Below are 72,089 nucleotides of genomic sequence, written 5' to 3'. Positions count from 1 at the left end.
GAAACAGGTTCAAAAGTATGAATAGAGTGAGGCCATAAATCCTTACCCCTCCAAAAACTAAGTCAAATTCGGGGTGCCTAGGTGGCTCAGTTGGTTGAGCATCCAACTTCTGATTTCAGCACTGGTCATGATCCCCGGGGTTGTAGGATTGAGCCCTGAATCAGGTTCTGTGCTGAGCATAGAGCCTGCTTGAGATTCTCTCTCTCTCTCTCTCTCTCTCTCTCTCTCTCTGTCCCTCTCCCCTACTTGTGCTCTCTCTTAAAACAACAACAACAACAATAAAAAGCCACATTCATACCACACTACTAGTTCACTTAATATAATTAAAACAATTTCACAGTGTGGTTGTGGTATTAAATGGAATAAGCAATTGCAAATTACCTCCATATAATGTATGCAACATACTGGTGCTCAGTAAGTATAAATTTGAATCTGTTTTTTAGTACTTGTTCAATAGTACAAGATTTCTTTAATCTGAAAATGATAAAGTCTCCAGATTCTTTCAATCTCACCTTCACTAGTAAAGATTCTTGCATGGAGCATATGAGTATATTTCCAAGTCTCTGTATTTGATCTGTTCCAGGTATCAATACTCTGATTTAACATAAGCGTATCTAATTAAAAGTATGTCTTCATTTCTGATGTCATAAATAACATTCATATACAGAGTTGGGAATCTTTGTATAAAAAAAGATATAAAAATACAATTCAATTAATGTATGGAAGACTTGGATTTTAATTAATGAAGATGAATCCCTTCATGAGATACTTAGAAATGAACTGGGTGAAATATAAACCCTGAAAGCTGACTTTACAAACTTTATTATTCTGTACAATTGCTTAAAAACAAAAAAAGAAGCCATTCTGTTTAGAATTATCAAAAAGTATGTGAAGTAATTTTGCCCAAAAAATATTTTGTGGCAATTAAAAAGGCATTCAACAGATACTTCAGATGATAAAAAATGCATATGTTTCTATTTTCTAGACTACTATGATAAATAATAAAAATAATACATCAACCTTCATTTTTATCACAGAAATAGTGTTTTGCTATGAAAACCTATGATTTCATCTATGAAATTACATTGCTGGTTTAACATGGTTAACTATTGCTTTTATAAAGACTGTTTATTCACTTTCAGATGTATGTGAATCACATTTTTTTTCTTCTGTCTCTAGTTTCCTGATATTGGATCTTTTGAAATGCTTATTAACAATCTTTCCATTGTATGGCAGGCAGTCAAAACAAATCACAACCATTCCTGTGCAAGAATAAGTATGAGCTCTCGGCTAAAATAAAGATTGTTTGTACTTTGCTATTATTTGTGTTAGTGAGTATTTTAAATACTAGCTAGCAAGTATGTTAAATATTCATGAGTCATCTACAGTAGTGAAGAGAATTTTTTTTCTAACACGTCAGGAAAATCATACTTAATAGCAGATTATCTAAGGAATTTTGTAAAACTCCATATACCATGAGTATTGCTGCCATATTAATGATATGCTATAGGAAATTCAGAAACTTGAAAAATTATTGAAATTAACATTGAACTCAGGCTATAAGAAATAGTATAAGGAATAGAACTCAGACTGTAAAGGAATGATATAAACCTGCTGACTAAATATTTCATTAAGGACTGTTCTCAATTTTGTTTTAGTTTCATTGGGTGAATTGATTCCAATTTATTCAATTTTATTTCACATTTCAACTGTTTCATTTTTCATACATGGAGGAATTCATCCTGATTCATTGTATTATTGATGATAGTCTTTAAAAGATGCTACTGGCCTGCCAGTGATGACCAAGAACAGATGAATTCCACCCTCTTTAGGCTAAGACCTTTTGAAAACAAAAACAAAAACAAAAAGAATCCCTGGGCTATTTTTAGGGCTGGGGGGTGAGAATCAACAGGAGTTTAACAATCAGGAATCACCCTAACATCCCTGGGTCTGGGAGTCAATCCGTTTGGAGTGAGGACAAGATACTGGAAAGTTAATTACAGAATAGCTGTTGTACTAAGTGGTTATTATAGTCCTCAAAGGGACATGTTATTCTGCCCAAAGAGGAATAATAATCTGGTGGCTGCATTGTCTCTTTGGAATCCAGAATCTTTTTAGGAATGAAAGATTACTCAGGAATCCAAGATTTGTCATGTTAAGAAGGGAAATCATTTGGAAAAACAAAGAGGGCCAGTTAGTGTGGGCTAGCAGTGAACTAAAGTACAAAAGCACCTTGGGGTAGAAGTGCCCTGGGCTATAGGGGATAAAGAACACATTCACAGACTACAAAAGCAATTGCTACTCTGGCCAGTTGATCTTGTGGAAGCAAAAGAGACCTCGAAATTCTAAATGCAAAATACAGCTCTCCTACAGAATACTCATATGGGGAGGTGGGTTTCTCTGTGAAATGAAATTCATGCTAACTGCTACAGATCTCCTGGTACTGCCACACATATTCTTGGACATTTTGTCCTGATGACTGGTCTTGTGAGGTTTCCATTTGTCTAATAAAGCCCAATCTTTACACAATACCTCCTCAAGTTATGGTGTTTATTTGGATTACTGTTAAGATCAGTGATGGGGTGCCAGGGTGACTCAGCCTGTTAAGTGTCCGACTCTTGATTTTGGCTCAGGTGATGATCTCAACAGTTGGTGAGATCTACCCATGCCTCGGGCTCCACGCTGTCAGCATCTCTAAGTGTCTGCCTGATGCACATTACTTTATGAACAAAATTAACAAGGCAGTTTTTTATTCAAACCACCAAGAAGCATAGATTTACCTTTTGTATTGGTTTGAGTCCTCCAGAAAAACAAATAGGATACACACATACATACACACACACACACACACACACACACACCCCTTCCTGTCAGAATGGAGCCAGCTTGGAATTCTCTCTCCCTTTCTGTATTCCCCTCCCTTTCTCTCTCAAAATAAATAAATAAACATTAAAAAAAAGAGATCAGTGGCAGCACTGAAAGGGCAGGTTGTTTTTTTTTTCTTGAAGGCCCTAGCTAGGAAGGAGTAGAATTGGTCTCTTCATGGTAATCACTACCATTTGGAATTTTTAAAGATTCTATTTGATGTGATTTGGTTTCTCATTCTAAATTACTATTCATTTTGTGTCTATTTTTACTTTTAATCCCATCTTTTTTTATTTTCCTGCAAAGTGTCCCTCAAAATTGTCAAAGCCTTAGAACTCACAAAATCTGTCTGTCATTGTGTTAGGAGATAGGAATATAGGAGTTAAAAGGTATAATGGTTAATTTTATGTGTCAACTTGAGTGAGCCCAGATATTTGGTTAAAAATTTTCATGACTGTGTCTGTGAGGGTATTTCTGAGTGAGAATAACATCTGAATTCGTAAACTGAGTAAACCAGTTTGCCTTCTCCAATGTCACTGGATCTCATCCAATCTGTGAAGGCCTTGATAGGACAAAAGGCTGAGTAAGGGATAATTTGCTCTCTCTGCTGTCTTTGACCTGGGACCCTGGTCTTGCCCTCAGACTCAGATTTAGACTGGAAATATACCATCAGTTTGCCTTGGTCATTGACTGCAGATCTCGAGATGACTCATCCTCACTATATGTGTACATGTATGTGTGTGTGTGTGTGTGTGTGTGTGTGTGCATGTGTGTCCTATTTATTTTGTTTTTCTGAAGGACTCAGACGAATGCAAAAGGTAAATCTGTGCTTCTTAGTGGTTTGAATAAAAAGCTGCCTTATTAATTTTGTTCATAAAGTATGTGCATCAGGCAGACACTTAGAGATGCACACTTCTCTAGCTCAAAGAGTAGACTAAATTTACAGTAATAGGTTTTTTTCATGCAAATTTGTCTTGATGTGCAGCTTTGTGTCCCCCTAAAATTTGTATGCTGAAGTCCTCTCTCCCAGTATCTCAGAATGTGACTGTATTGAAGGTAGGACCTTAAACGGTACTTACACTAGATTGAGGTTGTTTGGGATGGTCTCTAACCCAGTATGAGGCATTTGCACACATATCGTGACAGAGGGATGACCATGTGAAGACATAGGGAGAAGATGGCCACCTATAAGACAAGGAGAGAGGTCTCAGAGGAAGCCAATCCTGCCAACACCTTGATCTCAGATTTATAGCCTCCAGAACTGTGACAAAATAAATTTATATTATTTAAGCCACCTACTCTGTGGTCCTTTGTTATGGCAGCCTTAGCAAACCAATATAGTGACTTAGTCAACACTGAAATGTAGTCATCATGTATGATTTTTTTGACTCATATCTGTATCCTTGATGGCATAAAGCTTCATGCTTATCTTTGTCAAATATTAACTAACATGTTTATTTTCAAAAAATTAAATGTAAACAGCATGGAATAATGATTTGATGTTTTATGTAAAATAATTTTTATGTATCTTTTAGATTTATCTACAACGTTCATTCCACTTTTCACAAATTGGTCATTCATATATAAAAATGCTTTATAAAGTTTTGTGGATTGATATCTAAAATTATACATGAGATATGCCTTGATTAAAATGACTTTGAATGATTCAGTTTCTTGACATGAAAGATATTTTCCCTTAGTATTGTTTTTTTTTTAATTTTAAGAGTGTCATGAGACATATCTCTAAAATATTCATCAGAGAAATCTAATAGCTCTAAATGGGATTTAAAGTAATCTTTCACAAAAGAGGCATTAAAATTTCAGAAAAGAAGTTTAGTATTGGGAAAAAAATATAAAAATGGCATTCCCTCAGTGATCTTTGTAAGACTAGTTAGTGGTGAAGTGAAATGAAATGTTCAGTTATTCAGCTGGTTTTATGGTCTCTATCACCACTGGATAAAGACATTTTATAGACCTATTGGGCTTAATGCAGAGTATGTAAGAAAATAATAGAATATCTTGGAAAAGAGCTCAGAAGTGTTTTACAATAAAAGCCATTTTATAACATGAGTGCATCAAATTATTTGCTGAATTACACAGTCATCAAACTGTGATTTTAATATTATATCATTTTGAATCTGGATTCTTAAATATTGAAAATATTTTATTGCATTTGCTTAAATATATTTGTTAATTTGATTTATTTTACAGGTTGTTCTATGCCTAGGAATTGGTCAAAATTATTATTGAAACTCCTCTGCAGTTTGTACTCTGCTACTTTGATCTTTAATGTTGACCCCCCTCCTTTTTTTAACAAGTCAAAGAAGATTTTCATTGCTAAAATGAAGTTGATTATCCAGTAAGCACATGTTTATGGAAATACAATCACAACTGTTCACAAAGCTCCAAGATAATCTGAAAGGAATACAGTGCAACATATAATATGGTTGCTTCAAACATGTCATGGCATACAGATGGGGTCAAAAGTCAACATTTCTCAGTGACATCATCAATTAAGTAGCCATGCTTACCCCGGACTTCTGAATGAAGTGAAGAGGATGGATTAATGATAATGTCCTAAGTAATGCACTGAAGTACTATATTACATGTACATAACACATTCCAGAATTTTACATGTAAAATTATATTAACACTGATCTGTCCTGTGTACTTATGAAAAGTTATGAGGATTGGGGCGCCTGGGTGGCTCAGTCAGTTGAGCCTCCAACTTCAGCTCAGGTCATGATCTCACAGTTTGTGGGTTCGAGCCCTGCGTTGGGTTCTGTGCTGACAGCTCAGAGCCTGGAGCCTGCTTTGGATTCTGTGTCTTTCTCTCCCTGCCCCTTCCCTGCTCACACTCTGTCTCTCTCTCTCAAAAATAAATAAACATTAAAAAAAATTAAAAAAAAAAAAAGAAAAGTAATGAGGATAAAAAGTACACAAGAATGCAATGTTGATTTATGCTTCACACTTTTTTTGGTTTAAAAATAAAAATAAAAATTTCCACTCTAATTTTTACAGAAACAATGTGATAAGAATCGCACATTCCTGGTTTAATCACAAAATATACTTTTTTTTAAAAAAAAAAACTTTTTTTAATGTTTATTTATTTTCTAGGGCGCAGGAGACAGAGTGCAAGCGGGGGGAAGGCCGAGAGAGAGGGAGACACAGAATCCAAAGCAGGCTCCAGGATCTGAGCTGTCAGCACAGAGCCTGGATGCAGGGCCAAACCCATGGACCCAAGATCATGAACTGAGCCGAAGTCGGAAGCTCAACTGACTGAGCCACCCATGCGCCTCTCACAAAATACATTTTTCTAAAAATACTATATCAAATATTATTCTATATATCTATATATACAGTAATGCTTTCATATATAATATGTAAACATATATATATTATGTATTTGCAAGTCTGTATATATGCACAGATATGTATATATATGTGTGTTTTATGTGTGTATGTATGCATATATATACATATACTGATCCATATACTACCAAGCAGGCTATTCTAGAGGTCGTGGAACAGAAAGAATCACAGATAAACAATTCCAATTTAAATTGCATGGTTTATTGAATCTATCTAAAGCAGAGAAATAATCAAAGAGAAAGAAGGAGATGGATAGGTTAAAATTCTAAGGTAGGGTTCAAGCAGGATGGAAGAACCACATTGCCTGAATTCCATATTGTACAGTGTCCACGTGTCTTGTCCTTTATCTGCTGCATCAGCTTTCTCCACTAATAGTGTGATTTTTGAGGATCAGAGTTCACCATGGGTGAGTGGCCTTAGTGGCTGAAGATATATAAACTCAAGTCACACTTGTTCAATAGAAAAGATGCAGAGGCAAGCAAATCTGGCTACAATAGTAATCTGCAGATAGCCTAATGACAGCATTGAAGCTGTTGCTGTGCTTTAGGCAGAAGACATATGGGCCAGAATGAGTGTCACCATTGGGTGGTTAATTTAGGGATGTCACAGCTCTCAAGATGGAAGTGATATGAAATGTCCCCTATGAATATTTAATATTTATTTGGTACGGCCATCCCTTCCTACGTATAATTGATATTAATTAATTACTTTGTCTACCCCTTGGTTCTTCTTACATATGTTCTTTTTATTCAATCTCTATTATAATTTGGAGATAATTTTCTATATCAGTACTTAACACAGCTTATAAGATTCACCTGTGACTTACAAGCTATTTGCTGTCTATACTTTCATTTTTTTCTCTTTATTTGTTCCTCATGTTCACTTCTCTTGTTCCCTATAGTAGAATTGGATATTATTAAATCTTTCAGCAAGTACACATTACTGTATGACACAGCAATTGACAAAGAGATACAGAGCAGTGCTTTAAAGATATTGTTTTCCTCTGTGTCTCAACCCCTTGCTTTAGTAATGGAAGCTGGGGAAAACACCTTTACAGCCCTCATAGAGAATCTCCGCCCTAAAATGACCTACCTTCATAATAGAAAATATTTAAAGTTAAGTATTTTATTATTTGAACTTTGCTAGTTTAGTCTAAAGCAACCACTTATAGATTGAAAATATCTATAAAGCATCTTGAAGTGCTTTTAAAAACACTTCAGTGACACACACACACAAAATGGGATGGTTTTACTACCAGCAGTTATTTGTGGATGTTTGCTTCTCTATCAAAAGATGGAAATGATAACTGACATTTTTGTCTCAGTAAAAACAAAACAAAACAAAACAAAACAAAACAAAACAAAACAAAACAATGATGCCCGAAACAAATGTTTACAAATTAGGGGTGTAACTAGTAAAGGCATTTAAAAAAATACATTGCATGGGGCGCATGGGTGGCTCAGCTGGTTAAGCATCTGACTTCAGCTCAGGTCATGATCTCATGGTTCATGGGTTTGAGCTCTGCCTTGGGCTCTGCGCTGACAGCTAGGAGTCTGGAGCCTGCATCAGATTCTGTCTCCATCTCTCTGCCCCTCCCCTGCTTATGCTCTGTCTCTCTCTCTCTCTCAAATATAAAAAATAAAACTAAAAAAAATTTTAAACTTGCATTGCCACTCCACAGGAATGTTCATGAGCTTACACTGAGTACATTTAAATTAGGAGTTTAGCTCTCTATATAATATAAAAAATTAGAGACATGCTTGTCCATCCTTTGTCCCAAGTTAAATTTTAATCATAGCGAGCTTCATTATTGGATACTATATACAATAATACAGACTTTATTTATTTATTTATGTGAGACATAATTTATAATGGTTTCAGTGCATTTACTACAAGAAGCTGAACTTCCTTGTGTATATCGCAGATATTATAGGTCAGACCCAAAAACAGTGGTAATAGCTCTAACTTTTGCATAAATGTCACCTGCCATATAACTTAGTGCTTGCATTATTTCTGTTTTTTAACGTAATCCACATATTCATTTGCAAAGTATACCTTATTTTACCAGTAGTTCACCATGACTCAGAAAGTTAAATACTTGGTCACAAAACCAGTAAGTAACTTATGTAGTAAAAAAGTGCGTATTTTGCTGATTTTAAAGTCCTTGTATTCCCCTCATAATGTTACCTTTGTCAGAATGCCTGTAGAGTTTGGGTTCTTTTACCCTTGTGCTCCATTTGTGTCACTATTTCTGCAGCTTATCCATGTAGTGCTCTATGATCATGGCAAAAGTATCTCTTCACCTTTCCTGTGCTTTTACTGTGGATTTTATTTTACATGTTTAGTATAGACATTTCTGATGGCCTTCAAAAGCAGAAACAGTAATACATTGGATCTCCGTGTACTCACCATCCACATAAATAGTTATCAACTCACGTATATACCTTTTTCAACTGGCTTCTCCCTTCCCCCACCATTTTATCCACCATTATTAGAGGCTGTATAAATAGAAGAGAAGAAATCTTTAATAAGAACAACCACAGATATTTTCTCACACCTGGGAAAGTAATAATTATTATTAACTTCACTAAATAAGCAATCAGTCTTCAAATTTCTGTAATTGCCTTGTGATTTTCAGTTATTGTTTTCTCCTTCCCCTCCCCCTTTTTCTCTTCAAACAAGGATCACTTGTTTTTGTTTAATATATCTCACTGTATCAGTTATTACTGTTGTTTAACAATCCACTGCAAAACTCAGTGTCTGCATTTTTTATTGATTTTAGCTTGAAGCACTCTTATGTTTTTGTTTTTGTTTTTTTAAATTATTTTTGAGAGACAGAGAAAGAGAGAGAGAATGAGCAGGGGAGGGGCAGAGAGAGAGGGAGACAGAAGACTGGAAGCAGGTTCTGTGCTGACAGCAGAGAGCCTGATATGGGGCTCGAACTCACAAACCCTGAGATCATAACCTGAACCGAAACAAAGAGTGGTACCCTTAACCAACTGACCCATCCAGGCTCCCCTAAGCACTCTTCTTCAATGGGCTGGAGGTTAGGGGCGCCTGGGTGGCGCAGTCGGTTAAGCGTCCAACTTCAGCCAGGTCACGATCTCTCGGTCCGTGAGTTCGAGCCCCGCGTCAGGCTCTGGGCTGATGGCTCAGAGCCTGGAGCCTGTTTCTGATTCTGTGTCTCCCTCTCTCTCTGCCCCTCCCCCGTTCATGCTCTGTCTCTCTCTGTCCCAAAAATAAATAAACGTTGAAAAAAAAATTAAAAAAAATGGGCTGGAGGTTAGCTTATCTAGGCTGGGCTCAGATACTCTGGCCCCGTTCCACTGCACACTCTCTTACCCTCCTCTAGTAACCTGTGACATAGGTTAGGAGGTTCTTACTTTCTGCATAAACTCTACTGATATAGTTTTTTTCCAAATATGCCACTTCTAATCTTTACATTTTTAAAATACATCATGCCTTTTAAGGGATTGTATATTCCAAATGGAAATTATCAGCAAAACATAGATATGACTGGTCATACCCAATTAACTCTAACAATAGATTTCTTACCTGGGTGGCATCATCTTGGCAAATGATTTGTCACAAGGTTGAGGCTTTCAGACTTTTCATTCTCAAAACCTAAATTAGCAAGACAAAAATAATGAATTTCTTTCACTGGACAGGGTCACAAGAGCAAAAATCACAAAATACATGAATGAGAAACCAATTACAAGTGGAAGAGTACGCATGGTGGAGAGGATGGAAATCAGATCCAAGAAAGATGTTACTCACCTCTTTAATACAGATCTACTGCTTGACGTGGACCTATAGAGCCCTGAGGGCAAGGATTCCTCTCCCCTGAATAGGGTTAAGAATAAATAGTGCTAATAGTTGCCTCCCTAATGTTCCTTTTTTTTGTGTGTGTGTATGTACTTTGAGTGTTGGTAGACTCTGATGATGCAGGACATAAATATTTTATTCATCAAGACACAGAAGTTAGCAAATTTGGTGTGATGCAATTTATAATAAGAAATATATCTATATCTATATATCTATATATCTATATATCTATATATCTATCTGAGGAGAGTGATAAATGTGCCTTTTGTTATGTTCATGAGGTGACTTTGGAAACCAACTAGATAATGTATAGATGGGGGCTGGTTGCCAGGGGATCCAACCTTGTGATTGGAGGGTTGGAACTTTCAGTAATGTCCATGACTTTGGGGAGAAGAGAGGTTCTGGAGGTTAAATCAATTGTCAATGGCCAATTTGGTAATCAATCATGACTATGTAATAACAACTCCATAGAAAGGCAAAAGATGGTGTTTGGAGAGTTTCTGCTTTAGTAAACATGTGGAGTGGTGCCCTTTCTAAGCTCTATGCCCTTTTCCTATACCTCACCCTATGTCATCTAGCTGTCTCTGAGTTATATCTTTTTATAATAAACTGGAAATCTAGGAAGTAAAATGCTTCTTTGAGTTCTGTGAGCAGCTCTAGCAAATTAATCAAACCCAAGTAAGAAATGTGGGAACCTCTGGTTTAGTCAGTAGGTCAGAAGCACAGGTAACAACTTAGACTTTCTATTGAAGTCTAAAGTGAGGGTCATTCTTGTGGGACTGAGTTTAAACTGTGGGAGCTGAAGCTATCTCTGGGTAGATCCCTGGTGTCACAATTGAGTTGAAATGTAAGACAGCAAGCTGGTGTTAGAGAATTACCTAATGTGTGAGGTGGAACCTATATAATGGAATCAACAACTACGCTTAGTGATCAAAAGTGGGATCAGAGTCAGAATCTCACTTGGAATCATTCTTCCTTTTTAAAATAATGTTCTTGGGCTCCTGGGTGACCCAGTCGGTTGAGTGCCTGACTCTTGATTTTGGCTCTGGTCATGATCCCAGGGAGGAGCCTTATCTCAGTGCAGAGCCTGCCAGAGATTCTCTCTCTCTGCCCCTACCCCACTCTCTCTCTCTCAAAATAAATAAAAATAAAATAAAATAAAATAAAATAAAATAATAAAAAAATAGTTCTATTTATTCAGTTCCGATCCATCATAGATAAAATTATATTTTAACAATTGCAGACAGTGTTATTTCCACATTCATGGGAAATACTTTATTTTTAGCCCTGCCACCATGAATTAATACAAATCTTATAAATCTTTAAGAATTCTTTTTTTTAAATGTTTATTTATGTATTTTGAGAGAGAGAAAGCAGGGAAGGGACAGAGAGAGAGAGGGAGAGAATACCAAGCAGGTTCTACACTGACAGGGAAACTCCATCCCATGAACTGAGCCATCATGACTTGCGCCAAAATCAAGAGTCAGATGTTTAACCTACTGAGCCACTGAGGAGTTCCACAAATCTTTAAGAATTCCCGAACACCAGAATCTGTGCCTGAAGAAAAAATTCGTTCAAGATCTGGGAAAAGATGGGCAGATGTCAAAGACTATGTTGCCTTTTTTTTTTTTTTTTAACTGAAGCAAGGCATTTTTTCTGAAGTTAATTTCTAAGGATTATTTTTATTTCAAGAACATTAAATAATCACAGTGTTTCTAAATTTTAAACTCCTTATTTATTTTAAGGTAAATACAATATATTTAGGATTGTATTTGGGACTAGTTTACCTGTCTTTTTTTTTTTTTTTTTTGAGGTGACATTTATATGACCTAAACTTCTTGCCTCTGAATAGGGCAAGAAAAAATAGTTTTATAAATTACTTATAATTAATATTATAAAGGGGCATTTCGTACATTCATAATGTAGTACGACCACTACCTCTAATTCCAAAACATTTTCATTACTCCAAAAAAAACCTGTCCTTTAAGCAGTCATTCTACTTCCTAATATCTCAAGGTATTCAAGGGCTTTTCCTTTGGTATGTATGTTCTTTTGTTTATTTTGTAGGTATACTCTTGCTAGATGATTTTATTTTAAATATTATCCCTGCATGGCCTACACAAGAAATACATTTTAAATCTCAGATTTGTGTTTTGATTTAACATTTAGATTTCATAAAACTTGTCCAGATATTATGCCTGCTCAAGAATGCACAAAAAGAATATATTTAATTTCGCGCATTACATTTTCCAATTGATATTCTTTATATTAAGATATTTAGCTTTAAAATTCTTAAGTATAGTTTTAAGACGTTTGTAGTAAATGTTGTATTTTAGATCCTCAGTAAATATTGGGTGAGTGTATATTCACTTCGAGGTCAACTGAGGAAAAGACATACTGTCTGCTGTTATGTTTGTTTTATCTGAGAAAAATAACTTCAGTTATGTAATGAGAGAATGGTAATATTAGAGCAAATATTGCCAGTGAAAGACACGTTGAATATTCCTTCTGAAAGTGCAGAAACTGGTAAAAGCAGTCAGGCTGCTGCTGACAGTTTAGCCAAGGGTGATAATCCCTATTTCATCAGCTACATTTAAACAACTGGGTTTCATATTTCCTCCAAAGCACTTTGCACATGTCACAGCACAAATTAGTGAAGTCTAAATTTCAGCTTAAGGCTCCGTGTGTCATTTAATAGCATACATTTGCTAACTGTAGCCAAAAAGCAGCCTTCCATCAGGGACTCTGAAACTCCTCATTTACATAAGAATGGGAAGTTAATTGTGTTACAGATATTCTGGTCTCCCCAAGGAGTTCATTAAGCATGCTGAACATGCTGAGATTATAACTTAACTGTCACTTCTGAGAAATTGGGAAAATTCAACTTCAGATACAACACCGTTGGCAATAACAAGCATAATTTAATGTATATATCGCTCTGAATCAGAGATGGGCTTCCATTGAAATTTATAATATCTATGATTTCTGTATTCATGACTAAAATAGTACAAAATATCTGGGAATTAAGTGTTCTAGAGACCTTTCTACCACCTCATTCTTGTTCCTAAAAATATGGGTACCTTATTACCCAATGGTTGCAGTTACTTAAAACATTTTGTGGCATTATGGGGTCAACTGAAATGCCTCATTTGCATTAATGACACTTGTAAGAGTAAATATGAAGCAAAAATGGAGAAGGTTAAAAAGGAACATAATTTGCCATTAATTTTAAGCACAATTGATATATAGGTGTATATATGTATGCATATATGTATATATATATGTGCATATGCAGATACATATATTGTGTTAATACTAATGATTTGGAGGGAAATTTAATTTTATAAACATGGTTCAAATAAGCATAAAGACATGATACCTTGGTACTGTTCCATACTATGACAAAATGTCTTCACTAGGACACTGGGAACCTTTTTGGATGATCCAGTCATAGAGGAAAAACGTCCCTCCCTTTATCAGGTGCTTTACCCATTTAGGAATAGAGCATAGGGAAACAGCATTCATCTTCCAGAAAGAAATGTTTTAATGTTAAACAAATGTCACTCAAACATGACTTATAGAACTATACTGCCAAAAAAAAAAAAAATTCAAGACTTTTTTGCTTTCTGTTTTACCTAATTTTTTTCCTCTTCATACAACCAACCAGTCTTTATATTTAATGTGTTCATAACAGGAAAGTAATGGTGAGGAATATTCAGTGTCAGAACAAGCTGAGTATTTTACTATTTCTATATGTGTCCTTGACTAAGCTATTAATGCCACTTTGACTCCTTTTATTTGCTGCATTCACAAATGTCACAATGTCACTTCTTAATATACAGTATTTGCTGTTTGTTTCATGCTTTTTTTTTTACCATTTATCACTTTCTGAAATGTTCATATTTGCTTGATAACTTATTTTCACCCTAAAAAATAAGAGTGAATTCCATGAAAGCAAAGATTATATGTTTTTCTTCTTTGAATTAAAAAAAAATTTTTTTTACATTTATTTATTTTTTGAGAGACATAGAGCACAAGTTGAGGAGGGGCAGAGAGAAGGAGACACAGAATCCGAAGCAGGTTCCAAGCTGTCAGCACAAAGACTGATGCGGAGCTTGAACTCACAAACTGTGAGATCATGACCTGAGCCGAAGTCAGACGCCCAACTGCCTGAGCCACCCAGGCGCCCCTTTCTTTGAATTTTTTTTAAGTAGGTTTCACATCCAGTGCCGGGCTTGAAGTCACAACCATGAGATTTAGAGTCACATGTTCTACTGATGGAGAGAGTCAGGTGCCTCGGGATTGCATCTATTTTATTCAGCACCATACCTTTACTGCTGAGGATAGTGTCTAATACATTCAGGGTACAAAGTATGGCTATTTGTTGAGCCTCTGGTGTGGGATATGGCAATGAACAAAATGAACTCTCTGCTTTCATGAAGATTATATTCTATGGGGGAGATGAGGGGCTGGAAAGACAGATAAAAATCAAGTGGTAATGACCACAGAAGAATATTAAAGCAAGATAGGAGAATAGAGACTAATGGGGAAGAGAAACTAAGTGGAGGTGGGCAGAAAATACTGACTGAAAGGTCTATGTTATAATAGAAGATGCTTGTTATATTCCTCAATATTGTTTTCTCTGCCAATGTACATACTTGACATAAATTTATAAACTCAAGAGTTTGCAAGCAGGATTCAGTTAGTGTTTCTTGAATATGAATGACATTTCCACTGTTACTATATAAAGTAAGCAAATCAGTCATTATACTTGTCTAGTAATCCTCTAAAAAACTAAGTTTTTTTTTTTAAACCAGTTCCATAACTTAGAGTGAGTGCATTTGAAAGGTACATTTCACATCCTTCTCTGAACTTATTTATGACGTGATGCTTTTGCAGCTATTACTGAAATCTACATCTGGAAAAGCTAAAACAGAGAATATATTTGGGCTTCTCTTCTGGTTTACTTCTAGAATGTGCAAATGTGAATATCAAAAGAGGAGAGATAGCTCGTGTAAAATTCTTATCTGTAAAACTGCCCCTTTCTCAGTCCTAAAGCAAATCAAATCAATTAGTTTATGAAAACTAAAATTTTCCATAAGTTGGCAAAAAGGCTAAAAATCGGTTAGGTTGCTCTTGCCTGGCTAAAAGCTTTAATTTATAGCATCCTTTTCCTGTATTCTAATGCTGCATCTTCCTTTTAAATACTTTTTCTTAATGTGGAGAGCATTCACTCCTTTTAAAATTTTATGTACCCTATCATATCTGCCATGATTAACTGATTTATAAGTGAACTCCTTCCAAGATCTTCCCTTCAAGTGGTTGTGTCTTAATTTGAACCGTGAAAGTCCAGTTTTTGTCTCCTTTGCTGTGCGTCATGAACTTCTCAGAATGTACTTCTCTTACCCTCCAGAAAGACAGCAGATCTCTTGGGGTGGCTATCAGTTCGTGTGTGTACTCCTCAAGAATGGTTCCCTGATGTTCTTTGTCCAGAGAACTTTGAGTAAACCTCCAGTCCCACTTAAAGGTGGTGTCGGTGCGAAAAGCATTGTGTCTCCACTCTTGGCCCCATTGCAATAAAGATTTAAGAGACCGGCGTCCAAAGTGAAAGCAGAAGACAGGTTTATTAAAGAAACAGTACACTCTCTAGGGGAGAGCAGGCCGTGTCCCAGATGGAGCTGGCACCTAAGTTGTTTGGGGACTGCATATTTATTGGGTCTTTCTGGGCTGGCAGGAGCTGTGACATGCCGTGAGGTGGTCTCTAATGGAGGCTGTTTCTAGTCATTGGGGGACTCCTCCCACAGTTTGGAAGAGGGAGTTTTTGGTCCCACAAGGTGTTTGCCAAACTGTCAGGACAGCCTTTCTCCATTGAGTCTTAGGGATTACTCTGGGCAGAGGTGGAAGAGGAAATCCCTTGCTCTTTTGGCCTATTAGCGTCATGGTCTAGGAAGCCACAAGGTCAGGATGTTGTGTCCCCAGGCTTCTAATGTGTAACCTATTTATCACCATCCTTACCTCCAGGTCATGTCTCTATCATTCCCTCCTCAAGGACTTGGGACTCTGACTTGTGCATTCTATCCACTGCTCCTATCTAGTTTCCACCTACGGTGGCGTCTCCCTAAATAATACTAATACTAATACTAATACTAATACTAATACTAATACTATATTAATGGATACAGATACACATCGGATTTGATTACTGAAACAGTTCATTTTGAAGTGGCATATTATCACTATTTTCTTTCTAATCTTTCTTCCTATTCCCAACCTCACTCACTGCCCCAACTTGGGGTCCCTATTACAAATTTATGAGACACTCCTCCTTACCTTCACACACATGCGCACACACACACACACACCCACACATTGTGATATTTTAAGTATACTTTTCTAAAATTATATGAATGTTATCAAAATTTCAATGTATTTTGCAACTGATTTTTACTAAACATTTTATTTTGCGTAGTATCCATGTGGTTATCCAGAAGTATTTTCCTTTAATTCCTATATGGTGCATAGTATGTCTACACCACATTTATCCATCCATTACTAACAACATTGTCATTATTTCCATATTTTAAGTCTATAACCAATGGCACAATGTGTATTCTTGTATATATTCTGCATATCAGTGTAAAAACTTCTGGATTAGCATGCGTGGATTGTTGGGGTATGCATTTCCTCCTTAACTGAAATTGCCACAGTTCTCTGTTATAAATGAATGATTTACATGAACACCTGCAGTATGATTTTTTTTCACAGCCTTACTGTCTCTAGATTCTAATTTGACTTATTTTTTCAAGTTTATTTGGGTAAATACAGGTAATTTATTGTTAGTTCCTCTGATCAATAGTGAGATTGAGCACCTCTTTATATTTATTGACCATTCACTTACATATTCTGCAAATGCGCTGTTTCTTTATCTATTTTTCTTCCAGATTATACACATTTTACTTTTAAATTTCTGAGAACTTACATATATTCTAGATATTAACTTACTAATATTTGCATTAGTTGTATGCTTACTAATACAAATTTTATCTATTTTACATGTCATGTAAAATGCAAATATCTCTTCTCAGTCTACCAGTTAATTTTGAAGTTTGTATGTATCTTATATACTATAAAAAGGAGTTACATTTTAATATAGTTATTTTTTAAATCTTTTCTGCGAGGCTAATGTTTTTTGAGGTATTCAAGAAAATATTCCTTAGACTGAATGTGTACACTTCCCAATATCAAGCATTTTGTATTTATTTCTCTCATAAATTCGTCAGCTGCTCTCTCTAGTCAATATAAGAATATATCTTAATATTGTTTATAAATTTGCCTAACCCAATATTTGTATATTGTGCTGAGCTGTTTCAGGTTTAGCACAGTATTTCATAATATCCTTCAGAAAGGACTCTTGGAATATATATTTCCATGTGCTCAACGTTCTCTTTGAGGAGCAGTGATACAATTTTGGGATATGAGATGGCCTGGATATGGAACTACAATACGGCATTTAATATACATTGAATCTGAGGCTCATGAAGGCTTTGCATCAGAATAAAAAAAAAAGATTTATAGATGAATATAAATGAAAGAAGAGAAAATAAAAATACAAAGGTTAAACTGAAGAGAAATTTCACAGGCTGCCATAAATTGGATTTATCCCGATTAAACTTTTTTTTTTGTTCAAAAACTGACAATACCTTTCACCTACTTCACAGCCAGAGTGGTTGTTTGCCAAAGGGTAAAAATGAAGTGTTCTTGAATATTCTGCTTAGCCAAATAGAGTAAAATATATTTCATAGGTAGTTTGTTGGAAATTCAGCTTAACCAAGAGATTTTGGCAAAGTTCCTCTTTGTTGCCTTCTCATTGTCTCTAATTGCTCTTCCAATTACTAGGATGAGAAAATACAAACATCTGCCTGATAAAACAACAACAACAGCAACAACAAAAAAAAACCTGTAAAACAAAATGTATTCCCACGTAACAGATGCTCATGAAAACCAGCAAAACAAGGAATGGGGTAGAATCATTAATCTCTTTAAAAACATTTGTCTGATTTTCTTTTGACTGAGACTGATTTCTTTAGGACTCTGATTCATGGAATTGTGCTTATTCTCATGGGTGATTATATATTATTTTGGTTATTATTGTGATTACTGTTGTGTGAAATGAATTTGGCAGTCCCAACATAGTGTTAATTTCCATTGTTCTCACACAGTGTGACACATTGGAATCAATGGTGGCAGAACAACTGAAATTGGATAGAAAAGTCACAGTAGATTTATGTTCCCTGGACACTCGTTTCCTATTTTACTGCCAGAAGAAAACTGAAGTGGTTTGTTGACTTCCCTGATAAATCACAGAAAAACATGGTAAACAGGCTGATGATCTGAATTCCTTAATATTCGCCTCCAAGAAAAAATATGAAGGCTTGCATATATACTGCTAGAGTAAGGAATGTATTATACAATTTCAAAAAAAATTCAAAGGACTTTAAAATAAAGTTATCAGAGTTTATTTTGTAACATATATTGTGCTTTGCTTTTATATATCTAATAGAATATTATTTTTTCCTAAGAGAATATTCTTAATGACCTTGCATTTCCTCCATGAGGTATGTTTAAAATACTAATTGAAATTTGAAAATTTCCAAGTTTAGATGGTGTATTTCATTAAATTTCTATTATTTGAGGTTTTCAAATTACATATGTAAAAACAGACCCATTAGAATTGTCTAGATAACCAAAAAAATGTTAGACATTAGCTCAAAATAACCTATCCATCTCCCACTACCAACATTAGAAAAGTTACATATTTGTCATTTAATTGATGGTTTTATTTTGTCTCTGTCTTGCCAAACAACTAGTTGAATTTCTTCCCACATAATTCATTTTTTTAACATAACTGAGACAAATGATCAGGTGTTATGTTTAAGGGAGAGAATAAATAGCAAGGCAGTTAAGTAAATGAGGAAAAAAGCCTAAGATTAAACTTAAGTAATTGGTTTGGTGGAAGATAATGCTTTATTCCTAGGACTGCCTTATAATTGCCCATTGACAGTCTATGAAGTAAAATAACTGAATTTGCCCACTGTATTAGCAATTAAATTGTTTTTTAGAAAGACACACTGATAACGTATTGATGATAAATTTTCTCATGGCTACAAATGCATGATGGAGGTCTATAATTGCAACATGCGGTCTCTTAGTTGTGTCCCCTGCTCATGTTAACATTTCTAGTCCTTGTTCGCATTTGCTCCACAAGAATCTCCACCTTTCAGCTCTGCGGAATGTCGATATTCAAATGCTTTATTCTTAAGAATATCTGCAAGACTACAGCTTAATTCAATAATACTTACACTTTTAAAGTTCTTTTAAAACAGGTATGTAGGAACTGACACCATATAAAAACAAAGCAAAGTTAATCTCAATGATCTTTTTTTAAGTAACAAATCTCAATTTTGATAAAAAATTCTTATGAATATCAACCTCCGGGCAATCTTTGAAACAATATTAAGCATCTGTACTTCAGGTGCTAAGTATACAGAGTACAGCACAGAAACACATACCTGCCCCCGGCCTTGTGGAGCTTACATTTTAACAAGAGTTGGAGCTCAATAACACACAAGTAATTAAGATATGAGTGGCTGACAAGGTGAACTATTTTCTAGTTATCATCCCATAATCAACTAATGTGATGCTGAACAATTATTCCAATGAAATGGTTCTCAGTCTTCTTATCTGTAAAATAAATCTGCTACAATTTCCAAGGATACTAAAAATTAGTAAAAACATTTAAGTCAATGTGAAACGAAAATAGGTACTGCCCGGGGCTGAAGCAGTACTTAATGATGGATTTTGATTGTGCTAAATGCCTCAGAATGTAATATAGGTGACTAAAGGTATGATGGAAGTCCCCCTCATAATCAATATGGCCTTTTGAATTTTTGCCTTATAATGGTGAATGACCTTTAAAGGAAACATCATCATATTGTGCATTTTCAGCTCAAAAAAGCCAAGTTGAATTCTGGGGATCTACTAGTTGATACTATCGCATACTTTGAACAATGAACTAACTAATGAAAGCTCCATATGATTACATGATGCTATTACTCCCCCACGATCCAAAAATATATGTGCGGACTGTTACTCTCCTAATAGGCTTTTGACAATGTATAATTTGTTTGGGAAAAATATAGTATTAACACATGATAGCTGAACCCACACAGGACACCCCAGTGAAGCCATACTCGATGGCACTTTTCAGCGTAGCCACTCTTCCTACTACATCCCTATCTTTGTTAAGGTGGAGTTGTGACGCAAGCTTTCTGTTCTGTGTTCCCCAGTACTCAGTTTAGTTAATACCAAGGTCACCATTTACTAGTTCCTGGGATATTACAGTCAGAAACTGATGTTTACAAAAATCCAATTCAGATTCCCAGCACAAGATTTGCATATTGTCTGTCATTCTACTCGGTTATTGCCCTAAATAGTACTTTATACCATCTTCTTTCATTCTGTTACTGCTGTTTTTATTTATTTCTTTGCCTCTGGGAATCTCACCTTTTTGACTGCTATCTTTCTTAATAAAACAGCATTATTATAGCCTTTTGATCATGGTGGTAGTTTGTGTCAGCCAAGGCAAGAGTGATCTGCTGCCATTCACAGGAATCACGAAGATTTAGAAGAGGGTTATAAATTTTACTTCTATCTCCCTCCTGTTAGTGCTTATCAGTGAAACAATTGCAGAGCTGATGGAAATGAGACTGTAGAATGTGTATCCATAAAACTTGATCATCTTCTGCCCCACAAATGATACTGAGAAGAAATACTTCGCTATTGCTTCTAGGCAACAGGAAATAAAAGAATTGGGAATGGTAGCTCCAATCTGTGGGGGATTATCAAGTGATCCTCTTAAATATCACTGTGCCCATTCCAATTTGCTAGTTACCAATCCCTCTCCCCATAAATAAATATTAACTCTTTAAAACAGGTTAGTGTAAAATCAGAACCTGTTTAATATTAAAGATGCCTTCATAAACAGATATGTACAAATATGATGTAATTCAATTGCTAAGTATATTTAACGCAAATATTTTCCTACTTAGTTATTTCTCGTAACGCCAGTTTTCCAATTAAGTAAGATTTGCGTTTACCATCTGTTCACATTTTAGTAGGCCTGTTGGATAATTAAAAATGCATCCTAATCTGCAGTCTTCTAAATATCATGTTTTTATTATTGGCACTAGAAACAAAATCAATGAAAATATTAATCTAGTGGTTCTAGATTGGTCAAAATACTATTTATATAATCTCAGATTTTTCCTCAAAAATTGTGTGCAATTTTTAAACATCTACTTCTGAATCATACATTTTAAGCTTCAATCAAGTGCTTTGAATCACCTAAATTTTATTCATCACATCTGCACATTTCACCTGTAGCATGGCCACAAATAAGTGAAGAACATGAAATTCAACTCTGATTTTGTCTACTGCACCTTGACCTTATAACTAAGCATTTGTGGTACTACTCTCTAAAATAAATCTTGTACAACTCTTCATAGGATGCTGATACATTTCTTGGGCAGTAGGAATACTGTGTATTGTTTCTCTATTCTCTGATTTCTCAATAAAATTATAGTGATAGTGTTAGAAATGAAGACTTAGTCATCTCCTAAAATGACTTAGTCATCTCCTAAGTCATCTCCTAAGTCATCTCCTAGTCATCTCCATTAGCAGAGTCTCTTCTCTCCAGACATTTTTTTTCTATAATACCAGCCTGTAGACTGGAAATACAAGGTTTAACTCTGAGTCTGCTCTATAGAGAAATATCATGTCTCAAAATTCCTAAGATGTTTTAAAAGTAAAATTTAAATTGTTTTTCTTTTTAAGTTTATTTATTTATTTTGAGAGAGAGAGAGAGAGAGTGTGTGTGTGTGTGTGTGTGTGTGTACCAGCAAGGGAGGGGCAGAGAAAGAGTGAGAGACAGAGTCCCAAACAGGCTCCTCACTGTCAGCTGGTACTCCATCCCACCAACAGTGAGATCATAACCTAGCTGAAATCAAGATTCGGATCTTAACTGACTGAGACATCCAGGTGTCCCTAAAATTCATATTGTAACATACAAAGTTTACATTCATTTTGCAGTTATATGAAAAATGGAAATGATATAGATACATATATGTATATTTTTCATCCATCAGTTATGTTTTTAAAGATTTTTTTTTTCAACGTTTATTTATTTTTGGGACAGAGAGAGGCAGAGCATGAACGGGGGAGGGGCAGAGAGAGAGGGAGACACAGAATCAGAAACAGGCTCCAGGCTCTGAGCCATCAGCCCAGAGCCCGACGCGGGGCTCGAACTCACGGACCGCGAGATCGTGGCCTGGCTGAAGTCGGGCGCTTAACCGACTGCGCCACCCAGGCGCCCCTATTTTTAATGTTACTTTTTAAAATAAACGCAGGGGGCTTTAAAGACCATTTAAAAATTGGAAATTCTTGAAGACTCTGAATGATATTAACAAACACATCTTTTTGTTCCTGTATTTATTTGAAACAGTTTCCAATATGGCAATTCCAAGTTTTATTGGTGATGTTAGTCCTCTGTGGGGTGGAGTAGATTGTATAGTGTTTAAAGAAATGGAATTTGGAATTAGACTAACAGGAGCTTAGATTAACAATTTAGTTACATGAAATCTTGAGGAATTTTCTTGTCAGATCTGAATGAGCCTCAGTTTCATCATCTGAGGGGAAAAACAACAACAACAACAACAACCAGGGAGTGACCTAATGAATGCATAATATTTAACAAAGTGTGTAAATAAATAAACCTTCACTTAGAGGAAGTTATTACTAAGGTTCAATATGTACCATATTAAGAGAACTTTGTGCTCAAACACTTAAAGAACTTAACTAAAAGCAGCACTGTTAATATCATAAAATTTCTAGGGAGAAACACATATCCTCTGCTGTCTGCGTTCTATAGAGGAGAGTTGACTTCAATTCTCTAGAAGAAAAAAAATCTGAGAGCAGCTCTAGTTTCCACCCAATGCCAAATCTCTCTAGTTCAGTCAGAACTGAACAGAAGGAAACACATGTGAATAAGTAGCTTAGGAACTCCTGAGTTCTCTTCGGAGATCTTTGGAGAAGCTGATCCTGGATGCACGTATTCACCTCTGCCAGGAGGTAAGTGTTCTACCATCCTTTGGGTAGCATCTACAGTTGTCCTTCTTTACCTGCAACTATATGAGTAAATTCAATTCAGTGATGGAGGTCTGATGAAGCACGCCTTCTCTTAAACCTAAGGTATGTTATTAATCAGGTTTATCAGGAAATATAGCATATTTAATCTTCATTTCTCAAGTTGCATTTCTTAGTTCTCAACTGGTTTTATCCTTGGAATGGGCAAAGCAGAGGTGTAATTATTTGTCACCCTCAAAAGAGCTCCAATAAATAATTTCCCAGCATCTATTTCTATAACCATTCTCCAAGAAACACTCTTCACTACTTTCACCAAATTATTGTTGAAAAAATATAAAACTTCTACCCAATTTAAAATTTTGAATAATCTTAACAGTGAGAGGACACTGGATACAGTAGAAATAGAATGAGGATGAAGTAGATGTTTTGCTTGGCAATGTTTTATTTTAGTCAATCTATCAATATTTTTTTTAAATATATGTTTTAATTTTTAATGATGTTAAGAAGTAATTACTGTTGAAGAGCATTACAAGAAATATATTCTAGTCTCCAGCATTCCTACTTATTGAAAATGAAACATAGGATACTGAGGATAAATGAGAAAATTATTAAAACCAATGTGATACTCATTGAATCATCACAGATGATTTGTAATTATCACAAAATACATTTCCCAATAAATCAGAATAAATGAGTTCAATAGGTATGAAGAAAAATGCATTTCTATTTGCAAAGAAGGAATGATTATAGCCTACTAAGTCATTATTCATAATTGAAAATCAGTTAATTTGCAGAAACGAGTATTTAGTAAATTACTTGCTCATATGATCAGAACCTAAATTTTTTCACATAAGAAAAATATTTAAAACTTTCCTCATGTTTCTATTACATAAAATAATACTCATTATTCAAAACTTTTTCAGATAAGAAATACATATTGATATAAAATATATACCTAATGTGCCAGAATCTCGTATTTCTCTTCTCCTTTACTAATGGAAATCCAGGTTTGTTGGAAGAAAGACTTGCCTGAATAAAAAGCTATATTTTCTAGTGTTTATTGCAAATAGGGACGGCTAGTTGGCTAAATTGTAGCTAAAGGAATAGAAGTAAAAGTTGCTGAGTTGTCCTTCTAGAAGTGTTCCTTAAAAAGGGGACTGTCCCCTTATGCAAACTTTTGCCCATGTCTCATTGTTCTTGCTTCCTGGACCATGAATATGTCTTAGGCTTCAGCAGTCATCCTGTAAACATCAGGATAAAGGCTGAAGAGGGCTGGAAGGAGCCTGGGTCCCCAGTGCCTCAGTCGAGTTATCAAAGCGGCTTTCGGTATTTCCTTGAAGACTTTTCCATTATATGAAAGTAAAATAAATTCAAGACTTAAAATGTTTTCATTTTGTTTCCTTCAACATACTACTGAAATCAATTCTTAATACAAAGGAATTCTATACCACCTTTAACCAAGTGTAGTTTGGGGAGAGATTGAGATACATAGAAACATTCTTAGTAAGTACATAAAAGCTTGGATTGAGAGTAACCTTTTTTCTGCCAGTGTTCCACAAGACAAACAAATATTTCTAATAAATTTTAACTTCATGAACAAGCGATGTCTTGCAATACGAGTAGAACCAGACACCAAATGTCACATGATCACAATTGAGTCAATGGTTCTTAAAATTCACTTTGATATACAAATGCTTTGGAATACAAGCATGTTTCTGGAAAGGATTATGCTCGCAAACCAAGGTTTTACTGTATATTGTTTTTCTATGTTACATAGAAAATCATCACAAAATTAGAGGCTTAAAACCACACCATTGGCGCGCCTGGGTGGCGCAGTCGGTTGAGCGTCCGACTGCAGCCAGGTCACGATCTCGCGGTCCGTGAGTTCGAGCCCCGCGTCGGGCTCTGGGCTGATGGCTCGGAGCCTGGAGCCTGCTTCCGATTCTGTGTCTCCCTCTCTCTCTGCCCCTCCCCTGTTCATGCTCTGTCTCTCTCTGTCCCAAAAATAAATAAAACGTTAAAAAAAAAATTAAAAAAAAAAACCACACCATTTACCATTTGTTATTTCTCTAACTCTACTAATTTATTATATCTATTAACTTTCCCAGTTTCTGTGCGTCAGAAGTCTCAACACAGCTCAAGTGAGCACTCCTCTTTCAAGCTCGCATGGTTATTGGCACATTTCAGTTCCCTGACATTGTAGGACAAAAAAACAAAATAGCTTGCCATGTTGCTCTCTTTCCCTGGGCAGTTCAGCCCCTGGGCAGCTTTTTCTTCAAAACCAGCAGGAGAGTCTACCTAATTCATATACAGACAGATAATCATGTATAACCAAATCATGGGGATGACATCCCATGCCCATCACCTTTTCCATATGTTACTTATACAGGTGAGTCATGTCTCACATCCACTCAAGTGGAGAGTATTTACAAGGAATAACACCCAGCAATTGGAGAACATGGGTTCCATATTAGAATTCCGCCTACCATTCCCAGTACACAAACATATTTTTGCAAAGGGATTCTGAGTTTCTACATCTTTTTCTGCATTGGTGTACTAGAGAAGATATTCTAGATGGCTCTTCAGAGAACCTCTTTCTAACACTTTGAAGAACTCCTTAAACATAGATTTTAGAATAAACCCATCACAAAATATATTCACTAGCTCTTCAAGTCTAAACCAAGGTCAGCTCTAGCTTTCCAGGGATAAAATTTCATACTCAAGTAGAAAAAGCTTCAGCCAACCCAAACTGCTCTTTATCAAAAGTTTCCAAACTTAATACCTAGAGTTCAAGATTTATTTCATCACAAACCCACATCATAGAAGTTCACAATGAAAAATATCTAGACAGAGACATCTCCCTAAATTTAACACTAAGAAGATTATCTCTCCTTCTTTTTGTGTATGATTGCTATTTGAGGTATATGTATCAGTGATACTGGATAATAAATATGCCTGTTACATTTTTCCCATGTCTGTGAACATGCAGAACTCTGTTCTTCCTTTTCTATCCTGATATGTATCACACTTTGCTGTAATTAGCAGTTTCCTCATTGACTTCCCCTTCTGGACTAAGAGCTGAGATACTGAGCTCTCCAAGGACATGGGGGTCCTTCAGTCAATGCTGGCATCTTAGCACTGACCCAAGTAGAGGCTTTACTCCCACTACCGTTATTTCACTGAAACTGAAAGAGTGATGCCTTCATTAAAAAAAAAAAAGTTATGCATTTTAAAGTGGCCCTAACTTGTTTACCTAACTTCTTTAAACAAAATATCACTTTATATAAGAAGATATTTTAATATTCTTTAGAAACAAAAAGAAAAGTAACACATTAATATATGTTCTTAGAGGCAGGGACCCAGTTAGAGGACTGACCTAAAATCTACACTAGAGATCTGAGGATAGTTTATATACTTAAGGCAGATTAGTTAATAGGGACATGGTGTCCATGTGCTTGGCTTACCTGAACTCTGGATGAGTTAGAGTTTAAAGTTTTAGACTGTACCAAGATGAATTTACTCTTGCACCTTTAGAATAAAGATTCTTGTGCTAAGGCACTTCCCATGAAAACCACAGCAGTATTCTATGCATTCGAAAAGCAACACAAGAAACAGCATTACTGGTAGAAATCCTTGCTTGCTCAGCTCTCTACCAAAATAAAAGTTAAATATGTGTACTTTTTATGTTGGAATCTCAGAATTTCATTTTGTTTGAATGTCAGAATCAAGCAGATCAATCCTGCTGTGAATTAGGCTGGCTACTTTAGCATATAAACGTCCAAGAGGTGTTATAATAGATGGTGCTTTCAAAACATGAAAAAAAGTGAAAGGTGTATTGTGATAGATAAGCTTTTCTACCCTGCCTCTCTTACACAAATACACACAGATGTATCTGGACATTTCAAATTATTAATTTATATATATATATAAATATATTTAATCTATTTCATTATGAGTTTAATTTCTTATGATGAGTATAAATTCTGAAAGCAAAATAAAAATCATACACCAAGATAAATTTCACGTACTTCTGTATTGTGTGGATATAGTTATATTAGCATGACCAAAGTATGGAGAAAACTATATACTTCAGTGGCATAAACTGTATGGTATGTGAATTATATCACAATAAGGCTGTATGTTGTTATTGTTTTGAGACCCCTTAGGAGAATGAACAAGCCACACACTGGAGGAAATCTCTGCATAACTCACATCTGGTAAAAGACTGGTATCTAAAATACACAAAGGACTCTTAAAACTCAACAATAAGCCAACAAACAAACCATTTTTAAAATGTTTATTTATTTTTGAGAAAGAAAGTGCAAGTTGGGGAAGGGGTAGGAAGAGAGGGAGACACAGAGTCCAAACTGGGCTCTAGGCTCTGAGGTGTCAACACAGAGCCCAACGTGGGGCTCGAACTCACGAATTGGGACACCATGACTTGAGCCAAAGTCAGATGCTTATCCAACTGAGCCATTCAGGTGCCCCTAAACAACCCAATTTTAAAATGATCAAAAGATCTAAGAGATACTTCACCAAAGAAGTTACACAAATGGAAAATAAGCATATGAGGTATTATTCAACATCAGCTATCAAGAGAGAATGGAAAATTAAAGCAATGATGTATCTCTGTACATCTATTAGGATGGCCAAACTCCAGAACATTGGTAACACCAAATGCTGGAGAAAATATGCTGCAAAAGAAACCCTTATTCATTACTGGTGGAAATATAAAACAATACAGCCACGCTGAAAACAGTTTGGCAGTCTTCTGCAAACCTAAACATAATTATCATAGATCCTTAGTGTTTACTAGAATACATTAAAAAGTATGTCCACATAAAACCTACGCATAAATGTTTAATAGCAATTTAATCCATAATTGCCAAAACTTAGAAGACACAAAGATGCCCTTCAAGGTGAACAAATTGTTGTACAGTGATAGAAGAAATATATTCAGTGCCCCTCCAGGAAAAAGCTATCAAGCCATGAAAAGAATGGGAATTTTAATTTTGTATTGCTAAAGAAATAAATCTATCTGAAAAGGTGATGTACTATATAATTCCAATTATGTGACATTCTTGACCAAAGAAAACTAAAGATACAGTAAAAAGATCAATAGTTGCTTGGGGCACCTGGGTGTCTCAGTTGGTTAAGTGTCTGACTTTGGCCCAGGTCATGATCTCACAGTTCATGGGTTCAAGTCCCACACTGGGCTCTGTGTTGATGGTTCAGAGCCTGCAGCCTGCTTCGGATTCTGTGTCTCCCCCTCTCTCTGCCCCTCCCCCGCTCATGCTCTGTCTCTCTCTCCTTCAAAAATAAATGTTAAAAAAATTTAAAAAAAAAAGGTCAATAGTTGCCAAGGGTTCTAGGGAAGGGAGAAGGGGTTGAATAAATGAAACACAGGGAATTGTTAGGGTAGTAAAATTTTTCAATATGATACTGTTAGGGTGGATACAAGTCACCATACATTTGTTAAAACCCATAGAATTTACAACAAAAAGAATGAACCCTAATGTAAAGTATGGACTTTAGTTGATAATAATATGTCAATATTGACTCATTGATTGTAACCAATGTGTACCACACTAATGCATGATGTTAATAATGGGGGAAACTGTATATATGTTTGGGGGTCAGATGAAGTGGTATGTGGGAGCTCTATACTTTCTGCTCAATTTTTCTGAAAATTTCAAATTACTTTAAAAATAAAGTTTATTAATTAAAAAATTTTAATTTTCATATATATGTGTGTGTGTATATATACATATATATATATACATATATACATATATATATATATATATATAACACGGATTATAGAAATGAAAACATACAAGAACAGAAATAACAAAATGGAAGGGCCCAGTGGTAGAGATGACAGTTGACTGAATCAGTGAACTTAAGGACAGATTCATAAAATTTGCCCAACCTGAACAGTGAAGAGAAACTAGACAAGAAATGGAGTTTCAAGGATCTGTGGGATAACAACAAAATTCCCAATATTCCTAACATCACAATCCCAGAGGGAAAAGAAAAAAAATGACATTAAAATACTATTTTAAGCAGTAATATAGATGCAAACTTTCCAAATTTGGCAAAAACACAAATTTACACATTCTGGCAGTTGACCAAATCCCAAACAGGATAATACCAAAGAAATCTGTGCCAAAGGCACATCATATTTACACTTCTAAAAGCTAGAAAGGATAAAACACAAAACAAAACAAAAAACAAACAAAAAGCAAAAACAAAAACAAAAAACAAAAAACCCACAAACCTTGAAAGCAGCTAGAGAGAAATGATGTATTACCAGTAGGTAAAGAATGTCAGAGAACTGAATGCCAAAGAATGCATCTGAAATCATGGAGGGCAGAACAAAGTGATACACAGTTTTCCAAATGCTGGAAGGAAACAACTACCTATTATGAATTCTGTATCTGGTGAAAACTATACCCTCAGGAATGAAGGGGACATGAGGAAATTCTCAGATGAAGGAAAACTAAAGAATGTTTTGCTACAAGACCCACTTTAAGATTGGCTGAAAGAAGTTCTTTGAACAGAAAAGACATGATGAAAGAGAGTCCCAGAGGATCAGTGTGGTACGTACACACACTACAGTGCCCTTTCCTCGTGGATTTTATGTCATGTTGGATGGTTGAAACTAAACTTATAACATCTGATAATCATGATAATATTTTACTAGAGAATGTCAAGGGATATAAGTGGAAATGAAATTTTCATACTTGACCTGAAGTGGTAAAACACAGAACATGTAGACTGCACTGTCACACATGTATATTGTAATACCCATAGCAAGCACAACAGATACAACGCAAATACAATACTCAAAAACACTGTACGGATGGTCTCCAACTTATGAGGGCTCAATTTCGGATATGTCAACTTTATGATGGCGCAAAACTGATATGCATTTAGCAGAAACTACTTTCAATTTTGTATTTGGATCTTTTCCCAGGCTAGCAATGTTTGGTAGAGTCTCTTGTGATTCTGGGCAGTGGCAGCAAGCCACAGCTCCCAGTCAGCTACACAGTAACAAGGGTAACAATGATACACTTAGACCCATTCTGTACCTGTGCAACTATTCTGTGCTTCACTTTCAGTATAGTATTCGATCAATTGCATGAGGTAGTCAGTACTTTCTTATAAAATAGTCTTTGTGTTTATGATTTTGTCCAACTCTAGGCTAAAGCAAGTGTTCTGAGCACATTTAAGGTAGCCTAGGATAATTATTATGTTCTGTAGGTTAGGTGTATTACCTGTGCTTTCAACTTACAATATTTTCAAATTACACTAGGTTTATTGGGCCATAACCCTATCATAAATTAAGGAATATCTGCAGATAAAACAAGACAAAATCTTTAAAAAAACTACTCAAGTAACACACAGGAAGTCTTGAATAGAGGAAACAAGAAATAAAGAAAATAATAAAAATGGCAGAGTAAAGCACTAACGTATCAGTAATCACTTTAGATGTATAAGATATAAATACACAAATCAAAAACCAGACATTGGATTTTAAAAATTGTCCCATATATATTCAAATTATAAGAAGCTCACTACAAATTCAATGATATTGACAAATTGAAAGTAAAAGAATGGAAAAAATAAATGCCATGTAACATTAATTTAAAACATTAATTTAAAACAAACGTAAATGGCTATATATATATATACATATATATACCTATATGTAAATTAGACCATAGAACAAATAAAATTATAAGAGACATAGAAGGACATTAAATAATGATAAAAGTTCAATTCAGCAGGAAGACATAAAAGTGTACACACTAAAAAATAAAACTTCAAAAATACATAAAAACTGAGTTGAAAAGAGAAATAAACAAATACACAATTAGTTTTCAACACCCCTCTTGGAAGCTGATAAAACTACTAGAAAGAAAATTAAAAAGGACATAGATGATCTGAAGAACACAATCAATAAACAGTATTAATTGATACATATATTTAACAATCCACTCAACAACAGAATACACAATTTTATTTTAGGCACCAATAAGACATTCACCAAGATAGGTCATATTTTGTATCCTAAAACAAGCCTCAATAAACTTAAAAGAACTGGCATCCCACAGAGCATATTCTCTGATGATAATGGAATAAAACTAGAAATCAATAACAGAAAGGCAACAGAAACCTATTGTACGTTCTAAATTATTCATTGATTAAAAGTAATATTTCCTAGTAGCCCCTGCTTCATTGTGTGTTTCTGTGTACCTGTGTGTGTACTGAACAATTTAAAGCAAACAAAAAATGCGATGTAAAAGTGTTTAGGATGATACTTGCAGAAGAATAAACAGAATTAGGCACCTAATTTCAGCTGGCCCACCCGAGGCCCCCTGAACGCCAACCCTAGTCCCAGGCGCGGTCCCGTTTCCGCTCCAAGATGAAAGAAACTATCAAGAACCAAGAGAAACTCACCAAATTGCAAGCACAAGTGTGCGTTGGTGGGAAAGGAACTGCTCGCGAAAGAAGAAGGTGGTTCATAGAACAGCTACAGCAGATGATAAAAAAAACTTCAGTTCTCCTTAAAGAAGTTAGGGGTACGCGTCAGGCTCTGGGCTGATGGCTCAGAGCCTGGAGCCTGTTTCTGATTCTGTGTCTCCCTCTCTCTCTGCCCCTCCCCCGTTCATGCTCTCTCTCTGTCCCAAAAATAAATAAACGTTGAAAAAAAAAAAAAGAAGTTAGGGGTAAACAATATCTCTGGTTTTGAAGTATGTTCACAAACCACGGAACAGTGACCACTTTAACAACCCTAAAGTTCAGGCATCCCTGGCAGTGAACACTTTCACCATTACAGGCCGCGCTGAGACAAAGCAGCTGACAGAAATGCTGCCCATTATCTTAAACCAACTTGGTGCAGACAGTCTGACTAGGTTAAGAAGGCTGGCTGAAGCTCTGCCCAATCTGTGGATGGAAAGGCACCACTTGCTACCGGAGAGGATAATGATGATGAAGTTCCAGATCTTATGGAGAATTTTGATGACGCTTCCAAGAATGAAGCAAACGGAGATGGGTCAACTTCTGAAGAAGATAAAACTTGAAGAAGTTACTGGGAGCTGCTATTTTATATTATGACTGCTTTTTAAAAATTTTGTTCATGGATCTGATAAATTCTAGATCTCTAATATTTTTAAGCCCAAGCCTCTTGGATACTGCAGCTCTTTTCAGTTTTTGCTTATACACAATTCATTCTTTGCAGCTAATTAAGCTGAAGAAGCCTGGGAATAAAGTTTGAGACAAGATTAATAAAGTTCTTTGCCTAGTAAAAAAAAAGAGTAAACAGAGTCATTATTGTAATGATGGTTAAAATTATTAAGTCATTGTTTACCTTCTCCCTATAAATATACCTAATAGTTCTTATTTGGGTAAGGTGATTATTCACAAGTGTTATCTAATAAAAATACATCAATGTTCCAAGTTAAATCTTGTATTGAATTGGTTTATTAAAACAACCAATTGGGGGAAATTAACAGAAGGTGGTCAAAAGGTACAAATTTACAAATATAAGGTAAATAAATACTAGGGATGTAATGTGCATGATGACTATGCCTAACAGTGCTGTGTGATATACACAAGAAAGTAAATCCTCAGAGTTCTCACAACAAGGAGAAACATTTTTCCCCTTCTTTCTTTTCCTTTTATTGTATCCATATAAGAAGATGGATATTAGCTGAACCTACTGTAGTAATCATATTTGTAATATTTGTAAATCAAACTATTATGTTGTATGCCTTAAACTGATACAGTGATGTATGTCATTTATTTCTCAATGAAACTTGAAAAAAAAAGACAGAATCTCCCCTCCTCTCACACACACACACACACACACACACACACGTAGATATTTATATCTATATCTATACCTATCTACATCTAGATGGAGAGAGAGAGAGAGAGAGAGAGAGAGAGAGATAATACCAGTTTACTAATCCTGGAGTAGCAGGAAAGACATTGCCTATTCCTTGGAATGATTTTACAGAGAATGTAGAGTAAGATCAGAGGAAATGGGTGTTCATACATGTATATGTGTATGTGTACTGAATGCTAAGGGTAGCTGTACAATTTTGCTATGTGATTCAAATGTGATTCATTCACATTCAAATGTGATTGAATGCAATTTGAAAACTTGAGGGTTTACATTACCAATATTTAATATGCAATCATTTATTTTTAGTTTGGTCTAAATGAGATGGGATTTCATATCTTCTTAATTTTATTAACTTGGGCTGTTATGGACCAAACATTTATGTTCCCCCCAAAATCATATATTGAAGCTCTAATACTCAGTGTGATGGTATTTAGTGGGGCCTTTGGAAGGTAATTAAGCTTAGATAAGGTCATGAAGGCGGAGTCATCCTGATGGAATATGCCTTTATAAGAAGAGGAGGAGACACCAGGGCTTTCTTTCTCTCTTCTATGTGAAGATACAGTGAGAAGGCAACAGTCTGCAAACCAGGAAAAAGGCTCTGACAAGAACCCAATCATACTGGCATCTTGATCTTGGACTCCCAGCATTCAAACTTGTGAGAAAATAAATATCTGTTGTTAAGCCACCCAGTCCATGGTACTTTTTTTCTGGTAGCCCAAGGTGACTAAGATGGGTGTGATAGGTATTGAGAGGAGGAAGAATCTAGAAATCTTAATCTGCAGAATAAAGCAGATACAAGAAGTTGCCTGGCATTTTAATTTAAATTATGACATGAATCATAGGAAGTCAGGGAACTTTGCAAAAAGCCAAGGTAAGACTTTCAGGAGGAAGGAACAGCAAATGCAAAGCTTGTTGAATATTAATGAAAATACTAAGGAGGCTGCATATTCAGAGCATCAAAAGTGAAGAAGAGACTGTAGAAAGAAATTGATATTGGAGGCTGGGTTGGAGTCAAATTGTGCAGGGTCTTTTCAGACTCAATAATATGTTGGCTATTATTCTCCTTGCATACGCCATTAAAAAGTCTGAGCAGAGTTTGGTTTACACTTAAAACACTTTCTCACTGGGAGGTTGGGGTGGTGGGAATGGAATAAGAAAGACCAGGAAGGAGGCAAGTGTAGAAAACAATGTGAGAACTGATAGTATTGTGAATTAGGGTTATGTCATTGAAGGTAGAGAGTTCAAACTATACTTGTTGAGTAGCACTCACAGGATTTCCTACTGGATCAGACTTCAGAGACTTTTATATAAGCAACAAGATGGTTGGTGGTATCCTTAAATAAAATGAAAGGCTGGGGAGAAACAGATTTAGGAGGGGGAAAAAAGAGCTCCAATTTGGACATGCTGACTTTGATATGTGAGTTTTGATGAAGACTGTCTCACTGACCAATTTTAGTCCTCTTTTCAATTAGGCTTCATCTTGGACCTGTCCTCAGCCTGCTTAGCCCAGTTTGGCAAGAATCTTGCCAAGGAAGTATAAGGAGAATCTCCCCCAAATGCCTGCATTGTTGATATCTGATGCCCCTTGATATCTGTTTAAAGTCCTCATTACAACCCTTGATATCTGATCACTTTGGCCTGCCTTTGGCATGAATCTTGTTAAGCCAACTTACTGAAAATCTCCCTATTCATGATTCTCTCCTCTTAGAAAATTTCCATCTACTGACCCTGTCACTTTTCTCTTTGGCCACGAATTCCAAATTGTGCTTGCTGAACTTAGAGTTGAGCTCAGTGATACACCAAAATCTCTCCTTCCTATTGAAAAAGTACCAGATAAAATTTGTCTTTACTGCCTTCAACAAGTGTCTGGATCTATTTCTCTTTAACAGTTTGCATTATTAGATTATCTCTGATAATCAGACACAAATGCAAATCTTCTCTACCAAAATACAATTTCTCTAAAGCAGATAGCCAGCTAGAATGAGTTCCTCAATTCTTCTATCCCTCAGAGAAACACGCGCTGAGCAAAATGCAATCGCTGCATCCAGAGGTATGTCTGTGACCACTAGAAGTTGCCCATGAATTTGTAGCAAGCTGAGAGATGCTTCTGAAAGAAGCCAACAGCAATAGGTAGCCCTATGGTTCAATGGAAATACTGCTATCCACAGAAACACTGGCTGGCCCTGCATTTTATGTAGATGGGATCATTTTCTCTCCAGTAATTACACTCCTTTGAGCTTTCACCTCATGTACATCTTTGGCATTTCGACTCCCAATAACATTTCCTAATGTTAAAATTTACTCTGTTGTGAACTTAACTCTGAATGAAAACATATTTATAAAGGAACTACTCTGCAAGGTACAGAAAAAATCACTATAAACAGTAGAATTTATTATAGTAAATGCTGTTTTCGCAGGTGCAATAAAATTTGGTTTTAAGTTATATTGACTTACTAAACATAGATTAATATAGGTAGAGATATACATTACACTCTTAATTTATAATTCCAAAAGCTGAAGTATTTGTTCTTTAATAATACCGTTTTTCTTTTCCTTAATGAAAAACTACAAGTCATGTAACTGTTTTCATCACCGGCAAAATGAAGCAGCAGGTGAAAAATCCTACTGTTGTTTCCATCCATAGATATAATGTCAATGGTAGTGGGATAGAATAAGACATCAGATTTCACCAGGCAAAATCTGTTACCTAGGACCGCTGTCCAAAGCTACCTGTCTTTACCTTGGGTTGATATCAGCCTGTAATGGTAACTGGTATGTTTGCTATTCAGCCTGACATATACTCCTTGCTGGTAATGAGATTTGGAAAGAAAACCTAATGACATTTCCTACCCAATATATCTGATGGCAGCAGAGTAGAAGACAATACTATGCAGGGTGTTTTTCCTTCCCCGTGAAGAGTAATGTCACAGCAGAAATCTTTGGCATGGAAGTTGCTTACAGTAGACTTATGTCACTTTGAAAATAGCAGTAACAACAACAACAATAATAATAATTCCATGACTGACAGTGAATGGTATAGCAAACCACAAAATCTTAAAATAATTTAAGTGACAAATGACAAACACTTCAACTTCCTTGCAGTTTGTGGACATTCCCCCCCGCTAAATAGTTTGAGTTTTCTGGTCCAAATGATTTATATTTTCTTAAGATAGAAAATCCTTTAAAGTCTCATGTATTAATAATAGAAACATACTTCCACTAAATCATAGGTTTTTCTTTACTTCTATGAAGTAGTGAATGATTTTTATTCAACCTGGAAGTGTTCCCTTCACTCTGTAACAATCAACTTAAATGTCATGAAGTCTCTAAAGCTTTATCAAGCTTTCTCCTTTAGAGTAACTGTTTTCCTCATACTATTTAACAACATTTGCTTATTAATTTAATACACTTATTGAGTGTCAGCACAGGTTTTGAGCAAGAAAATATAGTAAGTTAAGAGAGATATGTTCTCTTTCTAACAGGGTTCACATGCATGGGGTAAGGAGAAGTTAGAGTAAATAAACAAGATGACTGCAGATTGTGAGAAATGTCATGAAATTAACAAATTGGGTAATATATGACAAAATATGTGACTGAGTGAAGCATATTCAAAGCATCAATCTTCTGGAAAACGATGAGAAAAGACACTGCTAAGGATATGTCCTAAGACCAAAGGATAGGAATATGGATGAATTGATGGTATCCAATCAAAGAGCATTCTGGGAAGTAAGAGCAGCAAGTGCAAAAATACTGAGGTAGGAAAAGACCTTGGCCTGTTCAAAGAACACAGAGACACCTGTAGGATGATCCTGAGGATCTTTCAGAGACAGGATACTGCATCTTATATATCTTCTGATTCCTGTCTTCTAGCAAACACTTTAAAAGGAATACTACAAACTTTTTTGGTTCATAAAGAATAAGCAATTGAGATATAGGTTTATAAATCTAACAGGTTTTTAAAAAATATATCATCTTGTGAAATTACATTAACATAATAAAATAACTAACAGCAAGATAGGACGATGTATAATTTTACTAAAAGTGTGTGGTAGAGGCAACTGAAGTAATTACATGATAAGAGAAATTGGTATCATTTTTTAATAGTCAAGAAAACTTTATTATTTTTGAATAAGGAAACAGATTTGAGCTTTCCATTATGACTGAATCTTTAATTTTAGTAAGAATCTGTCAATTTGAGATTTGATTGATAAATTTTAAGCAACATTTTTTTTAATGGTGGTTAAGGGTGAGTATGTTTGTATGTTTCTCTTATATTGAGAAACATAAAGTAAAGGCAATTATTAGTTAATGCTGATGTACTAGATCTAAGAAGTGTATATGCTGGAGGAAAAAAAAAGCAAATAACTTAAGAGTGCTTAGAAAGGTCTTTCACTATTGAGGTTGGTTTTACACACTTCCTTTTCTAAGAACTTCTCACCTTGTGCCATGTCCTTCATTTATGACATATTTATGAGTAGTAGTTTACATGACGCTTTACCAAAAAGAATAAACATATCTAGAACATTTTTAGGACCAACAAGATTTTTGGAAATACTCTGACCATTTTTCAGTTAAAACATCATGGTCTTCTGCGCAAGCTAAAGAATATAGCTTATTAAAATTAATTAATTAAAAAATCAAAGCTTTCTTATATTAGTAATATTTACTGAGACCACAATAAACATTTTTGAATTTGTTTAATCATTGAAAAATGTTTTAACAATATTAAATTTACTTTTAAGGAATATAAGTTCCTGTGAAGATTGGGTACCCAGTTGATAAACATTTTCCTTTGATGCTATTTGTTTTCATTCATACAGATTTTTAATATAGATCATCTAATTTTAATGTAGTACTGACTTTTGTATGCTGGAAACTACAAACAGCTCCAGGGTAGTGATTCTGTTGAGGAGCTGAGGTTTTTATTGAACTTACTGAGATTCTCAATGTGTTTACTCTGTGAATATATTTAGTACATAAGCAAGACATTAGGAAAAGAAAGGAGAAATGGTTGACTTGTTAAGATCTTTTATATGGTTATCATGTGCCTCTCGTATTCTCAAAAATATTAAACATGTTCAAAGATATAGTATTTCTTTTCATCTTCATTTTCTCTGTAGCTCTTAGAGCTATAGCAAACATAGTAGGTACTTGATAAATACTGTGTGAATTGAGTGTGTCATTCTTGAACGATCTTTTTTTTTTTCTGAGAAGTTACCTTTAGTTTTTGATTCCAGATGGAGACTACAGATCAATACCTATTATTTCCTAGAAATGGGGCAAGAGAGTAGCTGTTTATTGTAAGGATAAAGCCCACAGACATATTTTGTATTCATTAAATAAAAAGAAAATTATAATTTAAGCCCTAACTTAAAAATAATTAATGGATGAACAAGTGAAAATCTATCCCTGGGATAAAAGAATCTAGATTTGCATTGTTCTGGATTAAAATATAGAGACTAGGTAATATTGTTAAATATAGTATTAAACTATGTCTAATATGTAAAAATTAAAAATGCATTTATTCTTTATTCATTCATTTAAAAATAATATAGATTTTGTCCAGCACTGTTGATGCTAGAGAAAATGCTTTGAAGGAAACATAATTTTCTTAGCCTTATGGAATTTATGTTTTATTTGGAATGAGGAGTGGGAGAAGAGGATAATAAATGAATGAATGATTAAATTTATTATAAGCTAAACAGTGAAATTTACTAAAAAGAAAAAAAAAAACAGGTTAGGTAAGGGAGATTATAAACTGCCAGGTGTGAGCATATTGCTATTTTATAAAGACTTCAAAAGCACTGTAACTAGGGTATAAAGAGTAGCCAGGAGGAGACCTCATTGCTAGAGTGTGATATGAGCAAAAATTTGACAGAAGAGAGGAAGTGAGCCACATGGCTGCATGGGGACAGAGTGCTGAAGGCAAAGGCCCTGTGAAGAGTGAATACTTGGAGTGTCCAAGAAGCACAGAGATCCAATATGGCTGCAGTGGGAGTGAGTGAGCTGGATGTCAAGAGAAAATGAGATTGGAGGGATAATTTCAAAACACTAGGCACTACTTATTCCAAAAAATACACAGTTTTATAACAATAAACTTATTTTGTAAGTGTTCTCTGGTATCTTTTATATACCAAGCATGCTGTTAATTGCTTACTATGAGTACTATTTAATTCTCATAATCATCCTGTAAATAAATCTTAGAGAGGTCATATAATTCAGCAAAGTTATGAAACAGGTAAGTTCCTGAAGAGAGGCAAATTTGTAGCCAATATTGTTTTTTTCTTTTTATTTATCTTGAAAATTATTTATCACTTATTAGTTTAATTCCTTTCTTTTACCTGTCTATATTGGATGGAATGATCTAAGTCAGAACAATATTTAGTATGCAACTAACAGCAGCCTTGTCTCTACGGAAGTGGCTGAAGTATGCTGCAAAATTACATTCTAATATCCGATTCATTGAGCTGCACCCATTTGTCATGGCATACGATAAGTATCTAGCAACACCACTTCTGCACTTATGACCTGTTCAAATTTTATGCCCTATACAAGTGTTTGCATGCTATATAAATCCAGCTGCAAGCTGAATATCTGTAATCACAGTTAAAAATTAATAAATTAATGATCTAAACTCACAGTTTAAAAGTAATGATCCTTGCACAACAGAGGAATAAGCACTAGCTAGGTGAGCAAACTGAATGCAAGTTTGATTCTGAATTCATATTTTACCCAAATATAATTGCTTCTGATAAAGACCAGTTTCAGAGGAATTGCTCTTCATTCAGTGCCTTTCCATCACTCCAAAACGTAAGACGAATGGAAAGGGGGATTGTGTGCTAGTGCTTAAACAAAGTGAGAACATAAAGGAAATTTGCCTATCAGTGGATCTTATACAGTTCAGATAGATTGTTGATGTACCAGAAGGTTCTTTTGAATTAAGTCACCAGTCATCTGAAGCTCTTTCAGAAGTTTAGACAGCCCAGCAGTGACTTGCAATTTCTGATACCAGTGACAAATGACCTAAATCAAAAATATTGGATTTGCATATTCATAATGCAATTTGAGTACTAATGCTCTTGACCGCTAGGGAACTCTTGATATAATTATGTTAATTTCCAATATGTTTCCCAATGTTCTCTCTGTACCAGTGATTGCTTACATGAAAGTTAATATTTTATATTTAAGATAAAGCATGAAAATAAATAGCACTATTTGTTTCATAGAAGCTGTATTATATTAGAAAATGTATTCACATAGGAAATACGAAGATAATTGACAGATTGTAGCTGAACTAATATTGAATTTGTTTATATTTAAATTGCCTTTAGATCAAAGTCACTATATTGTAACATTTCTGTGAAAAATGCATTAGCTAGAGAATACTGCAGTTCGTTTGGCCACCTTAACAATTGATGCCATGGTTTCTTGAGCAATTTGACTGCAGCAATATACATAAAGGATATAGACAGACAAAAGAAATGAATTGACATGCCCCTGTCCAGTGCAACTCAGAATAAAGCCTTGACAATTATTAAGCAAATCTGTGAATAATTAATAATTAATGGTGTGAATACATACAGTGCCTGAAAGCTAAATAATATAAAAAACACTTTTTGTTCAACCTACAAACATAAAATATAATTCAACTCTGAATGTTTCCATCAGGTTACAGGGAAGTAGATGTGCATATCTCAATGAAAATACAGTCATGTTCTCTTCTTTTTGAATATGCTCGGTAAATTCCTCTGAAGGAGAGGTTAAACAAATTTTTCCAATTTACCTTGGTTTCACCAAACAAGAATATCAAATATGTCTCACTATAATGCATATAAAATATTTAATACATCCAAAACACTATGTGACACAGTAAGGAATTAAGTTCCTCTTTTTAAATATAATGATTGAAAATAGAAAGGCATTAGAGTAAAAATGAACAGAACAAATGCATCCATGGTTATGGATTTGAGGTATTATGAGTGATAATGTGTTCATTGTATGATGATCATAATGTTGAATTTAGCAGACCAATTTTATTGTGTAGATTAAATAAAGATAGTAAAATTCTTTCTAAATTTCGGCTACTTAATAGCAAATGTTCTTATTGAACAAAAAGAAAGGACTTGCTGATTAGGAGCCTTGAGTTCTAAAGCTCTGTTTTATAAAGGTGTCTGAGAACTTGCATAGAGTAATGTTTGAGTGCCTCAGTGGTAACCTTAAGAATAAAAAGTCATTGCTAAAGTTAAGAAAAGGACATTTTTGTTCAGCAAGATCTAACTAGAATGAATAAAAATGAGATCATTAATCAAAACAATGCCAATGTCCAAGAGATTCCAAAAATTTAGAAAAGAAGGGTATTTCTGCATGAAGGAACACATGTCAGAGAAGATAGAGGTAAAAAGGCCCAAGAATTGAAAAAAAAATCACCAAGAAGCCACTGTGAAATAAATTTGCATAATGTTGCATTTCACCTTTCCCCAGGGAAGAGGACATTTGATCAGCCCTAGCCAGGCCATCCTTTGTAATTATAATTAGTAACTATTAAATGTAAAATTAAGTAGCATTGTATAATTGTGTATATTTAACTGTCTCTGTTAATGTTATACTAAACACCCAAGGGAAAAAAAAACAGAAAAACTTTACAGCCATATTATTTTATATCAATTTATATTCAACTTAGATACTCAGTGCAATATCTAAATTGAAAAATTTAATAGGGTATGAACTAACCAGTATTTTCTAAGAACTTTTTGCCACTTTACATTGGTCAAAACATTCTTACTTCCTGTATATTAGTTTCTTCAAGAAAGATAACAAAATAGAGAAGGTTTTAGTGGTAACAATATAAAGTAACCAAAGACAATTATCTAAATTATATCTTCTAACATACAAAGAAGTTGTAGAGAATGATAAAAAAATTGTCCTGAAAAATTAAATTAAGGAATCATAAATTTTAAGATTGAATCATTAACACAGATGATGAAGTAAGTTTTATTTCCATGTATAAAAAGCAACTGATGCTAATTATTTTGAAGTGTTTCTTTTTTTATTTTTATTATTTTTATTTTATTATTTATTTTTTAAATTTATGTCCAAATTAGTCAGTATATAGTGCAACAGTGATTTCAGGAGTAGATTCCTTAGTGCCCCTTACCCGTTTATCCCATCCCCCCTCCCGCAACTCCTCCCGTAACCCTCAGTTTGTTCTGAGTGTCTTATGTTTTGTCCCCCGCCCTGTTTTTACATTATTTTTGTATCCCTCCCTTATGTTTATCTGTTTTGTCTCTTAAGTCCTCATATGAGTGAAGTCATATGATTTTTGTCTTCTGACTAATTTCACTTAACATAATACCCTCCAGCTCCATCCATGTAGTTGTAAATGACAAGATTTCATTCTTTTTGATTGCCGAGTAATACTCCATTGTGTATACACACACACACACACACACACACATATATATATATATATATATATATATATACCACATCTTCTTTATCCATTTGTCCATCGATGGACGTTTGGACTCTTTTCATACTTTGGCTATTGTTGATAGTGCTGCTATAAACATTGGGGTGCATGTGTCCCTTCGAAACAAAACACCTGTATCCCTTGGGTAAATGCCTAGTAGTGCAATTGCTGGGTCATAGGATAGTTCCATTTTTAGTTTTTTGAGGAACCTCCATACTGTTTTCCAGAGTGGCTGCACCAGCTTGCATTCCCACCAACAATGTAAAGGAGATCCTCTTTCTCTGCATCCTCGCCAAATCTGTTGTTGCCTGAGTTGTTAATGTTAGCCATTCTAACAGGTGTAAGGTGGTATCTATTGTGGTTTTGATTTGTATTTCCTAGATGATGAGTGAAGTGGAGCATTTTTTCATGTGTCGGTTGGCCATTCGGTTGTCTTCTTTGAAGAAGTGTCTATTCATGTCTTTTGCCCATTTCTTCACTGGATTGTTTGTTTTTTGGGTGTTAAGTTTGATTAGTTCTTTATCAATTTTGGATACTAACCCTTTATCTGATATGTCATTTGCAAATATCTTCTCCCATTCTTTCAGTTGCCTTTTAGTTTTGCTGATTGTTTCCTTCACTGTGCAGAAGCTTTTTATTTTGATGAGGTCCCAGTAGTTCATTTTTGCTTTTGTTTCTCTTGTCTCTGGAGACATGTTGAGTAAGAAGCTGCTGAGGTGAAGGTCAAAGAGGTTTTTGCCTGCTTCCTCCTGGAGGATTTTGATGGCTTCCTGTCTTACATGTAGGTATTTCATCCATTTTGAGTTTATTTTTGTGTATGGTGTAAGCAAGTGGTCTAGGTTCATTCTTTTGCATGTGTCTGTCCAGTTTTCCCAGCACCACTTGCTGAAGAGACTGTCTTTATTCCATTGGATATTCTTTCCTGCTTTGTCAAAGATTAGTTGGCCATACGTTTGTGGGTCCATTTCTGGGTTCTCTATTCTGTTCCACTGATCTGAGTGTCTGTTCTTGTACCACTACCATACTGTCTTGATGATTATAACTTTGTAGTATAGCTTGAAGTCATATATGAACAACCCAATGCTAATATCATCCTCAATGGGGAAAAACTGAGAGCTTTCCCCCTAAGGTCAGGAACAAGACAGGGATGTCCAATCTCACCACTCTTATTCAACATAGTATTGGAAGTCTTAGCCTCTGCAATTAGACAACACAAAGAAATAAAAGGCATCCAAATCAGCCAGGAGGAGGTCAAACTTTCACTCTTTGCAGATGACATGATACTCTACATGGAAAACCCAGAAGATTCCACTGAAAACTGTTATAATTGATTCATGAATTCAGCAAAGTTGCAGGATATGAAATCAATGCACAGAAATCAGTTGCATTCGTGTACACCAACAATGAAACAACAGAAAGAGAAATCAAGCAATCGATCCCAGTTACGGTTGCACCAAAACCCATAAAATACCTAGGAATAAATCAAACCAAAAAGGTGAAAAATCTGTACACTGAAAACTATAGAAAGCTTATGAAAGAAATTGAAGAAGACACAAAAGAATGGAAAAAGATTCCATGCTCTTGGATAGGAAGAACAAATATTGTTAAAATGTCGATGCTACCCAAAACAATCTACATATTCAATGCAATCCCTATCAAAATAACACCAGCATTCTGCACAGAGCTAGAACAAATAATCCCAAAATTTGTATGGAACCAGAAAAGACCCCAAATAGCCAAAGAAATCTTGATGATTCTTTTAAATCAGTGGATGAAGAAATAAACAAGGTGCCGTGATTTCCAGATTTTATTCATACGCGTTTCAATAAGATAAATATTAGATGATGTACTTAATGACTGAAGGTTTCAAATAACCAGAGAATACATTATCTTTTTGAATAATCATATTATTAATATTATTATTAATTTTAGAGCTTTTATGTAGCTCTATTGCATACATTAGTTATAACACAACAATTTACATTCTAGCTTTATATGAGAAAGAAGGGTATGTTCAAGTTTTTAAAAAATAGGTTTTATTTGTTAATGCCGCCTCTATCTAGATACATTTAGAGCAGTTTATATATGGAACTGTCAAGTTCAATTCATTTACTAATGACTTCCATATCTTTTCCGGCCTAAATTTCATTGAACATCAGTTGAATACTATTGGATACATAGAACAGATCATTTCCAGCATGTCACTTTTCTGCCAACAAACAATCTAAAAACTCATTATTCTCTACATCACATTCTACTTTGGGTGAGCAAATTTCACATTGTGAGACAATGTCAACTATGTGTTAAACTGACGGTGGAGGTTCATGGATTTAATTTGCTAAAGCCACATATTTTTTTTAAAAATGGACTCAGAGAAGGTAACTTCAATCCTTATACCCTCATAAAATATGATGGGCAAGGAGAACTGCATTACTGCTTCAACAAATTTGGTATTAAGTATGAAGGGTGGGTGAGTTTTAGATTTAGTTTAAAACCTCATCTACTTATAACTATTATAACCAATACCAGGATGAGTAGTTATATAAAGCCCATTTATATGTTTATTTGCTTTAACCGAGGAAAACAAACAAAAGCATAAAGGTGCAAAACCACACATGCACACATGCATATCTACTAAGTAATGTAAGAGGCTATTCATCCAATTTTTAGCGAGAGGTCATATGCATACTATTCACAAAGATAAATAACAGTGATTTGTGGAAATAAATTATTCTTATAGCATAAATTCACTTCATGTTTTTAAATAGAGTAAATACTTCTACAAAACAGAAAATGTCATGCATGTCTCTTTCTCATTTTCCACCTCCATTCTACTTTTCCAAGTCAGTTTTATGTTCTAAAAAGTAAAGCAGGGAGCAAGCACATGAGTTATGACAATCTCCCTAAGATGTTTCTAATTAGAGCCCTTTCACAGCACTCATTTTGCTTACCACCATTGTCCCTTCCCCCCAAATTTTGTACTTATTCCATCACCTCAAAAACATTTTAACGTCATGGATCTAAGCTACAGCAGCTTTTAATATTACCCCCAGTTTCATTTTATGCTAAGAACCATTGTTCCTTTTGACATGTTCATTCTTATTGGTATCATTATACATTTTACCAGAAAGTGAAATTTTAAACCACTTTAAGAGACAGTGTGTTTTTGCATGTCTGTATGTGTGTACATATTCACATATAAACAGAAGCAACTTAGAGCTAGATTTAAATGAAAGTGGTAAGCTGTCAGGTGGCTGTAAAGTCTCTAAAAGACTTACTCATATTCACGGAGAATGTAAACCAAAATGAGTTTACTTTAAACAGTACAAAGCACATTCTCTTGCAAAAACATTAAATGTGCATATATACATTTCAATAATTACATATCATTTTAAATATTTTAAATATGAATAAGAGGAACTCTCATTTCTAGCACTCTGCTTACCTATACCCCGACCAAACCTGCAAATGTCACCTTCACAAATTTTGAACCTATGAAAACTGAAACTTTAGTTTATCCAGTTCAGTAAATTATCTTTGTGTTCAATATTTCACTTTGTTCTGGTCTCTGCACAGTATACGTTTTGTGGTAGTTTGTGAAACATAGAAGACAAAAGCCAGCATTTACCCAAAGGAGGCATTCAATTGAGGAGAGCACCTTTCTCTGATCCATTTACAGAACTGGGAAGACATAGCTATATTCTTAGTGTATCTAATCAGAGTTCTACACAAAAAAAAGAAAGAAAAAAAAGTAATCAGAAGGACATTTGAAGAATAAGATTTGAAAATTTTTCACAACTTATAAGACATTCTGATCCATAGATCCCAATAAAACCATGAAGGATAAATAAAAATGAATCTACGCCTAGAACATCCCAATAAAACACAAATTCAAGAAGAGAAAGGAAATCTAGAGAACAAATAGAAGTGGCAGAGGGTGGGGGTAAAGGGGTAGGGAAGAAAGATGATAAAATGTCTTCTGATAAAATGTTACATTTACTGCTGTTTTCTTATCAGTGGGATAACATACATATATAAATTTTCTTAGAAAACATGACTTTCCACTTAAAACTTAATTACATTTCATAATAGAGCAACAAAAAATTTATTTTTAGAACAATGGAGAAATTTTGCCATCAAAAGACCTCTTTAAAGAATATTTTAAAAGTTGTATTTCATATGGAAGGACAATAATCGAAAATGGGAAATTTTGTAAAATGAAAGGAATGAAGAACAAGTTAATAAACGTGTGATGGATATAAGTGAATGCTGACTGTAGAAACAAAATTAAATTTTATTTTGGGGTTATAAAATGAACTAAAGTACACAACAGTAGCCAACAGGTTATGTTGTTCACAGTTTCCTTTTATTGACTGTTAACAAGGAAGGTTTCAAAGTTGGTTTTATCCAGCCACTCACCAATGTCAATATGAACACAACTTTCTAAACAGTGGTATTTATGGATGCAGATATGGACTTAGACGTCGGTATAGGTAGAGTTATGCATGACAGTGGGTGCAGAGTTTTCAATTAAGCATATTTGTTTCTCTGTGTAAGTCCTATCTAATAACTGTTTCTATTTTAACCCAATTTTCACTCCCATTCTCCTTCCTACTCCATGTTCTAGGCAGCTGTGTAAAGGTATGCAATGTGTACCTTTTGTTTTATGTACTTTTGCAAAAGACTGCTGTTCCATATTATGCATTTTTAATTAAGGTAAAATATATCACTGACCCAATGCCTTTCTAGATCACTTCTCTGCCTTTTGCAATCACAACGTCATTCTAAGGTCCCTTCTCTTTCTGGTGCCATAGCTTCTAAAGTCACGTTTTTGTATTCACACTAATAGAGTATCACTTAACAATTGCAAAATAAAGAAAAGCTTCTGAGTTTTATTTTGATTGGGCTAACTTAAGTCAAGCGCCCAAACTTGAACCAACATTCGTATAAGGGATGGAATTACATGGTTTAATTTAGGCCAAATAAGTCTAGGAAATGAGTCAATTCTACCCAAACTGTAAGTTGACTTTAATAAGAGGAAAACACTTGTTCTCCAAAGAAAGTCTGAACGGGAAAATGGGAACAGAGTATAGATACTGGATATCAACCAATAACTGTCTTTTGGGCTGGTGCTACTCCAAGCATGCTCTGCAGACCAGTGGCAGTCCAGTTTGTCACTAAACTGGTGAGATATGTAAAGAAATTGGGAATGTGTTTGTTCAATTTAAGTGTATAGATATTCAACATTCAGAATCTTTATTTCACTCCTAACAACAAAATGCTGTGTATGTAATAATTTTCCACATTATACATCTACTAGGATGCTTTCAATAATCTACACATATATTCTGTATATGTGTACATTCTACATATTTCATTCTGTGATATTTTTCTGATTTACTAATTTAAATATTATATACAGTTTATTAAATCTAATATTTAGAACACTGAGGATTTAAATTTTGTATCTTTGCTTTTGTTGAATTTTTCTAGTTATTTATTTTTATTTTATTTTACAAAAACAGGAGAAACAAAGAAAAAGGTAAAACAAAAATTTAGTACTTCACCACACATACTTTAAGAAGACTGTTCCACTGGATTACACTAAATCAATGGTTTTCAACCCACGTAAGTGCCAAGTGTCCCACATTCTTCAAAAAATGATTTTTATCAGTTTTACTCATTGAATAAAGCAGTCCAAGAACTGTGAAATACAATTTGCAATCCCCTGAATATGTTGCTCTGTCACTATTTGATCTCACTTCTAGTCTTACAAGAAAGTTCCATTAAAAGTAGCTATTTTCTATGGGATTTTAAGATTTGTCCAGAGCTTAATTTCTTAATTAAAAAATGGAACAATATTTATAAAGTAATACAAAATATAAAGCTAAAAGGCTCTTAAAACATTAGGAGCAACCTCTATAGAACTTATAGATGGAAAAGCCTAGATGATTCCATTAGCTAATGAACTAGAGGCTGCCATGAATTGTGTATAGTCGGTCACACAACCTGTGGGGTAAGCCCAGAAATGTTGAAGTGACAGTTTGTGAATAAAAATCTGTAGTCATTCTCTTTTATTCCTTTTTCTTTATATTTGAGGTAATTGCGCTGCTTGATTCTTTTCCTTTATTATTTTTGTGAATATCAAAAGGGAGAAACATTAAAATATGCTTATTAAATTAAAAGCACATACATATGTAATGAATTATTACATTTTATAAATATACTTTTTTGATATTTAGGAACTATCCCCAGATGCACTATAAGTGTTTTTTGTTCACTGATAAAAGTATTCACATTCATTTTTATAGGATTTAATAATTCCTAATTATCCTTAGATTTAATCATCCATGCTAAAATAGAAGTAATAATATTTTATTTTTTTGTTTCTTAATGTTTCCTTCAAATTTTTTTAAATTATGTCTTATCAGAAGGAAAATAAATGGACTTTTAAAACAGAAAGTAATAGTTTATCATTGCTCAGTTTACTTCTAATAAATATTGGACTTTTTAAAGTCTATTTTTCTTAAGATATCTGATTTTATAATGCCATAGAAGGTATTTAAATTTAGAACAGTATAGAATTAAAATATTGATAGTTTAAAACTGTATCTCAGATTAAATGAGATCTCAGAGATAGTAACTCATTGAAGGTTTTTTTTGTTTGTTTTGTTTTTTAATGCCAAACAACAGTTGCTTTAACTGAAAGGTTGTTAACATACCTACAGCTCATTTTACATTTCTCGTCTGTGGATGATTATTTTTTTCCCCAAATGTATTTTACCATAATTCAGCAGTAAATAAAACAGAACAAAAGAAAAAATAAAAGTATGTGTCACATGCATATCTTCAACAATTATTGCCAAATGGTTCTGACATTTTTAAGTGTTGTAGCTTTAAAGGAATAGAGAAATCCCAAGGAATATAGAGAAATGCTTCCTGTTTAGGTTAAAATTTGGCTCATTTAATGTATCTGTTTCCTTTTTTGTTGTTGTTAGTAAAACAAATTCTAGAAAAAAATCCATATTTATGTCTATTTCTATAGTATATGATTGAATTCAAGATTTATATGCATTTAGAGTTATGGAATTATTTCATAGTTTTATGAAAGATACCTTATATCTTATGCTTTTTATGTACACAAGTCTGGAAAGATCAATTACATGGTGCCAGCAGACAGGACTAAAAAAATGACTATACTGTGTATTTATTCTAAAATTAGAGATAGAGAATCCTAGTTTTCACTCCTCTTTTAGTAAAAAGCTACTTAACCTCAGGCAAGTCTATCTGTAAATAGACAGGGTCAAACTAGAGGAAGCTTTCTTTTAGGTTCTGAATTCTCTAATTCATATGAAATAGGTTTTGCAGATTAGTAGAGTAAGAAGAGACTCAATGGAATCCCCAACACACTGAAGGTAGTTGAGTGAGTATGTGTCTTAGATGGGTGCAGGGAAGCATGTTCAAAGTGCATTTTGGCATTTATGCAGAGGATGCTTCTGCTCTCAGAGTCATCCTCATATCAAACAGACCTAAGGTAAGAATTCAGACTAAAGTTCTTTAGCTTCAGCTGTGCATAGCTTTTTAAAGGAAGTGACTCCACTTGAATAAATACAGAATAATCATCTGTATTAACTGAAAAACTAAAACACTGTAAGTTAGGTTATTATTTTTTTTTTAAAGAGAGGAAATATGTCTTCCATTTTATTATCACTTTCAAGTCTCTCCGGTGAAAATGTTGTCTCCCGGTTCCCATCTAGTGTGTTATATTTTTATATGCCATGATTTTTCATATTTCTTACAATCCTTTCGGCAGTGTGAGTTGAAAACTGGAGTAATGACAGTGAGGATATAAACAGTTGTTTGGGTTAGGTTTCATTTTTGTCTGTTTTGTTTCTGGAGCGTACCGTTGTGCTAACAGATCAACAGAGAAGCAAAATAATTAATCAGCCATCAATTTAAGATCAGTGTAAAGCTAAATTTTACCATATTGTCTAGGTCATAGTGGGAACTCAATAAATGTTTTTTGAAGCATTTACCTATGGCCTTTTTTTTTTTTAAGTAAACTCTACTGTCAGTATGGGGCTCAAACTCATAATCAAGAATTGCATGGTCTACCAACTGAGCCAGCCAAGTACCCCCACCTGTGGCCTTTTTAAAAATAGCTTCCTGGAGTGCCTGGGTGGCTCACTCCATTAAGCATCCAACTTCAGCTCAGGTCATGATCTTGCAGTTAATGGGTTCAAGCCCCGTACCTGGCTCTGTGCTGTCAGCTCAGAGCCTGAAGCCTGCTTCGGATTCTGTGTCTCTCTCTCTCTGCCCCTCCCCTGCTCGCGCGCACTCTCTCCCTCTCTCAAAAATAAATAAACATTAAAAAAAATTAAAAAATAAAAATAGCCCATCACTCTGTAATTTTGTTTATTTCCCTTTTCAAGCATATCTTTTTCATTTAGCATATTTCATCTTAATTAGGAGAGGTGTCGAGAGCATAAAACTGGTTTTGCTCTTCTCAACCCAGCCCAAGTTCTTCTTCTTTTCTTTTTGAAAAAATTAAAACTCACCAGTGATGATTTTGAGCATGCTATTAACTGCCAAATTTTATTCTCTTTTTTTAAAAAAATTACTACATATATAATGTATGACTTTTTATATACAACCTAATGACTTTATATACAACCTAATGTTAGTGACTTTTATATACAACCTAATGCTATCTAGGAGAGATATAGTATCTCTTACTGAAGTTCATTTATTCATTCAGTCACTTATTGAAGTGCCTATTAAATATAAAGACCAGTTATTCACATTTTCCTTTACTCTTACTTTGAAGCTACAGTAACTCATGTAGACCCAATGGTAATAGAAAATGAACCCTAAAGAATTATCTTTTCATATAGAAGATGAGAACCAAAGATTAAAACCTAGGGTTTAACTATCTCCCATTTATATTTAACATATTTCAATTTGTGTTAGCAATTATTTTATTTTATTATCACATATTAATGATAGTATAATCACTATTATTAATAGCTATTATTACTTCTGCGATGACTGACAGTATGGGATTTGGCTAATTCACAAAAGCAATAGTAACAGTGGTAGGTTCACATTAGTCGAACCTCAAGATCTAACTCTAAATCTAATGCTTTTTGTATTATACCATAGAAACCTCAAATAATCACTTCTTTGTTACAGGTGCCCCTAAAATCTTATGAATTTATAAGGAAATGAGGAAAGTCTCATAGATGTAAAAGCATTTTTGATCTAACAAGGAGAATTGGGATTATGGAGAAATATCCTGCAGAATGAATGACAAGAGAAAAAAGCAGAGAATCAGGAAATTGCCAGATAGGTAGAGGAAATACCATATAATTCTCTTTAAATGGAATATTGAAAAATACCAGGAAGTAATGAGACACATATTGGGAAAGCAGGCTAGATAAAGAGTATGAGCATGGAGTATTTTATTTTTATTTGTATTTATTTTTTTAAAGTATTAAATTTATTTCATTAAATGTTGTAGAAGCTATTTTTCAACTATGATTAACAGCAAACACTATGATGTTCTTTTAATGTAGACTATATTAAAAAGTCAGAGTAAAATGAAACATTTCCAAAAGCTATACCTGATGTAAAATTCAGTTATGAAAGCAATAGCTTATTAGTGAATTTACTAATAACAACATAGGAAAGGATAAGACCATAAGAAATATTTTTACATGATTGAAAGTATTAATAATGAAATAAAATAAAGAATGAGAAAAATATAAGAAAACAAGATTTGGGAGTTAAACGGAAAACATCAATTCCAGAAGAGAAAAGACATTTCCATGCTTAGAAAGAAACTTATGTGAAGTGAATCTGAATTTCAACATTACCAATGGAGGAAAATATTTTGAAAAACTAATACTTAAATTCTCCAGGGAGAAAAAAAAGCAACATATTGATGAAATTCTTGGCTAATACTATGGTTTCTTACTAGAAAAAAAGGGTTCTTCATTATCATAAATTTTTCATAATCTCATTTTACATATTTAATATTCTAATACTATTTTATTAGATTTTTATGCTTAAGCAATATGCATGAGAGTTTACATTTATACAACATCTGGCTATCTACATTGAATTACATCATTAATGGGCTTCTAAAAATTATTTACATGATATATCTACCCCATAAAAAAAAGATTAAATCAGAACATTTAGAGATATTTTCAAAAGCTTCCTATGTGATGATCATGTTTAGGGAGAGCTGGGATACATGGCCATAACAACTCTTCAGATTCAGCCAAGCAAATGAACTCCTGGTCTTCCAATACAACTTAGTTGTTTTTTGTTTGTTTGTTTGTTTGGTTTGGTTTTTTCCAATAGCTCCTCATACAAAACAGGACACCATCTTTCATCTTGTTCAACAAGCCAGCCAGGGAGCTATTCATCATACTTCCCTTCTTTCACTTAAGCATGGAGTATTTTAAATAGCAGGCCAGGATTTTTTTCTAAATGTGTAGGGAAACCATTAACATTATTTGAAATCAAAAGAAAACAAAAGTAAGCTTAGAACCATGTTTCTAATAATTCATTTAGAGGTGAATTTAATTTAAATTGCAGGGGTGCCTGCGTGGCTCAGTCGGTTAAGCATTGGACTCTTGAGTTCAGCTCAGGCCATGATCTCAGGGTTATGGGATTGAGCCCTGCATCGAACTCTGTTCTGACACTGTGGAGACTGCTTGGGATTCTGTCTCCCTTTCTCTCTGTCCTTCCTCTGCTCGCACTCATGCTCTCTCTTTCTCCAAAAATAAACATTATATATATATTATATATAATATATATATATATGTATATATATATAATATATATAATATATATAATATATATTATATATTATATGTATATATATAATATATATAATATATATATTATATATGTATATATATAATATATATATATTATATATATATTATATATATTATATTGGAATGGGAAAGGAAAAACACTAAAGATGTTGAGTTTAGGTAGTATGACAAAAGTCCTGTGCTACGTAGTGATAACAGATATAGAAGAGCATGTCAATAGATGCACAAGATTAGTAATTGAGAAGAAGAAAATAATTCTGAATCTCTGTGCTTTGGAGAGTAGAAAAATGATGGGAACGCAAGTGTAGGAAAATAGGAAGGAAGACAAATTTAGTTTGATACATATTGACTTTAAGACATTAGAGGACTATTCAAAAAGGAGATGATCACCAAGGACTTGGAAGTGTGCTAAGATATTGTGATTCCATTAATGTGTGAGTTCCTTAAGGGCATGACCTTTTTGTATTCTAAACAACAATCACAGAGTCTCAAAGTGATATGTGCCTAATACGTCTCTTATAGTATAGGTTCGAGACAGAACACAATCGACAAATAAGCACCACAACTGCTTCCTTTATGTCCTGTATATATTATGCATGTTTCTACCTTAGCATCTATAATCTTACTGCTGTCATATATTTAAATAACTGTCTCTTCCTACTAAGTTATATATGCACTTTGAAGGCAGAGGACATTTCTGAGTCATTATGTTTCTTGCACATAATTTAATACTTGACACATAGAATACGCTTAATCAACACTTAGTGAATAAATAAACGAATGAATGTCACATCAGAAAAACACCTGAGGTGTAGTAAACCTGACGTGGGGAACTGCACCACATTTTTAATTAGTATTGTTGTATACTGTCACAGTATGGAATGCCCAAGCTCTCTAGTATATGCATAAATAGATAAAACCGATTAGTCCTAACTTTTGTTTCCACTCCTCTTTGTTTCAGAAACAAGATTATTAGAATTAGGTTTCTGATAATTAAGGATTACCAATGATTTTATGACTACTCTTAATTGTAAGAATAATTCTTTTTATCTGCCATTACTTTTTAAAATTATGCTATCAAGCAAGATTACTCAGTTCTACTTTCCTTATTATAATTTTTTTCTGGATTATTATTTGGTGTTTGTGTACACAAGTCAATAACAGTTCCAACACTAAAAACATTAATTTTATTATCCAATACAAACTTTATTTTCACTTAACCTGACTGAAAATGAAACTAAAACTACATTTAAAATGTTAGTGATCTTTGTCTATTTACTAAACCTTTTTAGATCTCACTGAGAAAAGCATTAGTTTGTCCTTTTTTCTTGGCTTATCAGCAGTTTTTTGAGTTCTTTACAGAAGCAGCAACAATGGAAAAAAATTCCAGTAACATATTAGCTGATATCTTCTCCAGATGGCAGTGACTCTATTAACAGCAGGAAAGCAAACTTAAGCACCCAGCTTGCATCCAATCCAATACAAAGATACTCTAAGAGAATATCTAAGTTGGGTCATCAATTAAATTCACTCTGAGGGGCCATTAAGGTATAATATATTGTCAGTTCAGCTAAATTACAGTCCTAAACAAAATCGGCTTCATTTGTCTTCTGTCTGTAGCTCCCCCTGTTGGCAATATCATGCTGTTTACCTACAGCAGATGGAATAATACCCAAGAGCAGTGGCGAATAACTCATCATCGGCAAGGTCAAGCCATCTTCATATTTCTATCCAGATGCTTGTGGGTTCCAAGTTCTTATACCATCCCTCACAATTGAAATACATTGGTAATAAATAAATTCAGGGAAAGTATTGCCTCATTTAGAAGCTAGGTGAATTCTCTATCAGCATCTCTTATTTTTCAGATCAGCCCTTCATATAAATCTTCATGAAACATGTGTGCAGTTCATCTTTCAGAGTGTTAATGGCTAGCTGTGGCTTAAAATATTATATTGTGAGCATTTTATTCAAGAGCCACTGCAGTTGATTAATTCTCCAAAAAACTTTGTGGAAAGTTAGTAGGGATGAATTTAAATGTTGTTTGAATAAACTTCTCTTGTTTTTGCAGATAAATTCAAAAGATGAAACCAGGGATAGCTAACATATGAGATGATGCTTGAATTGTTAGAGCATTATGAAATACAAGATATTAATGTTTATTCTTCACCTCCTTGGTAATCTGCTAGATACCTAACTATTTAAAGAAAATGCATTGACAAACATCAGAGCTCAGAATCTGAACATTACACACAGTTTGCCATGCAAGGATAATTAAAAAGGAATTCTATTCTTAACTCACATCTGTCAAGGAACATTAAAAACATCTAATTCATAACCACAGCAATCCTTCTGCGTAGCTCCATTTCTTTTTTCCCCCAATTTTCTCATATATCACACCCTAAAGAACCTTTCATTTGCCAACTGTTCTTAGCAAATCCCTCAATTCTCAAGCATATGCTTCAAAATTTTGTGTAAATCTTATCTTTATAAAGAAAAAAAAGGTAGTTTTCTATCCCTCTTCTCCAGCTTATAAATTTGACTCACTCTGAATTAAGTTCCTTCTACCAAGACTGGTAGTAAGAACAGGGCCTACAGTGGTAACATTCTCTTTGTTGGGGAAAAATGGACACTTAAATGGTCAATATAATACTTTATTCTGCTCACATGAATACATGTACTTTGGAATATTCTCTCAAGTTAACGACAATCATGTTTAAACTTATTATCTTTGCCATTATGTTTATTAAGGTGATAAAATATACCAAAAGATAAAACCTAATTCGATTTTGAAAGTTCTGTTTTCTTGAATTCTTATGCTTTATAAGAATTTTATTTTTAAGACTAGAAACGTTTGAATTTTTACCAAGCAAAATGTTTACAAGCCACTTGACATATCATTTATATCAAAGTCCACTCATTTAAAGTGTACATTTCAGTGGTTTTAACTACATTTACAGAGTTGTGCAACCATGACCATATTAATTTTAGAAACTTTTCTTAGTCTCCAAAAGAAATTTTGAACTCTTTATCAGTCATTCCCCATTTTCCCCCACCTCCACTAATTAACAACCACTAATATACTTTCTATGTCTATAAATTTCCTATTCTGATCATGTCACATAAATGAAATTATTCAGTATGTGGCCTTTTTTTGTCTGGCTTTTTAAATTTAGCATATTGCTTTCAAGGTTCATCTATATGGTAGAATATATCAGTATTTCATTTCTTTTTTTATCACCAAATAATATTCCATTGTATAAATACACAATATTTTGTTAATCCATAAACATCTTAGGAAAAAAACAGAGGAATCAATGCTGGTGATCATGTGTTGAACAATATCTTAGCTACAATTCAAAAAGTATAAGTGATAAAAGAGAAGACTGATTAATTGGACTTAATTAAAACTAAAACATACTGAGCTTCATAGATCACTATCAAAAAATGAAAATTTAATCCATAAAATGTGAGAAAATATTTGCAAATCATTTATCTGATAAGGGACTTGTATCTAGAATGTATTAAGAACTCTTACAACTCAATAATAATACAATATAATTTCAAAATTAGAAACATGATTTGAGTAAACATATCTTCAAAGAAGACATATGGAAATACTCTCAACATCATTAGTTAATAGAGAAATGAGTAGCACCTGGGTGGCTCGGTCAGTTGAGCATCTGACTCTTGATTTTGGCTCAAGTCATGATCTCATGGTCATGGTGGGATTGAGCCCCATGTCAGACTCTGTGCTAAGTGTGGAGCTTCCTTGGGATTCTCCCTCTCCTTCTCTCTTTGCCCTTCCCTCACTCACCCTCTCTCTTTCTCTCTCAAAATAAATAAATAAACATTAAAAAGAAATTAAAAAATAAAAAAATAGGTAAATGCAAACAATGAGTTACCACTTCACCCCTACTGAAAAGTCCATAATAAAAACATAGATAATAAAGTGTTGATCACGATGTGGAGTCATTGTAATTCTTATACACTGCTCGTGGGAATGTAAAATGGTGCAGCCATTCTGGATAACAGTTTAGCAGCTTCTCAAAATGTTTAACATAGAGTTACCATGACTTGCAAATTCCACTCCTAGAAATTCCACTCCTTGTGGCAACATGGATGGACTTAGAAGGTGTTATGCTAAATGAAATAGCAAAGACAAATACCATGGGATTTCCCTTGCATACGGAATCCAACAAAACAAAACAGAAACAGACTCTTCAATACAGAGAAGAAACTGGTAGTTGCCAAAGGAAAAGGGGTTGAGGGAATGGGCAAAATAGGTGAAGGGGATTAAGAGGTGCAAACTTTCAATTATAAAATAAGTAAGTCACAGGGATGAAAAGTACACCATTAAGAATATAGTCAGTAATATTGTAATAATGTTGCATGGTGATGGATGGTAACTAAATTTATCCTGGGGAACATTGCCTAATGTATAGAATTGTTGTATCATTATGCTGTGAACACAAAACAAATGTATCATTTGTTAACTATACTTACATAATAAAAATTTAAAAAGTTTTCTAAAACAAATACATAATAGTTACTTTATCATAAAGCTAGCAAAATAAATCCTTTAAACCAATTTATTGTCTACATCCAAAGCTATTCTTCTACTCATTGGGTTTAGTTGACACTCAGGTGGTTTATTGTTGCTTCTCAAAATAAATTAAAGGTACTTCATCAGTGTCAATCCCCTCTACATCTTTATCAAATGTCACTTCCCAAACCCTGCCTTGCCAGTATCTTTCTACAAACCCATGCATACATGCAAACATTCTGACATAATCATTATTGAGAATTCCATGCAGAAATTACAATATATTTGCTTGTTTCCGTTCACCCTTTCTAAAATATGCATCCTCCCTTTTCACCCAAATAACCCTATGTATACCTCAAATATAACTTATTTTTCTTTTAAAAATTTATTGGTTCATATAGTCAACATTTTTTGAGTAACCTGTCTTCTTCTAGGATACATATTTAGATGGATGATACAACAGCTTAAAAAAAAGAAAGAAAGAATGAATGAAAGAAAGAAAGAAAGAAATTCTCTCTTCACAGAAATCAAATTCTAGTAATGCTAGATAATCCTCAGAGTACTTTGTCCATAAAGCAATATATGATCATACACATACACACACCCTGACACCAGAACCAGCACCCGCACCACTACCACCATCACTAAGTTTAAATATGACTCTCTTTATTTTTTTTAAGTTTTAATTTTATTTTTTTAAGTGGGCTCCTCACAACCATGAGGTTAAGGTCACATGGTCTACCATCGGAGCCAGCCAGACACCCCTAGATATGATTGTCCTCAGATGAGTTCCTAGTATTTCATACTTCTTTCATCATGTCCTATATCACACTATAAATAATTTATTTGGTTACTTGTGCAAAAGAATGAAATGATAGAACTGAGACTTCATGGATGCCGAGGAATTTTCTAGAGTGAACTTGTATGGTGTGGGGTTCTTTCAGAAAATATACAGCAGCTGCACAATGCTCAAGTGGGAATAAATATTTCCATATAGTGCATCGTCATAAAACATTTGTTGATTTGGCTCCCTGATTTGATGTCATTAACTCAGTCAATAGCTCTGCAAGTCCTAAGTCTTCTTTTTGCATACAGATGACTCTTGTGCTACCAAGTAACAGGTTTGATGCTCTACTTTTGAAATATTAACAAAGCTCTTTCGGAAAGAATACACACAATTTGCCACTTTTGCCAGGTTTCCAAGAGCTTTTAGGGAAGAGTTATTAATACACCATTGCCATCCCTTGCCTTTGGCTAGAAGAGCACTAGAAAACTAAAAATATGTATCTGTAGACATTTTAATTGCTGAAAAAATGGATGTTTGAGCAACTGAAAAAAATCTATGTACTTAAAAATTTTTATATTCACTTATGATGGATATCACCTCATCATGAATGTTTAGGCACTTAATGACCCAGATTTTTTCCACTTCATAAAATAGAATAAGTAATGTACATTTTCATACTCCATTAATTCAGGTGACTCAGGTACCATTTAGTAAATTAATAGTTAAGTGCACTAAATTTGATATACTTACATCAAAGTAGATTTGATGAAATAAACATACATGTGGGTACTGGCTATACTTATTACCTATCATGTTCTTACTTGATGTCTGTACTATGAAATCTGTAGGTTTTTTTGTGTTGTTTTTTTTTTTTAATTTAAAAGGACAAGCGCCTCTCATCCTTTGTCTTACCACAAACAAGACTAGACCAAATTCCAGAGAATAGAAAGACAATTATCTACCACAAAGCTTTACTTTATAATAGGGGGAAGGGATGATTTATCAGGTTAAAGAAGAGAATTCCACCTCAAATTGACTTAAAGCAAAACAAAACCAAAACCATTAAAAAAACCAAAAACAAAACCGAAAAAAAACTAGGGTGTGGGAGAGGATTCATTGACTCACTTAACTAAAAAATACTGATGTAGATTAGGTATAAATGAATCCAGGATTCCAACCATTTCATTATCATAGATCTCATTTTTCAGTTGTTCTGTGTCTGATGTGTTGACTTTAACCTGAGGTGGATTCTTCATGCCTGAGACCTATACATAGTTCCAAAGATAAGTGCTACTTCCTGTGGTATATCCTATTGTTTAGCAAAGTAAATGATAGGATCATGTTCTCCCTGATAATGTTAGCAAAGTTAACTTCATGTTGAACAGAACTACTCATTGCAAGTGATTGTTGTATTCTCATTGATCAGATTATAGTCACCTCCTGGAGGGAGGTGTGAGAGTTACCTCAGCCAAACTACATAGGCTGGAAATGGAGGAAGTGCAAGTTATCTACTAGAAAATGGATGCAGTGTGGAAAAACTCAGAATTCTACCTCAAAGTCCAATATGATATTAACATTGTAAGCTTACCCATACATAGAAAAAGAAATTATCCATGTAATGATAAAAAACGACCCACGTTGACCCTTCTTTATCAAGTTGGGTGTCCACACTGACTGAGTTGAGCTTTGATGAATATAAGTTTTGTACTTTGAATTCTTCCTTTCCTTCTTACCACTTGAAGTCACAAATGCCAACTGCTCCAGTTAGGAGTTCTATGTTAAGGGTTAAATTAAGGAATAAATACTTGACACAGATTTCCTAAGCTAGGTAAGTAAAAGATTAAAGAATTAATTAAAATACCCCTGGCCCACAGTTTGAGATAGGAATAAAGATGCTGCCAGTTTTATCCCTCACTCTTAGAAGGATCTGCTTATACGTAATTTGGTGAGCAGTTTTTTGTTCTGCTGATATACCTTTACATAGAATGCCCCATAAGAAGTGAGAAATTCCATTTTTACTTCTTCAATATTGATATCAGGATTCCAAGGAGTAAAATATATTTGTCATGAATTCCAAGAAAAAAAAAGGCTAAGAGATCAACAAAATATATCCAAAATATTTAATAAGTGAATTTCAATTGAGAAGAGGCTAAACATTTTACAACATTGGAAACAATTTTATGCAGTTCATTGAAAACCTTTAAAAATGAGAAAAATATATAGATTTCTGTTACAAATTTTGGGAAGCTTTGGTGCCTACATGACATCTTTATGGCTTCCCTCTGATTTTGGCTACATAGCTACAGTTGACTGCTCAGTGCACACTGACTTGGACAGAGAAGTGAGTCTGTTTTCTGTCTCAGGGCTTTTTTCCAAACTTATACAGGAACTTGTTCAACATACATAGCTACAACCCTGAATGGGAGAAGAGTTAAATGTCTCTGAAGGAACATTTAGTAAAAGAGAGATGAGAGATGGTGGATAAGTATCTTTGCTTTGTGGATATGAGTACAATGGATGGAGTTTCTGAAAAACCAAATAGAAAACACCAATCACTAAGGGTTTAGAACAAAGCCATGCCTTTTACAATGGAGAAGAACCTAATTCTTGTAAAAGATCTCCTAAGTTTGTAATAGAGACGATACCTTCTCATTGGACCGCAAAGGATGGAACTAGCAAAAATGAGCTATGCATGTATTTTCTGATCCATCGAATCATAATTATCAGGCAATCATTGTAGCAAACCATTGTACCATGGAAATGATGCCTTTGCAGGGCGCCTGGGTGTCTCAGTCAGTTAAATGTCCGACTTCAACTCAGGTCATGATCTCTTGGTTCGTGGCTTTGAGCCCCATGTCAAGCGTTGTGCTAACAGCTCAGAGCCTGGAGCCTGCTTCAGATTCTGTGTCTCCTTCTCTCTTTGCCCCTCCCCCACTCATGCTTTATCTCTGTCTCTCTCTCAAAAATAAACATTAAAAAAAATGATGCATTTGGAATTGAAGCCAAGATTCAAGGGCAAAACATTTAAGTGATTTCAGTGACTAGCCCAGACCCCTTTGTAACTCACCTTTGTTACTTAAATCTATCCTTCAGCTCATTCCTTTAACCTTATGACTACAGTAGGCTAGCCAAGAAAACTAGGTTGGAATGAGCTACAGTTTCTACTTCTGCAGCTCATCTTGAGGCATTAATTGTTTTTATTTCTTCTTTCACCACCAATTCTAGATTTGGATGGCTGATAATGAGGGAAATCTAGACTGGGTGGGTGAAGGAAAAATGATGAATATCAATTACAGTTTCAGGAACAACAGCATAAGTAGGACTAACTTATTCATCTAGATTTTGATATTATCTGTATTTGAAATTGCAGCTAGGCAAAACTGGAAAAATGAATAACAGTGTGGATTTAGTATGGGTCATGAGACCATGTACAGAAAGCTGGAGATGAACTCCAGCAAATGATTTGGTACAACTTTTCCATCCTCTTGGACCACTTCTGATTTCATCCATCAATGTGGAAAAGAGCTTGGTGCATACTGACAAGCGATACCTAAAGCACTAATACAATGGATTGAATGTTTTCTGCCTCAAAGCTCCCCTCTGAAGTCCAAGATGCTGCTCAGTTTAAGAAGGCCCAACTCTGAAATGAGAAAGTTAACTCCAGGGACTATACTCAAATAATAGGAGAAGGGAGAAAAGGCACATATGCTCTAGCCTTTCATCCTTTGGAAGAAAGGATCAGGGAGGAGCTCTGCACATAACTCAGAGACCCTATGACAATGACTTTTGTAACATACATTTATTAACATTTTCTCCACCAGTACCTCACCCTACCTGTTCCATTTCCATATTCCTTCATTTTGTTTCACCCCACAAAGCAAATTCATGCAGCTAAGACAGTCTCAAGCTATTCTGTTGGGGGAATACAGAGACTAATAGTTATAATAATAGCTAGCATGCGTTATCCCTTGATTGTCATTTCAAGCATTATTTTATTCTTGCTTGGAGAACACTGAAAGGGTAGGAAGAAATAGCTGCCTTAAATATGTGACTCTATCTTTAGTATTTTATAAACAGCCCAAATTCCCTGAAAGATTATGCATGATGGTTTGGAGGGAGTGGAGAAAGCAAAACACCCTGGGAAATGAACAGAAGTAAACTTCTGAACCCTAGTATCTCAGTGGGTCTTGGGAAGAAAAGGGCTGTGGTATGACTTCAGGGAAGGTGTCTGTGTAGTAGGAGGGCATTGGTGTTTGTACTCAGCAAAGTTTCTCACTGGCCACGGAGAAGCAGAAAATTACTTCACATCAAAGGAGCACTAAAGGTTTCCACAAAAGATATTTTAGTAGTAATCATATTTGATGGATTAAAATTGCTTATAACAATTAAACATCCCATATTCTAGAAAGGAAAGTGGAAGTGGCTTCAATAATCAAAAATATGGATTTTTCCACATTATTATGCACAGGTGTTCTTAATCAGGATTATATTAATTTAAAGAAATTAAATATGAGTTCATAGATTGAGGTTCATCACGTTTAATGCTTTACTTGGATTAATTGATTTAGACTTCAAATAGTCTTAGTGGATTGTTGTTATTGATGCTTTCTGCGTGCCAGGCATTTTCTAGATCAGTACAGTCAATGCAGAATCATCAAAGGAAGGTATCTTCTATTTCACATAAGAATAAAAACCACAACAAAAGTGGGTAAACCTTTGAATATCAAATGTCTTTTTTAGAGTCCACATGATAAAATCGAATTTTTCAGTTCTAAGGGCCACATTTTTATATTTAAATATCTCTAAAATTGTAATGTCTGATAATAATTGATGACTTACCATACTTTATTTGACACTATTTTTAATAGAATTTTTTCTTAAAAGTACATAAAGTATTAGTTTGTTTTATAGCTGAAGTGGCTTAATTAGATAAAACAGAGAAAGACAAGATAAAACCACAAATAAATGGAGAAGAAGATGGAGAGAGAATATATAAATTAAGAAGATGAAAACTGATACATGAAGGACAAAAGCATGAAGGTGAACACAACAAGAAAATATAGAGACCTTATCACTGTAAGGAAAGGAAGAAAGTAAAAGAAAGATAAGGGTATGAAAAAGGAGATGAAAGAAATCAATCCCACAAGAAATGGGACTCTTGTCAGTTACAGGTGGGAGAGATGTTTCATTTCAGACAGCAGGAAATGAAAGCTTGATAGGTCAAAGCCGTATGACCCTACCAAGAGTTTAAATGAAAAAAGTGACCATTTTGATAATAAAAAGGAAAGTGAAATAATTTGTTTTATTTATGCTTAAGTCAAAGATCATTTTAGTGCTTCTATGTGCAATACATTTTCAGCAAAAAAAAATCAATATGTTAAAAATGAGATTTCATAGAACATATGCACAAACACTTAGGATAACTTTGTTGTATTAGATTGTACAGTCCTGAGGAGTTTGTTGTGAGATGTAAATTACTTTCCTTGATCTCTTTGGGTCTATCATGTAAACATTTGACACATATTACCTTTTGTGCCTCCTTAGGCTAAGGTAGTATATCCAGACTGAGACTTACCAAAGGGAGGAGAGAAAATCCAATGTATATTCATTCATGCATTTACTCATATACATTCTTAGTATATTCCCGTTACTATGCTAGGATCTGGATATTGAGAAATGAATTAGATACAGTTCTTGTCCTTTAATATTGTGAAGTTAAAAAAAAAACAAAACTAGGAGAGATAGAAGTCAAGATCATTAGAGACAGTGATAAATGCTGTCACTGATGTATGCACAGAGTAGTATGTTGGGGGAAAGGGCTGGGCAGGATGAAATTTCAAGACAAGAGTAGGAGGAGGCCAATCAGTGCAGGACTAAGAGGGCAACTGAAAAAGGGCAAATCTAATTCTATTTACATTTCAATGAAGATCAGGGTGACAATTATTAATGGGCCTTTAAGAATTCTTGTACCTTTGTTCTTTTCTATGTTATATTTACCATGGTTTTCACATAATTAGTTGTTTTTAAAAGAGTTTTGCAAAAACTGATGGTGTTTTTTTCTTAAAGAGAAGGGAAGGACACAATTAGGAAGATATTTCAGGTGGACAGATGCCACCTTTGACTTTCATTACCACATACATGTGTGTCTTAAGAGAAATATACTCTCTGCCCCTCAGATACACAACACACACACACACACACACACACACACACACACACATTTATTTTCTGAGATTTTTGTGAAGTTCCTTTGGGATCCTGGGAGCAGAAATATCTTCAGGTATAATTATGCCCAGAATCAAAGACTATTGGAAAGATACACGTGAAAAGCATGGATGCATGTGAATATTTTCTGGTGCTAAAAAGTCATCCCTCCTGGTATGAAACTTTGAATAATCTCCCTATTTTGAGGTATGTAACCTTAATTATATCCACAGTTGGGCTCAATCTAATTACATGAGATTAAAACAAAGGCTTGCTCCAGCTAGAGTCAAAAGATGTGGCAAAAAGAAAATTCAGAGAGATTGCAAGTAGGAGAATGATTTGATACCCCTTTGTTATCTCTGAGACATAGGGGTCCATGAGTAAGAACCAGAGAAGGGCATTCAGAAGTTAAAGATGAACCCCAGGTGACAGCCAATGAAGAAATGAGGACTTCAGTTTTATACCTGAAAAGAATTAGATTCTGCCAACAACCTGAATAAGATTGGAAGGAGATTCATCCTCAGGGCCTCTAGATAAGAGCCTAGGCCAGCTGACACTTTCATTTTGACCCTGTCAGACTCCAGGCAAAGGAACCTGCCAAATTAATCTAGACTTCTGAACTACAGAACTGTGAGATAATAAATTTGTGTTTTTATGATCTGATTATGTTTTATAATAGCAATAAAAACCTAATATAGCCTTAAAATCACGCTCCCCAAAGGAGGGCAGTGAATAGGTGTGGTTGTATGCATTCCATAGATTGTGTCCTTAATTGGCACAGTGCTCCAGAGTCCGTGTCATTGTCTGGCTTCCAGCTAGCTGCTGTAGGCAGCACTCATCTTTGCTCCATGAAATTGTGGCCTTGGAAGCAAAGTCACAGACCAACAGCAATGCCATATATGCAAGGAAAACTCCCTTAGCCACTTTGTTCAGAGAAAGGGCATTACCTTTACAGAATTTCATCTTCTGCCCGGAAAAAAAAAAAATCCTGAGTAAATGTGCCCGTATTCCTTATGGTAGTTTGAAATATGCCCACACATTTTCTGAAACTCCCTTCAAAAAGAAGAAGCCTTCTTCTTTTGAGTGTAACTTGGACTTGATACTCACTTTCAAAAAATACATACATTGGGAGATAATAATAAAGTAAAAGTGTACAACTTTACAGACTAGGTCATAAAAGGCATCACACCTTCCTGTTTGTCCTTTCTTTTGGAGCCCATGCTCTGGAGGAATGTGAGGCTCCTCATATGCAGCAAGAGGCCCATGTAGCAAGGAACTCAGACCTCGTGCCAAGACCCTTGGGAGTGAAAGGAAACTTCAGCCCACGCAAGCTTATAGTTCACAGCAGCCCATCTCAAAGCCTGATTGCCACTCCATTAGACTCTCTGAAACAGTGAAAGACAGATGAGACACTTCAGCTAAGCTACTTATGAGTTCTTGACTGAAAGAAAATTTGAGGTAGCAAAAGTTTGCTTTTTTAAAGGTTATGTTTGGGGCTGCTAAAGGTAAATAATATACCTACATAATCACAATTTCTATTTTTCAACCTCATATTTCATTCTGAATAAAGTGACATCAAGTTGTTATTGGTATTTCATAATTTTTTATGTCCATATGAAGGGGAAAATACAAGATCAAATTATCCCAGTTTCTGTATCAGAGTGCTTATGACTTCCCATGTGCACTGCCATATTATATGCAAATAAAACCTGAAAAAATGATTTAAAGATCTGTTGGTTCAAAAAAGACTTTAGCATTTGTAATGTGATCCATCTTTCTTAAGTTGTTTCTGTTTTTCCCCAAACTATGATATATGCGTATTAACTGCTATACACAAATCTCCACTTTCACTGATGCTAGTAGTTTGTAGAAAGAAAGTATGTAGAGCGAAAGAACAGGATCACTTACTACTTTAAATTAATATAGCTTAATGGAATTCAACAACTTTTTAAATCACATTGTTTTGCTATCCAGCGCCTAATATAAGAGTTTTATTATTTTATCTGAGTTATTTAAAGGAATTCAAAAAGGACCTTTATGTAGATGCCAGCAAACATAAGTGATAAAAGATAAGATTGGAACTCTGTCTGCTCCATGCAGGGTACAGACCAGGTAAAATGAGTAATAATTATGATATGTGACCTCATTTTTTATAAATCTTCCCCAGACATTGAAATATCATATAAAGGTCAATCATAGCAGCTACCATACTCATATTCTCTTAGCAAAGATGCTGCCCCACAGCAAGTTTTCTACCTGAGAGAAACTATTAGGGGCCACATTCCATCACATATGCTTTGGCCACAACTGAATGAATCCAGGAACCATAATCATAAGCCAACCAGCACCAAATGAAGTGGTCTGGCATGAAAAGATTTATATCTTCAAAGAGGGACAATGTTGGACACAGGGAGATCATCTCCTTTGGCAACTATAACTAGAAAATATGAAAGAGTCAAGCAATTCCTAATCAGAACAGACAGTGAGACTGGGTACATATGTAAAGGATGAAGCAGGAGAGGCAATGGTTGACAGTAAGTGGGCTTACGTTATGAGTATTTAGAAACTACAAATAAGCAAAAGCCAAAGGTCAGGAATCTATACAGGGTATCAGTGACAGATGTAGTAAAAAAAGAATGAGGGGAAGAGAAATGCCAATGATGACAGAGATTTGCAAATTTCTAATGACAAAGAAATTATATAACGTAAAGTGATATTAAACACTTCCATTCCTGAGGGTATATTGTTATCTACATGCAAAGTTTTATTGCTATTGCTGTTAAGAGATTTTATGGCCATTGTGTCTACACATATTTTTAAAATACATCTGCATTGCTTGAGTTAGACTAGGACTCTTTGGCTAGCAACCCTAAAATAAATGCAATACAATAACGTTTACTGAGTACAATCATTAGCTCTGTTTCTCTATATCCCCAAATGATGTGTGGATTTTCATGCATATATGTGTGCACAGACCAGTCCCCTTTTCTTTCCACCACATGTAATTATCCGAGTCATTATTTAGGTCCTTATGATGGAGAAGAGTATATAATTTCAAAAATACATTTTCACTACTTGGGAGAAATATATTAATAGTGTACTGATCAATGTCTATAAGGGCTTTCAAAACCCATGTTTAGAATATCCTAACAAGTATTCATTCAAAATATTGTGTGTGTCTGTGTATGTATGTATTTGAGTGAACATTATGGGAAAATTTGGAACATTTAGATTCCTTTTGTGGTGGCAAAGCTATGCTTTAATTGATCTACTCACAAATATTGCTGAAGAGATATTATTCCTACAACAAACTAGAGTTCAGTGTACTAGATTTAAATCTGCTATAAATTTATCTACATGATCTTGGGCAATAATTCAATTTCCCTGAGTCTCAAAAGAATAATTTGTAAGATTGGTTTGTAGGACTGTGCTGATTAATACATGGTGTTCTTATGAAAAACAAATATGGAGGTACTTCATAAATTTTAAAAGCACAGATATAAGACATTAGCATTGATGACACTCTACAAATGACCACCAGCATGCATACTTGAGAAGGAGTTTCTCACTTGCCATATGTAATGTCCACCTAACTCAGAACTAGGCAAGATGCTTCTACTAGGTACAATAATTCTATTACATCTCTATTCCCAATCTAGTTGCCTAATATATCATAGTATATAGAGTGGTATTATTTATTTCTATTTATTTTGTTATTTTTATATATTTATTTGTATAACAGCAGTTATTCATCTTATAAGTAGAATATTGTATTCAATAGCGAAATTGTTTTTCTTCTCTAAAAATAATTAATAAGGAATTTGTAAATTTGAGAAAATAATGTAAAATAACTTTTTTATTCAGTTTTATGATGTATTTATTTGTTTATAAATATATATTTAACAAATGTTTGGTGGCCAAACATGTCACATTTCCTTGTTTCAAGCTGATTTCAGTTAAAGAAGATACAAATGTAATTACAGTGATATTGTAACTACATCAAGAGCTATAATAATCTATTGTCCTTGCTAACTTTCCATTTCCCTTTAGCCATATCATGTTCTTAGTTCTCTCTGTAACCAGATTAAATCCCTAATTCGGTAAACACCTTCAACTTTTCTGACCCTCTCCCATTTATCATATTTTCTAAGCCAGAGACACCAACTACTTCAGTATACATTTCTGCCTACTTCCATGCTAAATCTTCACCACCAAGCATGGCTGGAGAAAATCATATTGATTAGTTTCACTTTAAACTCATGATCTAACACTTAGGAGGACATAATGGAATTTTACCCCAATTTTCAGACCTCCAAAACTCCTGCTCCATTCTTACTCTTAGATGATGATCTTTATTCCAATCTTACTAAGAAGACCAAAATAATTTGAAGAGAACTTCCACAGTCCCCCATCACCAAATTCCCATCTCTGCCTCATCTATCACTGAGGTACTTTTCCAGGTATCAGCAAAGGACAACCCCTTCTACCCAAGAGATCCCATCTCCTCTTCTGATTAAAGGACATGGTTGAAGGAATTCTCAGCAACTTCTTCTATCTTTCCTAACAACGTAAAAACCTTCTGTTATATCTCCACTATTTTTAAAGAGTCTTTTTCACCTTATTCCTGTATTTAACTACTAAACTTTTTTTTTTATTACAGAAAAAAATTCTTGGAACTACTTTGTATACTCTTTCTAAGAGTATTTTTAGAGTATTCTAAGTATATCTAAGAGTATTATCTTTGAATCAATCAAATCAAGCTCTCATAATCATTACTTTGTCAAAAAATCCTCTTGTCAGGGTTTCCAGTGACCTTCATGTTGCCAAATCCAATAGTTAATTCTCTGCCTCCACCTTACCTGATTTATCAGAAATATGTTATCACTCTCTTCTTCTACAATTATTCTTTCACATGGTTTTGGAGACATATGCTTGCTCTGTCTTCCTTCTTTCTCAGTGATTACTTATCTTTTGTCATCTTTTTGGATTTCTCTCATCCCTCCTTGCAATCATTTTGATTTCTTCTATTTAAATGACCATATATATTCTTATAACAATATGATATCACCAGCATTAAGTTCTTCCCTGATCACTCCCATCTTAAATATATAATTATCTATATAACATACTCACTTTGTTGTCTAATAGACATCTACACTTAACATGTCCAGAATTCAGCTGCCATTCTCCCTTCCCTATCAAACTGCTCTTCTTACAATCTTCCCTATCTTAGTTACTGACAAGGCCAGCCTTCCAGTTACTTTAAATAACAACCTCAGTTGACATTCTGGATATAGCCTTTTCCCTCAGAGCCTGCATTCACTCTCTCAACATATGTTATAGGCCTTATCTCTAAAGCACTTCCCAAATCTGACCATTTTTCACCATCACACCTGCTACTTTCTTAATTTGAGCCACTCTCTTCTCTTGTCCAGATTATTACAATGGCCTCCTAATAATTTCCAGCTTCTTCCCTTACCTTTTTATGCTATTCTTAAACATAGCCAGAGTGACTCTGACATAAAACAAGCCAACGAATGCCACTCCTTTGTCTTTATGGCCCCAATGCTTCTAATGTCACTAAGACCAAAGCAGAACTTCTTTAGCCTATTGTTCTTATTTTTCTGAAACTGAGTTTTATTATCTATAAAATTGGTGTCAATGATATACTTATTACCTGAGGAAGCTGAGAGGATTAAATTAAGATTTGTTATTTATAAAACACACAGAAACAGTATTTGATGATTAACCCATTATTATTATCTCATGTTTTTGCTCTGGCTCCCTATTTGGTCTGTGATATATGTCTCAAGAATATCCTAATATTTCAGTATTTTCCTTTTGCTTTACAAACAGAGGCACAAAATGATTTCTACTTTTCCCTTAAGGCACTATTAGTGCAGTCAAACACATACCTGCATTCAAAATTTCAAGTCAAGGCAACTTCTTGTAGTGTTACTTGAGGTACTCACATACATTCTAGCAATGGTGCCTGTATTCATAATTACTTCTTATAATTCTGATTGATCAGAATCATGCCTAACAAATAAAGGGAAGTTCCCCTGCCATTTTAGCCAATCATGCCTCATTTGTACATGAGATTAGTCAGGCTGAAAAGTGCAGTGAGGGAGTGAGACTTTTACTTAATTGACCAGTTAGAGAAATCAATTGGGAAAAGCAAAATGTGCTTTATAGTAATGAGGGAGCAATGGACATACAGGAATCTAAAGCAAATAGACAAAAAGATTAAGAATGAAGGAAGATTAACAAATATGGGGGTAAAGTAGATCAGAAAATACAAAGTGTTTTAAAAAAACAAAACAAGAACAATAACAACAAAAAAGATCATGCAAAACAGGAGTGGCAAAATCAGGGTTGATTTTGTCCTGTCCTGTAAGAAAATAGTAATACTAATTTTAATCATTGCTCATGAAGTGCAATTGAAGAAGAGACTAATGTACATGTGTCAATGTCAGAATAACCATAGAGACACGGTCAACATTAAAATGTTGCTTCTTGGTATACTGGTAGACACCTGTTGTCTCTGACTCTGGGAAAACAATTTAACTTAAGTCCATCCTTAAGATCATTCTTATGTCATATATATTCCACCAAAATTGAAATGGTATTCATTATGGAGATGGGTTTGGTAGCTTTCTTACTATATTAGTACAGTGAATCCATGTTGCCATTTTATTATTGGAGAGGAGATTTTTGGTAAAACTGTCATGATGTTTGCTTACTTACAAACTTCTTATTATAGTTAAATTTAGCCATGGAACCTCATTTTAGGAAAAAAGAATTTTTAATAGATTTTATTTAGTATCTGAGTGATATTTATATGTAAACAGTAGGATAAAATTAGTCACTAGTAAGAATTAGAAATCATTAGTAAAGCAATGTAATCAATTAAAGAAAATCAATTTTCAATAAGTTATAAAAATATTTAAGATTATCATATCATAAATCTAAATTACCTTCCATATTTTAAGATCGTTAGATTCTCTTTACCTATAGATAATAAAACTTCATGTATGAAATTCAATTTTTTAATTTCC

General features: G+C 34.4%; 1 long non-coding RNA gene and 1 pseudogene across 1 annotated transcript; both read left to right on the top strand.

Annotated features, from left to right (window-relative positions):
* The first annotated feature begins 31,693 nt into the window (after window positions 1-31,693).
* On the top strand, window positions 31,694-32,342 carry LOC125163598 (transcription factor BTF3-like; annotated as a pseudogene).
* A 2-nt stretch (window positions 32,343-32,344) lies between these two features.
* Window positions 32,345-57,185, top strand: LOC125169870 (uncharacterized). Its single transcript, XR_007153820.1, has 3 exons — window positions 32,345-32,572; window positions 40,064-40,076; window positions 57,175-57,185. It is a non-coding gene; the product is annotated as an uncharacterized LOC125169870 (long non-coding RNA).
* The last annotated feature ends 14,904 nt before the right edge of the window (window positions 57,186-72,089 follow it).

Source organism: Prionailurus viverrinus, chromosome A1, assembly GCF_022837055.1.
Source record: "Prionailurus viverrinus isolate Anna chromosome A1, UM_Priviv_1.0, whole genome shotgun sequence".
NCBI lineage: Eukaryota > Metazoa > Chordata > Mammalia > Carnivora > Felidae > Prionailurus > Prionailurus viverrinus.
The sequence above is the reverse complement of the archived record's forward strand: the minus strand, read 5'-3'. Positions and strand labels throughout refer to the sequence as shown.